Source organism: Nicotiana sylvestris, chromosome 12, assembly GCF_000393655.2.
Source record: "Nicotiana sylvestris chromosome 12, ASM39365v2, whole genome shotgun sequence".
Classification (NCBI taxonomy): domain Eukaryota; kingdom Viridiplantae; phylum Streptophyta; class Magnoliopsida; order Solanales; family Solanaceae; genus Nicotiana; species Nicotiana sylvestris.
In genome coordinates, this window is record NC_091068.1 from 142426975 (window position 1) to 142499063 (window position 72089).

The 72089-nt window shown below is 39.7% G+C and overlaps 2 protein-coding genes and 1 long non-coding RNA gene across 3 annotated transcripts; all 3 read left to right on the top strand.

Moving 5' to 3' along the window:
• Positions 1-26007: 26007 nt before the first annotated feature.
• Positions 26008-29960, top strand: LOC138883861 (uncharacterized). Its single transcript, XM_070164579.1, has 7 exons — positions 26008-26153; positions 27982-28058; positions 28191-28295; positions 28382-28476; positions 28959-29036; positions 29110-29211; positions 29370-29960. Exons 1-7 carry the CDS (start codon positions 26008-26010, stop codon positions 29958-29960), a joined length of 1194 nt encoding a protein of 397 aa, XP_070020680.1.
• A 9802-nt stretch (positions 29961-39762) lies between these two features.
• LOC138884314 (uncharacterized) lies at positions 39763-41423 on the top strand. Its single transcript, XR_011404484.1, has 2 exons — positions 39763-40202; positions 41179-41423. It is a non-coding gene; the product is annotated as an uncharacterized lncRNA (long non-coding RNA).
• Positions 41424-47751: 6328 nt separating this feature from the next.
• LOC138883862 (uncharacterized) lies at positions 47752-49640 on the top strand. Its single transcript, XM_070164580.1, has 3 exons — positions 47752-48061; positions 48500-48824; positions 49016-49640. Exons 1-3 carry the CDS (start codon positions 47752-47754, stop codon positions 49638-49640), a joined length of 1260 nt encoding a protein of 419 aa, XP_070020681.1.
• Positions 49641-72089: the final 22449 nt, after the last annotated feature.

Here is a 72089-nt window from a genome sequence, read left to right on the forward strand (position 1 = left end):
GAAAGCTTTTGACAAGATCAAAGAGTACCTGTCCACACCACCAGTTCTGGTCCCGCCAGAACTAGGACGACCTTTGCTACTCTATCTATTTGTACTGGATGGAGCCTTCAAATGTGTTCTGGGACAACATGTCGAGACATGGAGGAAAGAGCAAGCCATATATTACTTGAGCAAGAAGTTCACACCTTATGAAGCGCGGTACACTCTGCTGGAATGCACTTGTTGTGCTTTGACATGGACGGCCCATAAATTGAGGCATTACTTCTGCGCCTACACTACATACCTCATATCCAAGATGGACCCTCTGAAGTACATATTTCAGAAACCCATGTCGACTGGGAAGTTAGTCAAGTGGTAGATACTATTGAATGAGTTCGACATCATCTATATAACTCAAAAGGCGGTCAAAGGACAAGCGTTGGCAGATCATCTCACTGAAAATCCAGTGGGAGGAGAATACTAACCCTTGAAAACGTATTTTCTTGATAAAGAAGTATCATTCGTAGGAGAAGACATTACCGGAGCATACAACGGTTGGAGGATTTTCTTTGACGGAGCTGCAAATTTCAAAGGAGTGGGTGTTGGAGTAGTTTTGGTATAAGAAACGGGTCAACATTATCTAGTATCCACTAAACTTAGATTTTCCTGCACCAATAACATGGCGGAGTATGAAGTCTGCATACTAGGGCTCAACATGGCAATCGACATGAACATTCAGGAGCTGCTAGTAATCGGTGATTCAGCTTTGCTTGTGCACCAAGTACAAGGAGAGTGGGCCACCAAGAATTCCAAGATATTGCCATATCTGCACCATGTGCAGGAATTGAGAAAGAGGTTCACAAAGATAGAATTCCAACATGTGCCTAGAATTCAGAATGAGTTTGCCGATGCATTGGCCACCTTGTCATCTATGATACAACATCCAGATACGAATTATATTGATCCCATTCCAGTGAAAATCCATAATCAATCGGCGTATTGTGCTCATGTTGAAGAAGAAACAAATGGAAAACCTTGGTTCTATGACATCACGGAGTATTTATCAAAGAGAGAATATCTGGAGCATGCAAATCACACTCAGAAACGCACACTCCAGAGATTGTCCAATCACTTCTTCCACAGTGGAGGAAACTTGTATAGGAGAACTCTCGATTTGGGTTTACTAAGATGTGTCTACGCAAAGGAAACTTCTAAGCTACTTGAGGATGTACATGCCGGGATCTGTAGCCCTCATATGAATGGTTTTGTCTTGGCTAAGAAGATACTTAGGGCCGGTTACTTTTGGATGACCATGGAGACAGATTACATTCAATATGTCTGCAAATGCTTTCAATGCCAGGTACATGCCGATATGATAAAAGTACCGCCAAACGAGCTTAATGCAACAATCTCACCTTGGCCATTTGCCGCCTGGGGAATGGATGTTATTGGTCTGATTGAGCCCACTACTTCAAACGGACATAGGTTTATTCTGGTAGCCATTTATTAAAATGGGTAGAGGCTGCATCCTACAAAGCTGTAACCAAGAAAGTCGTCGCAGATTTTGTCAAAGGTCATATTGTTTGCCGATTCGGAGTTCCCGAGTCCATTATTACTGATAATTCCACCAATCTCAATAGTGATTTGATGAAAGCCATATGTGAAACTTTCAAAATCAAGCACAAGAATTCCACGGCCTACAGACCTCAAATGAATGGAGCCGTAGAAGCCGCCAACAAAAACATCAAGAAGATACTAAGGAAGATGGTAGAGAACCACAAACTATGGCACGAGAAGCTACCTTTCGCGTTATTAGGATACCGCACTGCAATTTGCACATCAACCGGGGCAACTCCCTACATGCTAGTTTATGGTATCGAGGCTGTCATCATAGCCGAGGTTGAGATTCCTTCTTTAAGAATCATACAAGAAGCTGAACTCAGCGATGCCGAGTGGATAAGGAGTCACTATGAACAATTGGCCCTTATTGATGGAAAGAGGATGAACACAGTGTGTCACGGTCAACTTTATTAGAACAGAATGACCAGAGCTTTCAACAAAAGGGTCAAACCAAGGCAATTCACACCAGGTTAGTTGGTGCTGAAGAAGATCTTCCCACATCAAGATGAAGCCAAAGGGAAATTCTCTCCCCACATCAAGATGAAGCAAGGTTCATACAAGGTTCACAGGGTGCTGACAGGAGGAGCGCTCATACTTGAAGAAATGGATGGAGAAATCTGGCCAAAACCAATCATTCAGACGCAGTCAAGAGATACTATACTTAGATTATTTACATTTCCTCATCTGATGTAATTGAGCTACGCTTGACCCGATTCACATTTAAGAGGGGATACGTAAGCAACCCTGTGGGTTCGGTCATATCATAATAAAATTTCCATTTCCTCAAGATCAGAAACTAGGGAAGAATTTTGAGGAGTACCCTCAAAATTCTGGAGCAAGTCCAGCCAACGCCATCGCATGCCAGAAAGTCGGAAGTTGGTTAAGAATTTTGAGAAGGATTCTTAAAATTCCGAAGAAGGTTCAACAAGGTCTATTATCCGTGAACGGTCAAAAGATCATCTACCCAACCGAGGCAGAATTTTGAGGAGGACCCTCAAAATTCCAATATATAAGAGCTGCAGTGCCTTTGAAATGTGTTATAGTCACTAGTTCATCTAAAGATACTTAATATATCGATGTGTCTCTAAATGACTCTATTTTTATTAGTAATTCCATATTTTCGAAAACTGTATTTTCGTAATAGTTTGGTGTTACCCAGGAAAACTCAAAAAAGCCTCCAAAACAGAGCAAAGCAAGGCCAGTGGACAGAAGCACGAACCAACCTCCCCCCACAAAACTTTCAATTTTTCTTTGAACGCAGACACATTTGATGTAGCAATAGCATTCGCAAAAGCAAATCCACTATCGACCCGACCATCCAACAACGAATATATCTCCAGCTAAGAAATATACTACTTTTTGCTACTCTCTCTATGCATGGGACCAATCCTTGCCTACATACCTGCATGAGGCTAATCCTTGCCTACATACCTACATGAGGCTAATCCTTGCCTCCATACTTGCATGAGGCTAATTCTTGCCTCCATATTTGCATGAGGCTAATCCTTGCCTCCATACCTGCATGAGGCTAATCCTTGCCTCCATATTAGCATGAGGCTAATCCTTGCCTCCATATTTGCATGAAGCTAATCCCTGCCTCCATATCTGCATGAGGCTAATCCTTGCCTCCATACTTGCATGAGGCTAATCCTTGCCTCCATATCTGCATGAGGCTAATCCTTGCCTCCATATCTGCATGAGGCTAATCCTTGCCTCCATATCTGTATGAGGCTAATCCTCGCCTCCCTATTTGCATGAGGCTAATCCTTGCCTCCCTATTTGCATGAGGCTAATCCCTGCCTCCCTATTTATACGAGGCTAATCCCTACCTCCCTATTTTGCATGAGGCTAATCCTTGCCTCCACATCTACATAGGACTAAGCACTGTCCCTCTTTGCACAAATATTCCTCTATTTCTAGTACTAGCTACTTGCTTTTTAATCGGGCTAAGCTCTGCCCTTCGTTTCACAAGACTAAGCCTTGTCTTGTTAACATCATATTACTGCATATCATGGGCTGAAATATCGCCAATCTATCCAAAGGTATCATAGTCTAAAAGACATCATCCTCATAGCCGGAAGACACCATGCTATGGCCTGAGGATCCCTCAAATTTGCATATCATTATTCAAAGGCGTCATGGTTCGGAGACACCATTTTCATGGCCCGAGAACATCATTCATGGCCTACGAATACCTCACTAAACAATTCATGGCCCAGGACGTCATAGTCCAAGGATTTCATCTCTAACCGTCTAAAGACAACCTTCATGGTCCAAAAGCAAATCTACATCATGTTTAAATTTTCATACAAATATATGTTCCTAGCATCTTTTATCTGCAGGTGACCAGTAAGAAACTGCTATCCTAGCAGGAGCGACCTCACTCCACTTCCTTCAACTGTCTCAAACCTAACCATTCACCATACCTGCTTTTGCATCCCGTATCCATTCTTGCAATGACTTCATCGGTATATTTCGCCGATGAATCCAGAACTACACATGGCCTGATTCCTGTAAGACCAGGGATATGTAGGAAACACGAAGACCAAAGTTCGGCCTCTATCTTTCAAAACATCCCATCCGGTTAAAATTGACCATCACATCTTTACCCGAAAACTCTTTCATCCTTCTCGGGTAAAGAGGGGCAGCTGTTGATACCCAATTTTTCCTTATATTTTTTAATATATATATATATATATATATATATATATATATACTTTCAAAATAGCATACATGCATATATAAGCATGCATGAGCATTTTTTAGAATTTTTCTATAATTTTAATGGCTTCAAATTGATTTATTTTTTCCCTTTTTACTTATTAATTTTTTAATAATTATCCTTCAAATTATTTTTGTGGTGATTTAGTCATCTAAATTTTATATTTATGCCAAAACATTATTTAAATATTTTAGGGCATTTTTTACAATTGCATTTACATTTTTAAGTTAATTTGCATATATTTGCAATACTAGCCCTATTAATACATAATTACATTCTTAATACATAAAATGGTCTTTTATATTTTTAAAATATTAAACAACTATTTTTAATCATTTTAGTACACGAAATATTTTTTGGGAAATCATTTATTAGTTTTATAAATTATATAGTACTGAAAATGGCTATTTAAAATCTAGCCTAATTTCATTTCAATTTCAGCCCCAATACCCAACACAATTTTTGATTAAATTACCCAAGCCCAATACCCGTCTAACCCTAATAAACCTACCCGATCCGGCTCTTGTTGAATCCTGGCCGTTGATCAAAATGATCAACGGTCTAGATCTCCCATTACCTAAAATAAACTAACCTATACCCCCCTAAACCCTAACCATTTTCCACCTTACACCGCTGCCCTAAAATCCTCTCTGCTCTCAAACGCTCTCACCCTAACCCTAATCTCCAATCTCACTGACCCCCATCTATGGCTATCTCCGGTAACCTCTCACCACCTCTCAAGCCTCCAATGACCTCTCTCCTGTCATGATTGCCATCTCTAAGGCCCTCAAGGGACCAGGGCTATGTCGACTTATATTTAGGGTTCATTTCTCACCTGTTCCAGGCCATCCCGGTGTGATTTTAAGTGAGATCGTCCTATATTAGCTACGATCTATGGTTTTCTAAACAGGTTTCTTCATCTCTGTATGGTTCTCTTCGAAACCCTAATTTATTTTCTAAAAACCTCCGAGATCTGTACAAATCTAAGGTGATTTCAGTTTGTTTCCTATGAGTTTTACAACAGCCTTGGGATTCTTTACATGAATCGAGTAATTTTCAAGCGATTTTCATCTTTTCCTAAAACTAGGCTTTCCAGAATTTCTTTAAAATTTGTTTGATGATGTTTTGTGTTTAAACTTCTACTTCTCATATATTTTGACTAATTAGACCGTTTGTACGGAAGCCCTAATTTTCTAGGGTTTTTCGTTTGGTTTCTGAGTACTGGTGCATCTGATTGTGTTCTTGTCTTGGGTTCTTGTGATTTTCGGTGTTTTTCTTGCCCTAATATGCTTTTACTGAATTTCTTAGTTCAACACTTTCACTGATTCTATATGCTTGATCTTTCTCAGTGAATCAGTGTCATTTAACTATATGTTTTGTTAAAATTATGTATCGATTCCTGACTACTCATGCTTTACCTCATTTTATATGCTAAGCATGCTAATTTTTCCATGACTTTCTCTTTGACTGAACCCTTGATTATTTTGAATCCCTTAATCCCTGGTTTAATTTGAATACTTTCCTTTAAACATTTGATTCTTACCTCTTCACTCAATTTGATTGAATTTTCCTGCCTTAATTGTTTTTCCCTGCCATGCTTATATTCCACTGATTATTTATTGATTTGTTTCCTTAATTAAACTGCTGTGCATTTATCCCTAATTACCTATTCTATACCTAAACTTTACTTGATTCTTTTACTTAAATACCGAGCATATTTTACCGTTGGTTTAATTGTCCTTTGATTAAGGAAAGATCTTGCTGATTTACATATGACTTTCTTGATTTTGCTACTTAATTGATCTCTTACCTTATGTGTCAAGATTCCGATTACTATATAAACCCCCCCTTTATTCTGAGTTCACAACAACAACCATAACAAGAAGACTAGTTCAAAACTCTCTCTTATACTTAAAGCGTTCTGCTCTTTTTTGTTACTTGCTACTTCTATTGAACTAGCCGGCTGTAAGCCAAGGCTAGTTATTGTACTACATTACTCTATACTTTTTGTCTGCTCTCCTTAACTGGTATGTTCTGATTTAATTACAAGTCCAAAGATCTATGTGTCCTCTTACTGCATTAGTTTACTAATTCCTGTCTATCAATTGGCTTTTTAATATGTAACTAGCATGCTTAATCTTGGTTTCACTTAGCATATATGAGTGTTACCTATTCAACTTATGACTAACATGTCTCATGACTTGTCTATTGCTTTCTCTACCATGTCTCAATTTGACTCTACTCCATGTATGATTGTCTGTTTGTTTACCCAATTCGTGATAGTAATCTACTTTGCTAGGTTACTTACTCCTCCCTAAGTACTTCTGACCCTATGTTCAATTCTACCTAGAATAACTATGTTCTCACTGTTTCTTCTAGCTGTGTAGTTGACTCCTAAATCCCACAAAGAACTTTGAAAAGAAAACATCTGTGCTCTTGCTGTTACATTAATATGTTCTATATGTCCCCAATTCCCATACTCCTTGAGTGAAATCTGTGTCTGAATGGTGCTGTTTAACCTGTTTGCTGATTTCTCACAAGTTCACTATTTCTTTCAAAACTGTTTTATTACTAATCAATTCCTATTTTTATAAAACTTCTTTACTTAATTTAGCCCTTCCAACACTATTTTTTTCATATCAAATCATTTCAAAACTAGGTCAAGCACTCTCACATTACTCCTAGAGTATTAGGTTCTACCCCTTTGGTATGTGTACTGCCTTGAGATCCTTGAGATCTTTGGCATGTCAGAGCTGGCCCTTCCACACTGCACTTAAATCAGTTATTATTGAGAAAAAGTCTAGGTGTGAGCACTGCCTGGGATCCTTGAGGTCCTTAGGGAACTTTGACACACCTAGACATGATACTGTCTATGGAACTTTGGCATTTGAGGCTATTGGAGGCTTGGGAAGTCATTTGGGCCTGCTTCAGGCTCCCTATAGTTAACTCCTTCTTTGTCTTTACTTGTTTATGTAATTTAGTCAGTTGGTCTGTAATAATTATTTGTAAACAACATTGGGGTGATTAGTGAAACGGGGTGGGTAGTTATATCTGTTGGGTAATTCGGGTAGATACCATGCCTATAGGATTGTGTTCACTTGCTATGTTTTCACAATATTAGCAATCATGCATATAGGATTGTGTTAATGCACTTGCTATATTTTCACAGTATTAAAAATCATGTCTATAGGATTTAAATGGCTTCAATAATAGAAATCATGCCTATAGGATCTAAATGACTTTATAATTAGATATCATGCCTATGGGGTGTAAAGTGATTAAGTTCAGCTTATGTTGCAACATGTATTTACATTCGTTTCACTAGAAATCATGCCTATAAGTTCCAACATCAGCTCTTAACAATTAGATACCATGCCTATAGGGATTAAAATCAGAAATTCTGCCTATAGAACTTAAAATCAAATTAATTAAACAAATCAGTTTAATCCATGTTTGTTCCTTTTGAACTAATTTAATCAACTGTCCGCTTCTTTAATGAGTTTTCAAACACTGCCTTAATTTACTACCGCTAGAAAAACATATCTATAGGACCTCATGTATCTGTTTAAAACTGTTCGATGTTTTATTGCATCAATGTAGATATCATGCTCTTAGGACATCACTGTTATGTATTTAGGCAAGCCTATAGGGCGATTTAAATTCTGCAACTCTGAAACTGTGCTTTGGTTATTTAAAACTGTCCAAATTCAATAGGTTTAAATCAGTAGGCAAGCTAAATAGGATTTTTTTACACTTTTTCCTAAGTCAATATTGCATAATCCCTGCTCACCTAGATATCATGTTCTAGGATTTTTCTCTTAAATACCTGACTGTTGTTTGAAGACGTGCATTTACTTGTTCTATTTGTAGAGGTGACTCTGAGCCTATAATCTTTTCTCTTTAAATGCAGTCCTACTTATTCTTGATTGACGCCTAGACTTTTATCCTTTAAAACCTTAGGAAGGTCTAGAACTGTCCAAAAGTAGAGGTCCTAAAATACCTCCAAGGCCACAAGGAAGGGACGGGTAGTGCACGCATAGAACATTTTTAAGGTTGCTAGAAGGCTTTAGGCTGTGACCAAGGGGAGGGAATTGGGTAGAAAGAGATATGATGACTACGCGCTAATGTCATGTGTTGTCCCTCATTGAGGAGTGTTTACCGGGTATTGTATGGGGTGATCCTATAGGCTAACAAACCTAGGACCCCTCTTCCCTATGTTTAAACCTTGCTCTTTATATGCAACTTGTTCAAATTCTTTGAGCCATATAATGTCCAACATGCTTTTATTTGCAATTAATTATTTCAGCTACTTATCTGTTAAAGGACTAATTCATAAATATAAATTCGGTCGGGACCCACCGTTGTGGACCGAGAGGGGTGCCTAACACCTTCCCCTCAAGGTTATTTCGAGCCCTTACCCTAAATCTCTGGTAATGCAAACTAGTCTAAGAGTTAATCGCTCTAGGTGCCCTAACGCACCGTAATCCTTTAGGTGGCGACTCTTCAAATACCCAAATCTCAAAAGAAAATGAGTTATTACCCCCATGAACGTTGGAACCCAGACTTTCTCCGCGGAGGAAAAAAAGGGGGCACGACAGGTATGACATGGTTCCGTCCCGTCTTTGTACAGTTATATTTCTATTAGAGGTCTGTAGATAGTATGTCTAGTTGGAAAGCATGTGGCCTTGGCGGTTTCCAGTTTTGAGGTATACAGTTGTCTATAGCAGCCTTGTCGGCTTGCGCTACATATGTTGCACGTATATGTATATATGCCTTTTTGGGCAGGTTTCCTTCATATATATTATTCTCGTAATTCAGCAGGTGTTATTCAGGTTTATATCTTAGACGCTTGCTTAGAGATATTTGACAAGTAGGACTCGGGCACCCATCGCGGCCCATCGGTTTGGGTCGTGACAAAAGTGGTATTAGAGCCGTTTTGTTCTAGGGTTGTCTACAGACCGTGTCTAGTAGAGTCTTGTTTATGGGTGTGTTGTGCACCACACTTATAGACATGAGGCTACCGAATATTTAGGATGGTTACTTTTCTTTCTACTCCAGATTGTGCGATAGAACTGGGTCATAAGTATCCACTTCTAATCTTTACCTTATTTATGTTTTTAGCGATGCCAGTTACTACTAGACGATAGACGCAAGCCGCTAGCACGGTCAGAAGGCTACGAAAGTGTTAGAAAGAGATATAAGTTACAATATGGAGTTAGACCCATCAGAGATCATGGTTTCTATTGAGGAGGATCCATATGAGTCATCCGGTCAAGCTACTTCGACCACTCCGGCAACAGAAGGGGTGAGAGGAGTTCTAACCTCACCGAGACCCTTAGTTTTATTATCATAGTCTGTTGATCAGGGTATGAGGGGATTAGAGCATGGATTGTCACAACTGGGTTTCCCTCAGGCTCAAAACTATGTCAAGGTATTTGCGGACGCCAGCTCTTTTAAGGTTCCAGATAGTCCACAGTCTTGGGAGTCCGTCAATCAAGGTTCATCAGTATATGTTATGGGATATTCATAGGAAGTGGATAGTATTTGGGCCAAGATGAGGAAGGTAACTAATAAGGATATGAAGGTTCCACTTCGAAGTGTGTCTGATCGAGGTTCTTATATAGGACGAGTCAAGGACCTTCTATTGTAGATCAAGTGTCAGTTTTTGGTTGGTGAGTTCCACGTCTTCTTGGAGTATTAACAAGTCAGGGTTCTAAATGTTTTAGGTTGTTATGAGGATGTAGGGAGCCCCGTCCCGACTTGTGTATATTATAGTTATGCCTACTTAGAGGTTTTACAGAAAATATCCTGTATATAAATTTGGGTATGAAATGTCTACGACCTTACTGACCCCTATGTATATAAACCTTTTTCTAAATTAGTTATGCGAGTTAAGTCTTAATATTGTTACTTATATATATGGATGTCGCCTGTAATGGCCCGTGATAGATTTGATAATAAATAAGGATAAGGTACGTGGTGTTCGGTTGGGTAGAACTTAATATTATAATAGGTACAGATTGGTTAGCTTTTTGTTATGCTAATATCAAGTGTAGGTCAAAGATGATTTGATTTCAGTTCCTAGGAGAGCCTGTTTTAGAATGGGTAGGTAATACGGCATCACCAAGAGGTAAATTTATCTCCTATCTCAAGGCAAGGAAGATGATCATAAAGGACTATACTTATCACTTAGTTCGGGTTTGGGATGTGGAAGTAGAGTTGCCAACCATTCAGTCCATCCCAGTGGTTAATGAGTTTCTAGATATTTTTCCCAATGAGCTTCCCGGTCTTCATCCAGAGCGAGACATTGAGTTTTCCATTAACCTACTACCAGATACTCATCCAATATCTATTCCTCCCTATATAATGGCCCCCACAGAGCTGAAGGAGTTAAAGGAACAACTAAGGGACTTGCTTGAAAAAAAAAGCTTTATCCGACCTAGTACATCACCATGGGGAGCACCTGTATTAATTGCGATGAAGAAGAATGGTTCCTTACAGATATGTATTGATTATAGACAGTTGAATAGGGTGACAATCAAGAATAAATACCCGCTATCGAGGATTGATGATTTATTTGATCAGTTGTAAGGTGCCAAGTGTTTTTTAAAGATAGACTTGAGGTCCGGGTTCCATTAGTTAAAGGTTAAGGATGAAGATATTCCGAAGACAGCATTCAGGACCAGATACAGGCACTTTGAGTTTCGTGTTATGTCATTCGATTTGACCAATGCCCCAGCAGTATTCAAGGATTTGATGAACCGTATGTTCAAGCCCTTTTTAGATCTATTCGTAATCATATTTAGCGATAATATATATTGGTATATTCTCGTTTAGAGGCTGAGCATGAAGATCACTTGCATACTGTGCTCAGAGTTCTACAAAAAGGGAAGTTGTATGCAAAATTCTCTAAATGTGAATTCTGGTTGTACTCTGTAGCTTTCCTTGGGCATATCATTTTGGGTGAAGGCATCCGGGTGGATATAAAAAAAACTAAGGCAGTGAAAACTTGTCCTAGACCCACAACACCGACGAAGGTTTGTAGCTTCTCCGTTTGGCAGGTTATTACGGAAACTTGTAACGGAATTTTCTTCTCTTCTAAGCACATTTAACCAAAGTGGTATGTGGTATCTTGCTTGATGTTCCGGAATAACATAAGAAAATCTATGGCGCAAGCAAGTTGAAGAAATGTTGTGAATAAATATAAATAGATAGGTGTAGGTCACAAGCTAAAGTATGGTAGAGAGACAAGGTTTTAGGAAGGCAGGAGGAAGGATAAGAAAAGATTAGTGAAAAGGTAACTGGAATGGATAAGTCCTTAGGGTTAAGCTCATAAGAGAGCTGATGATTTCTCTAAGTTACAGAAGGCTCAGTATAGCCTGAATGAACTCAAAGGAGTCTAAGACTAGTATCGTTTAGAATAGATGAAATGCTGCCCTGATAGTGGAATACGGGCGAAATTATGATGGATAAAGGATGAAGTTTGGGCCTCCGAAGAGGGGAATTTCATGAATTGTAAAAGATTAGGATACCCACGTAATTTAACTCAGAAGGGAACTAAGTTTTAATGGACCGATGCTTGCGAACAGAGTTTCCAGGCATTGAAGGACAGATGAACTTTAGTACTAGTTCTACCGCTCCCAGAAGGGACCGATGGTTATGTTATCCATTGTGATGCTTCAGGCGTTGGATTGGGTTGTGTGCTAATGCAGCATGGTAAGATTGTAGCTTATGCTTCTAGACAGCTAAGAAAGCACGAGAAGAACTACCCGACCCATAATTTAGAGTTAGCCGCGGTGATTCATGCACTAAAGATGTGGAGGCACTACTTGTATGACATTCATGTTGATATCTATACGGATCATAGAGCCTCCAGTATATCCTCAAGCAAAAAAAGGAATTAAATTTATGTCAAAGGAGATGGTTGGAGCTACTTAAAGACTATGACGTTGATATTTTATACCATCCGGGGAAGGCAAACGTAGTAGCCGATGCCCTCAGCCGTAGATCTATTTGTAGCATGTCATATTTACAGCCGAAAAAGAGGGGAACAGCCCATGAGATTCATTAGCTAGCTAGTCTTGGAGTTCGGTTACTGGACTTAGGTGATATTGGGATTACTATTCAGGATACGACAACATCCTCTTTAGTAACTGAAGTAAAAGGACACCAATATGAGAATCCTGTGTTAGTTCATTATAGGGATACCACCCCTCAGAAGGAGAAAATACCATTTGAAATTGCAGAAGATGGGGTCCTCAGATACCGAGGACGATTATATGTCCCTAATGTTGCAGGACTGCATCGGTAGGTTATGGGAGAAACTCACTATTCTTGTTATTCTGTCCATCCGGGAGCAACAAAGATGTATCATAATATTAGGGGAGTATATTGGTGGGACATAATGAAAAAGGATATAGAGGAATTTGTTGATCAGTGTCCTAACTGTCAGCAGGTTAGGATTGAGCATCAGAAACCCGGTGGGTTATTGCAGGCTATGGAGATTACAACTTGGAAATGGGAAGTAATCAATATGGATTTCATCGTAGGCTTACCTCGTACCCAGTGTAAGTTCGACTCAATATGGGTGATTGTTGATAGGCTAACAAAGTCATCCCATTTTCTGCCCGTTAGAACTACATATTCCTCAGAGGACTATGCAAGGCTTTATATTAAGGAGATAACATGACTATATAGTGTCCCTGTATCTATTATCTCGGATAGAGGAGCTCAATTTACAACTAACTTCTGGAGGTCCTTTAGAAAAGGATTGGGGACTCAAGTTAGTCGTAGTACAACATTTCATCCCCAGACAGATGGACAAGCTGAATGTACTATTCAGACACTGGAGGATATGTTACGAGCTTGTGTGATAGACTTCAAAGGTAGCTGGGATGATCATCTGCCACTTATTGAATTCATATAAATAATAGCTACCATTCCAGTGTTCAGATGGCTCCACACGAAGATCTTTATGGACAAAAGTGTAGATCACCTGTAGGGTGGTTCGACGTTGGAAAAGCTATGTTAGTAGGGCTAGACCTAGTTCAGAAAGCCATAGAAAAAGTAAAGCTTATTCGAGCTCGACTGTTGATAGCTCAAAGTCGTCAGAAATCATATTCTGACGTGCGGCGATGAGATTTAGAGTTCGGGAGTTAATGACTGGGTATTCTTAAAATTATCACCTATGAAGGGTATGATGAGGTTTGGCAAGAAAGGAAAACTTAGCCCATGGTATATTGGGCCTCATAGGATCATTCGGAGAGTGGACCATTTTATGAGTTAGAATTGCCCTAGTAATTGGAGTCTGTCCATCTGGTTTTCCATGTATCCATGTTGTGGAAGTGCATTGGTGATCCTACCTGAGTGGTGCCCATGAGTGATGAATAGATTACAGAGGACTTATCATACGAGGAAACTTTGGTTGCCATTCTAGACTGACAAATCCGCAAGCTACGGAATAAGGAGGTAGCCTCCGTAAAAATGGCTTGAGAGGCCGAAGAAGACATGAAGTCTAGATACCCTTACTTGTTTCCCCCTCCATAGAAAGGTCCGACTGAGACGTCATAACCTCAAGGTGCATGTACAGATTCTTGTGTTAGCTATTGTCATTGGTCGTGTGAACTCATCGTTGTTATTGATGATTGTGGTCTGATTGTGGTCCTATGTGGCGTTACATTATTGAGTTTCTACAAGAAGAGTGTGTAGTAGTGTTGTTACAAAGGAGACACTGTCAAGGTTATATAGATCCCGGAGAGTTAAACATTCGAGGACGAATATTTCTCAGGAGGGAATGATGTTACATCTCGCATTTTCGTAGGTTAAAAGTTTTGTCTTCAGTTAATCGACGTAGACTCGGGGATGAAATTATCTTGAGGTTAACATAGTTATGCTAATTATAACAAGCGACAAGTAAGTGTCATGAAATATAAAGGATACATGAATTAAAGAAAACGAGTTTCGTTGAAGGTGGCCGGTTTAGGAAAAATAATAATAATAAATATGGGTCGAGCTATAATACCCGATAATTATGGACTAGTACCATGCAAGGAATCATATGACCACGGTAGTATGATGTATAAATTATATTAAAAATAAATCGAATTTTAAGTAATTTAAGAATATTTTTCATTATGCGGGTAATTGGTTAATTACAGGGTAACGGGACATTACCTAATTAACTAATAAGTGGATAAAAATTAATAATTATCCCCCAAAAGAAATGTGGCAGCTAGCCACATTGTAAGTAAATGACTAAGGGTCATATGTCTCTAGGTGTCAAACTAAGACTTAGCCACTTTTATAAAAACTTTTTACAAGGCTTCCTTTCCATGTCTTGAATATAAAAGACAAAAATGAAAACATTAGTCATTCCTACAATTAGCACTTAGGATTGAGTAAGTGGTTAAGAGATTCTCCAAAAGCAGAACATACAATTCATGCAAAAATCTTCACTTCCAAACTAGATAGGTAGATGTCTATAGGTACAAAGGCTTGTAAATATTGCCTGAAGCCACCTATTCTTTCAGAAAATTTCGTGGCAATTGTTATGTATTATTCATAAGAGTATAACAATCTATGAACATCAAAAAGGTTATACACCAGTAGGATCTTTAGTATGCATTGTATTTTGGAATTTTGGATGAAAGTTTTGCAATTAAATTCTCCTACAAGGTTCCAACAAGAATTTTAAGAATCATAGCAACGTACAATTTTGCGGATTTAAAGGAGTACGGTGCAACCTTTTCTAAGAACATTATACGGATTTTTCGCTACTACAGGTATGTTAAGACCATCTCTTCTTTCTTTTTGGCATGATCCAAATTATACAGAAGATAAGAGTAAACGCACAGTTTTCATAAATTATTCTATTCATAGAAATACTTGGGGTGTCTATATTCTTGATTCCTCATGTGAATTATTATTAACTTCTGTTCATGGGTCTCAGAATAATACGCAGTTGAAAAAAAAATTATCCGGAAGGAATATTGAGGTTATTACATATTTCTCATGCATTTCACTCATTTATACATGTGCATTGACCCATGACCAGATGGCGTTATATACGCGTATATATGTAAATATATGTATATGGGATATGGGAAAATGTTACGGCGTTATATACGCACCACCACCTGATCAGTTGGTATATGTTGATGATGTTGCCTACAATGGCCGAGATGATATGATGGGATGCCCTCAGTAGCTTGATGATGTTATGTACACCTATACTCATGCATGACATGATTTTATATACACATGCATAACATCATAAATGTTTCAGAGTTTACAAAGTTATTTAGATTTACAGATGGATTTCTTTATTCCATGTTTCATCTATGCCTTTTTTGTACAGATTTTTATGCCTTACATACTCAGTACATTTTTCGTACTAACGCCCTATTTCACAGGGCCTGCATTTCATGCCTGCAGGTGCAGGTAAGCAAACTGACGGTCCCCCTTCTAAGGATCCTTGATCAGCGAGAGTTGGCTTGCTCCACTTGATTCGGAGCTGCTTTTTATTTTGGCATGACATGTTTCTATATATATGGGTATGACGTGGCTCTGTCCCGTCTTTGTACAATTATATTTCTATTAAGGGTCTATAGATAGTATGTCTAGTTGGATAGTATGTGGCCTTGCCGACTTCCAGTTTTGAGGTATATAGTTGTCTATAGCAGTCTTGTCGGCTCGCCCTACATATGTTGCACGTATATGTATATATGCCTTTTTGGGAAGCTTTCCTTCATGTATATTATTCTCGTAATTCAGCATATGTTATTCAGGTTTATATCTCAGATGTATGCTCAGGGCTATTTGACAGGTAGGACTTGGGCACCCATTGCAACCCATCGGTTTGGGTCGTGACAATAACCGCTACCAATCGAAGATCAAGGTCGAGGACAACCAGTTGGGAGCCCCATCGGGGTCAGTTCATCCTAACAGGTTGGTAGTTAAGCCCCCGAGGGATACGGACAGGGAATCAAGATCCAACAAAAAACGGTATCAGCCATATATCGATCGAGAAACAACGGCTCGAGTTGTAATGCTCCTCGGAATGATCGGAGAAATGATTGAGGTCAAAGCTCTCGGGGACTCATGAGTAAGAATGGGTTCGATAAACATACCGACCCCCCGGAGGCACCTCGATTGTTAGAGTGTAATTTCAGCATAGATGCATCAGGGATCGTGTCAGCTATTGGAAGGATCAAAGATACGTAGTGGCCCAGGCCCATACAAACCGATCCCTCTCAAAGGAATCCGAACTTGATGTGTAAGTATCACGACACACATGGCCACAAAATCGAAGACTGCAGGCAGCTAAGGGAGGAGGTAGCTCGGTTGTTCAACAAGGGTTACCTTCGAGAGTTTCTCAGTAATCGAGTTAAGAACCACTTTAGGGAGAGAGATGCAAGAAAAAATGAGCAGGAAGAACCACAACATGTAATCTACATGATCTTAGGCAGTGTTGATGTCCCACAAAGACCTGTATTCAAACGCACCAAGGTGTCAATGAAGAGAAAAACGGACTCGAAGCTATGTGCCTGAGGACGCCCTATCATTCTATGTTGAGGAAGCAGAAGGAATATCTTAGCCGCACAATGACGCCCTGGTAATCTCTATTCTTTTAAATAAAATTCAAGTTAAACATGTTCTAGTGGATCTAGGTAGCTTAGCAAACATAATCAGATCGAGGGTCGTAGAGCAGCTCCGCCTCCAAGATCAAATCGTACTAGCATCCCGAGTCCTGAATGGTTTCAATATGGCAAGTGAAACAACGAAGGGGGAGATTATCCTACCAGTAAATGTTGCCGGAATCGTTCAAGATATGAAATTCCATGTCATCGAAGGCGACATGAGGTATAATGCACTTCTTGGGAGGCCATGGATCCACAACATGAGGGCAGTACCTTTGACCCTTCACCAGATGATGAAATTCCCAATAGAGGATGGTGTGAAAACAGTCTAGGGAGAACAACATGCTACAAAAGAAATGTTTGCAGTCGATGAAGTGACACCGATACCAGAGTCTTAGACCTCGGAAAAGTTGAACATCAAAGTTAAGTAGGCGGCCAAATAGCAATCACCAATACCTGTCCTGATCGAGCCAGATGAACAGGTAATCGAGGAAGAAGAAGAGGATGTCCTTACTCCTCGAACCTTCGTTGTTACCGAAGAGTCAGATGCAACCAAATCAACGGTCGAGGAACTGGAACAAGCCATACTAATCGAGCACATGCCCGAGAAAAAGGTATATCTGGGAACGGGGTTAACCCCCGAACTTAGGAAAAACCTCATTCAATTTCTTATCGATAATATGGATTGTTTTGCTTGGTCCCATTTAGATATGACAGTAATTCCACCAGAAATAACAACACACCTGCTAAGCCTCGACCCAAGGTTCAAACCGGTCAAGCAAAAAAGGAGGCCCCAGTCCGAGGTGAAGCACATGTTCATAAAGGGCTAGGTAATCAAACTTCTTAAAATAGCGTCTATTCGGGAGGTAAAATACTCCGAATGGTTAGCCAATGTAGTTGTAGTTCCTAAAAAAGGAAACAAGCTTAGAATGTGTGTAGATTACAAGGATTTAAACAAAGTGTGCCCTAAAGACTGTTTTCCACTGCCTAACATCGATCATATGATCGATGCCACGGCTGGCCACGAGATTCTAAATTTTCTCGATGCCTACTCCGGGTACAATCAAATTCAGATAAACCCAAAAGATTAGGAAAATACCTCGTTTATCACTAAGTTTGGAACTTACCGTTACAATATAATGCCCTTTGGGCTAAAAAATGTTGGAGCCACATATCAACGCATAGTTAACAAGATGTTCGAAGAGTAGATAGGTAAACCAATGGAAGTTTACATTGACGATATGTTAGTTAAGTCCCCGTGCGTAGAGGACCATTTAACTCATTTGCAGGAAACATTCAAAATCTTGAGGAAGTACAACATGAAGCTTAACCCGGAAAAATGTGCCTTCGGAGTTGGCTCGGGCAAGTTTCTCGGCTTCATGGTATCTAATTGAGGAATCGAGATCAACCCTGATAAGATCAAGGCCATCAAAGATATCACCATCGTGGATAGTGTGAAAGCCATGCAAAGGCTAACAGGACGAATAGCCGCATTGGGTCGATTTATTTCGAGATCATCGGATCGAAGTCATAGGTACTTTTCCTTGCTCAAAAAGAAAAAGGACTTCAATGGACCCCGGAATGCCCACAAGCCTTGGAAGAACTGAAGTGATACATATTGAGCCCACCCTTGCTTCACACCCCGAAGTTAGATGAAAAGCTTTACCTATATTTGGCAGTGTCCGAGATAGCGGTAAGTGGAGTACTAGTTCGGCAAGAGCAAGGTACACAATTTCCTATTTATTATGTAAGTCGAATTCTGGGAGCTGCTGAAACTAGATTCCCTCTCTTAGATATATTATCACTTGCATTAATCAGCACATCTAGAAATTTAAAGCCATATTTTCAATGTCATCCCATATGTGTATTAACCACTTATCCTCTATGAAATATCTTTCATAAGCCCTAATTGTCGGGTTGACTGGCCAAGTGACAGTCAAACTTTGTGGGTACGATATTGAATATCAACCCCAAACAACTATCAAGTCCCAAATCTGGCTGACTTCGTGGCTGATTTTACGCTAACCCTCGTATCCGAAGTAGAAAAAGAATTTCTATTGAGATCGGGTACATCATCGGGGGTATGGACCCTTTTCACGGATGGTGCCTCGAATGTGAAAAGGTCCGAGCTCGACATTATTTTGAAGCCACCGACAGGTAGTACTATTAGACAATCTATTAAAACTTCTAGATTAACTAATACTGATGCCGAGTATGAGGCCATGATTGCAGGTCTCGAGCTAGCTAAGAGCTTAGGGGCAGAAGTCATTAAAGCCAAATGCGATTCCCTATTGGTGGTGAACCAAGTAAACAAAAGCTTCGAGGTTCGAGAGGATAGAATACAGAGATACTTAGACAAACTACAGGTGACATTGCACCACTTCAAGGAATGTACCCTGGAGCACATGCCTCGAGAGCAAAATAGCGAGGTTGATGCTCTCGCAAATCTAGGATCCCCGGTTGAAGAGGATGATATCCTCCCAGGGACTGTCATCTAGTTATCAAGGTCTGTGGTTGAAGAGGGTCATGCCGAGATAAATTCAACAAGTTTGACTTGGGACTAGAGGATTAAGTATATCGACTATTTGAAAAATGGAAAACTCCTATCAGACCACAAAGAATCGAGGGCCATACGAACCAAGGCTGCTAGGTTTGCATTAGATGAAAATGGAACATTGTACAGTAGAATGTTCGATGGGCCATTGGCGGTATGTCTAGGGTCGGGAGACACCGATTATGTTCTTCGAGAAGTCCACGAAGGTACTTGTGGAAATCACTCCGGCGCCGGGTCTTTGATTCGCAAAATTATTAGAGCAGGGTATTACTGGGATAACATGGAAAAATCCACGAAGGAGTTTGTCAAAAAATGTGATAAATGTCAAAGGTTTGCACTAATGATTCATCAGCCCGGAGAACAACTCCACTCGGTCTTATCCTCGTGGCTTTTTATGAAATGGGGAATGGACATAGTCGGCCCCCTACCAACGTCCCCAGGTAAAGCTAAATTTATTTTGTTTATGACTGATTATTTCTCCAAGTGGGTGGAAGCACATGCCTTCGAGAAGGTCAGAGAAAAAGAAGTTATTGACTTCATCTGGGACCACATCATATGCCAGTTTGGGATACCCGCTGATATTGTATGTGATAATGGAAAGCAATTCATCGGTAGCAAAGTAATAGAGTTCCTCGAAGCACATAAAATAAAGAGGATTCTATCAATGCCATATCATCCGACCGGGAACAGGCACACCGAGTCAACAAACAAAACCATCATTCAAAACTTAAAGAAAATGTTGGACGATGCAAAGGGAAACTGGAGAGAAGTTCTACCCTAGGTCCTTTGGGCATATCGAACAACATCGAAGTCTAGCACGGGGGCTACTCCGTTCTCTTTAGTATATGGCTCCGAGACCCTTATCCTTATCGAGGTCAGAGAACCCAGCACCAGGTTTCAACATGCATTGGAGGAGTCAAACCATGAGACTATGAATACTAGCCTCGAGCTGTTTGATGACAAATGAGAGTCAACACTTATTCGAATGGCCGCGTAGAAGTAAAGAATCGAGAGATACTGCAATAGAAGGACCAACCTTCGATACTTCGGAATTAGGGACATAGTTCTACGGAAAATCACCCTCAACACTCGATACCCGAATGAAGGGAAACTGGGCCCGAATTGGAAAGGACCGTACCGAGTCCTCGGAGTTGTCAAAAAAGGATCTTACAAACTTAGCACAATGGAAGGTGAACAACTGCCAAACAATTGGAATGTATCACTACTCAAACGATATTATTGCTAAGGTATGTCTTTCTCTTTTGTCCATTTGAATTTGAAACTAATCCATTGTAGATGTTCAATCGAAGCTATCGAAGACACCCCTTTTACACGAAGGCCTTAGATTTTAAAGTATGTGTTGCCCTCTTTTTCCCTTAGATCGGATTTTGTCCCAAATGGGTTTTACCGGCAAGGTTTTTAACGAGGTAACAACTATGTGCTACCTAAGGAGAACTCAACAGTATCCAAGGCTTCTTTTCAATCAAACTCAAATACTAGGGGGCATCACCCTCGGAGGTTATATTTTCGAGGAAAATACTTCACGTCAAAGAGGGCCTCGATAGGAGAACTTTGTAATGGGCCAAATGGTCAGATGAACTGTGTCCATATAGAAAAATCGAGCCCCGACGGCAAAACATGTACGCATATACCAAATATTGAAAGAAGCATTCTTTCTATATCAAAACACTTTGTATCTCGAAGTCTATTACCATACGAGCTCTACACTTATAATCCTACGAGAAACGGCCTAAGGGCTAGAATGCAAATACACCCCAAATACTCGGGGATTGTCATCGATAGTTAGCACGTTCGAATCATCAAAAACTTGCACTCATAAGACCTCAAAGAGGCATCCCCTCGACATAAAGACCAAGGCCATCATACTCGGGGACTAACCTTTCGAACAAGCTCAAAAGGTTATCGGGAAACAAGTCCAAGAGACATACCCGAAGGCTGCTATGACCATATTAAAGACTAAGGTCATATAAAAAGGCTACAGCCGAAATAATGCGGCTCAGAGAGGTCCGACTTCCGCCATAAATTAAAGGACTTTGAACACTCTGAAAAAACCGGTTAAATCAGGCTACCCTCGGCAAAAGCAAATGATAAAGGGTTTCGATAAAATCAACCCTCGAACAATTTAAAGGCTTCAATAATGTCAGCCTTCAAAAAAACCTCAAGAGGTATTCGATTATATTTACGCAAATAAATTACAAATAAGGTTCCGATCCGCCGAACCTTCAAAAAACCCAACGGGTACAAAAACACATGCTAAGGCATAGATAAACTTTTACTAAGTCTTTTAGCCAAAAGAGGGAAATATTATAGCTGTCTTAGAGGACGAATTGACCCAATTTAAAGAGACTAAGGGCCGACCTAAAAAAGCCTATGGGCCGATATAAAAAAGCCTAGGGGCTAAAATATATGGGGTTTGAGACCTTGCTCTCACTCAACTTGGACTCAAGAGTCCCGACATCTCGGGTTCGCATCAAATAAATTTAAGTTTAGCTCAAGGATTAACAAAAACCTTAAGAGGTATAATATTGATCAATAAAAAACCTAAGGGCTTATTATGTTCTAAGTCCAAACCAATATTTGGACTGACCATTAGAGTTATACCATCAAGAAGAAATGTAATTCAACACAAATCGAAGATGAAGCAAAAAGATTCTTTATATTTATAAGAGATGTTTACAAAATATATTTACAACGCCAACAGGGTGGCCCTTGCACAAAAACACAAAAAAATAAAGGAACCTAAATCTACTTCGAGACCACATCCTCGGGAGCTACATCTTTGGGAGCCACGTCTTTGGGAATATCCCCCTCGGGGACTCCATCTTCATCTCCCCCGCTCCCAGAACCACTAGCTGAATCCTCGTAATCAGAGAACAAAGCGGCAAACTCTTCCTCCAAAGTGTTTGCTTTTTCAATATCGTTTGAGAGATCGAAGCCACGAGTGTGCACCTCCTCGAGGGTTTCTCTCCGGGACTGCCACCTAGAGTGGTCAAGAGCACATGATAACTTAACTTCGGCCGCAACAGAGATCTCTTTTGCCTGAGTGTTAGCAGATTTAGCATCAACTCGGTATGAAGACACAAATGCCTCTGCATCAGACTTGGCCTTCGCAAGCTCACCGACTGATTTAACTTCAAGCTCCTCGATTTTGTGGCTCCGGGCCAAGATTTCCTTCTTTGCATTTTGGAGTTGGTGTTCGATTGGAGTCAACTGTTCCTGAAGTGCATCTTTCTCGGAGGCGAGGCAATCCATGTGTTGCTTCCACCCTAGGGTCTCGGTCTCTTTTGTCTTGAACTCCTCCCGAAGCTGCTCCACCAGCTCGCCCTTCTACTGGAACTATGGAATTGAAAGTATTAGTTGCCAAAACAAGCAAAAGCATAATAGACCCCCAAAGGATATTTTACCTTTTCAATGAGCTTGGCTTGTTCTTAACGAGCGTTCACCAATTCAACTCGGAGATCGCTGATCTCCCCCTCTTTTTTGACATAGAGGATCTTAAGGCTGTCCCTCTCCTACAGAAGCTTCTTAAGTTTGGCTTCACATCGGGCAAGCTCAGCCCGAGATTTGGTGAACACTTGTCGATGAAGCGACAAGGCCTTCCCAGAAGGAAAAAAAGTTAGACTTACAAAAATAAAGATTGGACTCGAAGTAATGGAAGACAAAACTTACTTGCTTTAGAAGTCTCTCGACCTCCTAAAAAATGAACGAGGCATCAAGATCGGAACCTTCTTTGATCCTCGCAAGGCACTCCCGAAAAATATCATTCCCTTCATGAGTCATTCCCACATTAGGAGTCCTCATGGCCTAGGCATCTCAGAATTGCCCTTTGGAGAACACCAGGCCCTGCGGCGAGTCGTCTATGTTGATTAACCCAAGTGGTTCACTTGGGGTATTATCCTATCTTTGAAGAACCTCGGAGTTAGGCTTTTCGAGCTCATCCACCAAGCGCCCCCCCGAGATAGGACGTGCTTTTTCCACTTGATGGATCGGGGACTTTGCTCGAGCTCCCCTTAGAAATTTCTTCGGTTCGAGATCAAACTGCCTCTACCGCCATCGATTCAGCGGCCTCTAGAGCATCAGAGCCTCTTCTTTCCCAAACTACCAACAAGCAGTCGTCATCTTCTCCCTCTTATTCCTGATCCTGAAGACATTGTGCCGTTTCTGGAGATAGGGCCACGGTGTCGGCCTTGGGCTTTCGAGCTTTGCTTTTCTTTGGCTTTGGGGAATTTGCAGGTGACCTACTCTTTCTTTTCCTTTCCTTGGAAGTCTTTGGTGTCTCTTCTTCACCAGATAGGGGCATTTGCATGTCAATGGCATCTCCAAGGCCTGCATAAAGATAAAGTAAGTATTTTGCTAAGAGACGTAAGTATGCAAACAAGAAGACTCACCATGGTTTTTAGCCTCCCATCGACCTTTGGCCAGGTCATGCCAATTTCACTCTGTATATGAAGAAATAGAGGCTAGTTTTCAGACCCAACCCTCGAGATCCGGGACCGCACCGGGAAACCATGCAATAGCTACACAATCAGAAAAGGATTAGGTCGGGAAAGAGTAAGAAAAGTGGAATATGAGGTCATTATCAATAAACCTCTACTTAAGTTTCATGTTCCATTCCTTGGGGAACAACATCCTCTCAGCAGGAATCAGGTCAGAAGTCCTTACTCGGACAAACTGGCTCATCCATCATCGATCCTTGTCCTCATTGATGCTGGAGAAGAGAGATTTTGAGGATCGGTGTTGCATATTTATCAGGCCACATCAATAAAGGCGAGGGCTGTATAGCCTGATCAGATGGTCGAGGGTAAAAATCATCCCCTCGACCTGGCTCGAGAAGTATCTGATCAGATTGACGATTCTCCAGAATGAAGGGTAGATCTGGCCCAATGTCACTTGGTATTATTGGCAAAAATCAATAATAACTGGATCTATGGGACCCAAAGCTAGATCTGCAGGGCCCAACGTGAATGGGTAGGTATACACACTTAAATACCCCGCTTTGTGAGTAGTGATGTCCTCTTCCGGGGAAGGGATCACTAGGTCTTTTTTCTCCTAGTTGCAGTCCTTTTTCACCTGCTCGAGCTCATTTTTGGTTATCAAACAGATGTATCGGGACATAGGCTCGCATCGGCCTGGTTTCGATGTAGGTTTATCAATCTTGAAATCGGATGCTATTTCACACGGCGGGGGAATACACTCTTCGATACGAGGTGGCACCACCGGTTTACTTCTGGATGGCCATGATGACGAAGAGGCTTTTTCTTTTTTGGGGAACAGTTTTAGATGTTTTAGCCATTATTGTTTAGATATTCAAGCAAAGAGGAAAGGTTGATGATGGAGTAAGAACAAATTAAGAGAAGGGTGATCTCAGGAAAGTTGAAGGAGCTAATGAGATTTTGAAAACGAATTGAGAAGTAAAGTTTGCAAAATTGTGAAGTTGACCTATTTATAGAGGTCACTTAAGGATATTGGGGAAGCTAAATATCCGATCGTCAGTCGCTTCTAATTAATGACCTTGGAAACTGTACAGGCGCGACCTCTCAATCGTTTCAGACGTTGACGTCACGAGATTGGCATCATGATCGAGATATCAAAGGGTTGAGAATCAAATTGTTTCTTATCATTTTATTCTAAGAAATGTGGGACTATCTGTATATGGTCGAAATCAAGTATGCCCAATTTCCCAGGCTCGAGGTGTCGCTTTAAGAACGAGTTCGGGTAAGGTCGAGTTCGAGCTCGATGGGCCAGACTCAAGCTCGAAGACAGAATGCAGTGCCCGAAATACATGAGGAACATCGGAGCAAGCATGACCAGCTCTGAAATAGTGTCGTTACAAGTTTGTTACGAAAGGACAAGTTTCTCGCCATGTCCCTAAAAATCATGGCATAAATTTCAGAATAGATTTGTACGAATTAGTACAAATCCGTACCAGGCGGTTATACAACTGTCCAAATAAGATTCCTTACTGTAAATGGAAATGTACCTTATTTAGGGCTTTCCTCCTATATAAAGGGGACCCCAATCATTTGTAAAGATCATCTAATCATTGGCAAAGAATATACTATCTTATTTTTTCGTTCATTTTTCATCAGAATTGTCCTTTAGCTCTACTTCTCTTACTTTGCTATTCTTGCCTTATTTTCCTTAACCCATCTCGAGGCCACTATGCTCGAGGTCGATATTATCTTTAAAATCATAAATCAAATATAATTGTTACTCGTATTTTTGAGGTAAACAAAATGCATACTAAACAAGCTTGAAATCAGTAAAGCCCCTATTTGCTTTAACTAAGATTGATATGTTTAAATCTGAATATATATTTAATTATTATATTATCAACCTTAAATTTGAGTATCAAACAAGTAAGATATTTTACAACATAGTCCTAATACTTTAACGATCGAATAGATATCTCAATATTAATTAAGATATTAAAAGAGCAGCCCAGAACCTTGCCACAAAAGCAATTAGTATTTATGGCGACCACAGTTGCCACTAAATCTCAACCTATTATAGCAGCAAGAGTTTCCACTGAAACTATAAAGGTTTTAGTTGCAATTATAGTCGCTACTAATTGTAGTCATCCAGTGGCGACTTTCCTAAAACTTTGTTTTGTGAGAAGGCATATTTATTAACTATTTGTATCGACTATAGTCGCCCCAAATGTTTTTTTGGATACCCCAAGGATTCGTCACAAAAAAACGTTGTACTTGCAGCAACCCTAATAACGTCACTACTATATGTCTTTAGCAACGACTTTGTGACATTTTGTAGCGACTTTTATCGCAGGGCTTTATTGTACGCAGCCTTACCTTGTATTTCTGCAAGAGATTCTTTCCACGGCTTGAACCCGTGACCTCCTAGTCACATGGCAACAACTTTACCAGTTGTTTACCTCGAAAATACAAGTAACAATTAAATTTGATTTGGTGTTTTAAAAAAATGTGATTTAGTTCAATACCAATTAATAATCAAGAAATATGAAGTATAGATGAAGGAAAATAGGCAGACCAAACCAGCAGATAAGTTAGTAGGCAGTAGCGACCTCGAGCTCAGTGACCCCGAGATGAACCAAGAACAGTAAAGTAAGAGCAATAAAGATAAAAAGACAATTCTGATGAACCGTGAGCAAAAAAAATAGTATATTCTTTGCCAATAATTAGATGATCCTTACAAATGATTACGGTCCCCTTTATATAGTAGGAGAATCCTAAATAAGGTATATTTCTATTTACAGTAAGGAATATTCTTTATACAACTATCTAACCGCCTAGTACGAAATAATACAATCCTATTTTGGGATTTGTGCCATGATTTTGGGGACGTGGTAGGAATCTAGCTCATTCTGTTACAAATCCATAACGGTACTATTTCGGGGTTGAGCATACTCGACTTCGGTATTTCTCGTACTACTTTCTCCGGGCATTGCATTCTATCTCCGAGCTTGAGTCTGGTCCATCAGGTTCGAACTCTACCTCGCCCTCGAGCCTATAAATTGGAGGCATATGATTTTGACCGTATACAGATAATCCCCGCGTTTTTAGAATAAAATGATAAGAAATGGTTTGATTCTCGATCCTTCAATGCCTCGATCATGATGCCAATCTCGTGACATCAGTGACTGAAGTGACTAAAGGGTCATGTCTGCCCAGTTTTCCATGGCCATTAATTGGAGGAGGCTGCCGGTCGGCTATTTGGCTTCCCTAACATGCTTAAGTGGCCCTTATAAATAGACCAGCTTCGCCATTTTACAAGCTTTTACTTCTTTCAAAATCTTATTAGCTCCTTCAACCTCCCTGAGTTCATCCTTCTCTTTAATTTGCCTCTACTTCATCATCAACCCTTTCTCTTTGGATTTTCTACACCACAATGGCTAAAACAACTAAAACCGTTTCCCCCCAAAAAAAGCCTCTGCGTCATCACGACTGTCCAAAAGTAGACCGGTGGTTCCTCCTCGCGTCGAGGAGTGAATTCCCCCACCGTGCGAAATAACATCCGATTTCAAGATTTATAAACCTGTGTCGACACCAGGCCGATGCGAGCCCATGTCTCGATACATCTATTTGATAACCAAAGATAAGCTCGAGCAAGTGAAAAGGACTTCAACTAGGAGAACAAAGACGTAGTGATCCCTACCCCTGAAGAGGATTTCACTACTCACAAAGCGGGGTACTTAAGCGTGTACACCTACCCATTCACGCTAGGTCCTGCCAAATCGACTTTGGGTCCCATAGATCCAGTTATCCTTGATTTTTGCCAACAATACCAAGTGATGCTAAGCCAGATCTACCCTTACTTCGGCAAATCATTAATCTGATCCGATACTTCTCGAGCCGGGTCAAGGGGATGCCTTTTACCCTCGACCATCTGATCAGGCTGTATAGCCCTCACCTTTATCGAGGTGGCCTCATAAAGCTGTAACGCTAATCCTTGAAATCTCTGTTCTCCAGCATCGATAAGGACAAAGACCGAGGGTGTATGAGCCTGTTTGTCCGAATCAGGACCAATGACTTGATTCCTACTGAGAGTATGCCATTCCTTGAGTAATGGAACATGAAACTTAAGTACATGCTTATTGATAGTGACTCTTATGACCAGTTTTCCCTTATCTTCCTCAACCTTATCTTTTTCTCGGTATGACTCCTTTCCGATGGTGTAGCTGTTGCTTGGTTTCCTGGTGCAGTCCCAGACCTTGAAGGTTGGGTCCAGAAATTGGCCTCTACTTCTCCGTACGCGGAGCACAACTGGCGTGGCCTAGACAAAGGTTGATGGGAGGCAAAAAACCATGGTGAGTCTTCTTGTTTGCATACTTGCGTTTCTCAGCGAAATACTTACTTCATCTTTATGCAGGCCTCAGAGTCTCTATTGACATGCGGTCGCCCCCAACTGGTGAAGAAGAGACGCCAAAGCCTTCAAAGGAAAAGAGAAGAAAGAGGAGGTCGCTTGCAAATTCTACGAAGCCAAAGAAAAGCAAAGCTTGAAAGCCCAAAGCTGACACAGTGGCCCTATCTTCAGAAACGACCCAATGTCTTTGGGATCAGGAAGGAGAGAAAGAAGATGAGATTGTTCGCTGGTAGCTCGGGAAAGAAGAGGCTTTGGCGCTTCGAAGGCCGATGAACCCATAGTGGAAGAGGCGGTTCGATATCGAAGCGAAGAAATTTTAGAGGGGAGCTCAAGCAAAGTCCCCGAGTCATCAGATGGAAAAGGCGCGCTTTGTTTCGGGGGCCACTTGGTGGATGAGCTCAGAGAGCCTAACCCCGAGGTCCTTCAAAGACAAGATAATATCCCAAGTGATCCTCTTAGGGTAATCAACATAGATGACTCGCCGTGGGGCCCGGTCTTCTCCGAGGGGCAATTCCGAGATACCCAGGCCGTGGGGACTCCCGATATAGGAATGACTCATGAAGGAAATGATATTTTTTGGTAGTGTATTGCGAGGATTGAAGAAGGTCCCGATCATGATGCCTCGTTTATTCTTGAGGAGGCCGAAAAGCTTCTCAAACAGGTAAGTTTTGTCTTTCATTACCTCAAGTTTAATCTTCATCTTTCTAAGTCTGACCTTCTTTCCTTGTGAGAAGGCCGTGTTGCTTCACCGACAAGCATTCGCGAAATCTTGGACTGAGCTTGCCCGATGCGAAGCCAAACTTAAGAGGCTTGTGGAGGAGAGGGACAACCTTAAGGTCTTCTATGTCAAAAAAAGATGAGGAGATCATCGATCTATGAGTTGAATTGATAAAGGCTCGTCAAGAACAGACCGAGCTTATTAAAAAGGTAATATAGCCTTCGAAGATCTGTTATGCACTTGCTTGTTTTGATGACTAATACTTCAATTTCGCAGTTTCAGCAGAAAGGCGAGTTGGTGGAGAAGCTTCGGGAGGAGCTCAAGATGAAGAAGGCCGAGACCCTAAGGTGGAGGCAAGGCATAGACAGTCTTGCCTCAGAGAAAGATACCCTTCGGGAGCAGCTGGCTTCAATCGAATGCCAGCTTCAAAGTGTGAAGGAGGTGAGCCTAGCTCGAGGCCGCCAAATTGAAGATCTTAAAGCCAAATCAGTTGCTGAGCTCCCTAAGGCCAAATCTGACGCTGCAACATTTATATCTTCGTACCGAGTTGATGTAGAAGCTGCTAACACTCGGGAAAAGGAGATATCTGATGTGGCTAAAGTCAAGTTATCATGTGCACTTGACCATGCCAGGCGACTGTCCCGGAGAGAGACCCTCGAGGAGGTGCATGCTCGCGGCTTCGATCTCTCGGCCGATATTGAAAAGGAAAAGACTTTGGAAGAAGAGGCCGCCACTTTGCTTTCTAATGACAAGGATTTAGCTAGTGGCTCTGATAGTGGGGGAGACGAAGATGAAGACCCCGAGGATAAGGCTCTCGAAGACGCGGCTCCCAAAGATGCAACTGCCGGAGATGTGGCCCCGGAGTAGTTTTAGGTTTCTTTATTTTGTTTTTGTGTAATGACCCCTCTGGGTATTGTAAATAGTTTTTGCTAATGTCTCTTTAGGAATACAAAAAGACTTCTTTGTTTCAGCTTTGGCTTTATGTTGAATCTCATTTTGTCCTTGTTTGTGGAAAATTCAATTGTACACCTTAAATGTTCAGTCCGAGTATCGGTTTGGACTCAGAACATAATAAACCCTTAGGTTTTTATTGATCAATATAATACCCCTTAAGGTTTTAAATAATCCTTGATCTAAGCTTAAATCAATTTGATGCGAGCTTGCAACAATGGGTTCTTGGGTCCAAGTTAAGTGAGAGCGAGGTCTCGAACTCTATGTGTTTTTGGCCCTTAAGCTCTTTTAAGTTGGCCCTTAGGCTTTGATATATCAGCCCTTAGGATCTTTAAGTCGGGCCGATTTGGTCTCTAAAGTGGCTATAATTTTTCCCTCTTTTTGGCTAAAAGACTTAGTGAAAATTTTTGTATGCCTTAGCATGCGTTTTTCATACCCGTTGGGTTTTTTGAAGGTTCGATCGATCAGAACCTTATTAGTAATTTTTTTGTGTAAACATAATCAAATACCTCTTGAGGATTTTTTGAAGGCTGATATTATCGAAGCCTCTAAATTATTCGAGGGCTGATTTTATCGAAGCCCTTTATTTTTGCTTTTGCCAAGGGTAGCCTGGTTTAACCGATTTTTTCAAAGTATTTGAAGGCATTTAATTTTATAGCAGAAGTCGGACGTCTCCGAGCCGCATTATTTCGGCCGTAGCCTTTTTATATGACCGTAGTCTTTAATATGGACGTAGCCTTCGGGTATGTCTATTGGTCTTGTTTTCCGATAACCTTTCGAACTTGTTCAGAAAGTTAGTCCCCGAGTATGTTGGCCTTGACCTTTATATCGCGGGATGCCTCTTTTAGGTCTTAAGAGTCCGAGTTTTCGATGACTCGGATGTGCTAACTGTCAATGACAGTCCCCAAGTATTTCGGGGTGTATTTGTATTTTGGCTCTTGAGTCGTTTCCTGTAGGATTGTAAGTGTAGCGCTCGTATAATAGTAAGCTTCTTTGAGACAAAAAGTATTTTTGATATAAACAGAATGATTCTTCAAATAATGCGTACATGTTTTGCCATCGGGGCTCGACTATTCTATATGGACATGGTTCATCTGACCGTTTGACCCATTACAAAGTTCTCCTATCGAGGCCCTCTTAGGCGTGAAGTATTTTCCTTGAAAATATAACCTCCGAGGGTGATGCCCCCAGTATTCAAGGTTGATTGAAAAGAAGCCTTGGATACTGTTGAGTTTTCCTTAGGTAGCACATAGTTGTTGCCTCGTTAAAAACCTTTCTGGTAAAACCCATTTGTGACAAAATCCAATCTAAGGGAAAAAAGTACAACACATGCTTTAAAACCTAAGGCCTTTGTGTAAAAAGGGTGCCGTCGAGATTGTATGCTTTCGATAGCCTCGATCGAAAATCTACAGTTTTAAACTCAAATGGACAAAAGGATAAAGTAATACCTTAGCAGTAGTATCATTTTAGTAATGATATGTTTCAATTGTTTGGCAGTTAATCACCTTCCATTGTGCTAGTTTGTACGATCCTTTGCCGACAACTCCGAGAACTCGGTGCGGTCCTTCCCAATTCAGGCCTAGTTTCCCTTCATTTGGGTCTCGAGTATTGAGGGTGACCTTTCGTAGAACTAAGTCCCCGATTCCAAAGTGTCGAAGGTTGGTCCTTCTATTGTAGTATCTCTCGATTCCTTGCTTTTGCGCGGTCATCCGAACAAGTGCTGCCTCTCATTTTTCATTTAATAGCTTGAGGCTAGTGTTCATAACCTCATGATTTGATTCCTCCGATGCATGTCGAAGCCTGGAGCCGGGTTCTCCGACCTCGAGAGGGATTAGGGCTTTGGAGCCATATACTAAAGAGAACAGAGTAGCCCCCGTGCTAGACTTCGACATTGTTCGATATGCCCAAAGTACCTCGCGTAGAACTTCTCTCCAATTTCCCCTTTGCATCGTCCAACCTTTTCTTCAGGTTTTGAATGATAGTTTTGTATGTTGACTCGGCCTGTCCATTTCCAGTTGGGTGGTATGGTGTCGATAAAACCCTCTTTATTTTATGTGCCTCGAGAAACTCCGTCACCTTGCTGCCGATGAATTGTTTTCCATTGCCACATACAATCTCGGCAGGTATCCCGAACCGACATATGATGTGGTCCCAGATGAAGTCAATAACTTCTTTTTCTCTGACCTTCTCTAAGGCTTGTGCTTCCACCCACTTAGAAAAATAATCAGTCATAAACAAAATAAATTTAGCTTTACCTGGGGCCGTTGGTAGAGGGCCGACTATATCCATTCCCCATTTCATGAAAGGTCACGGGAATAGGACTGAATAGAGTTGTTCTCCGGGCTGATGAATCATTGGTGAGAATCGTTGACACCTATCACATTTTTTTGACAAATTCCTTAGTATCATTTTCCATGCTATCCCAGTAATACCCTGCTATGATAATTTTGCGAACCAAAAATTTGGCGCCGGAATGATTTCCATAAGTACCTTCGTGGATCTCTCATAACACATAATTGGTGTCCCCCAACCCTAAACATACTGCCAATGGCCCATCGAACGTTCTCCTGTATAGTGTTTCACCCTCGTCTAATGCAAACCTGGCAGCCTTGGTTCGTAAGGTCATCGATTCATTATGGTCCGATGGGAGTTTGCCGTCTTTCAAATAATTAAAGTACTTATTCCTCCAATCCCAATTCAAACTTGTTGAATTTATCTCAGCATGACCCTCTTGAACTACAGACCTCGATAGCTGGACGATAGTCCCCGGGATGATGTCATTTTCATTGACCGAGGATCCTCGATTAGCAAGTGCATCAGCCTCACTATTTTATTCTCGAGGCACATGATCCAGAGTCCACTCCTTGAAGCGGTGCAAAGTTACCTGTAGCTTATCCAAGTACCATTGTATTCTATCCTCTCGAACTTCGAAACTTTTGTTTACTTGGTTTACCACCAACAGTGAATCGTACTTGGCTTCAATGACCTCTGCCCCCAAGCTCTTGTCTAGCCCGAGACCTACAATCATGGCCTTATACTCATCCTCATTATTGGTTAACATAGAAATTTTGATAGATCGTCTAATGGTACTGCCCGTAGGTGGTTTTAAGACAATGCTGAGTCCGAACCCTTTCACATTCAAGGCACCATCCGTAAAAAGGGTCCATACCCCTGATGATGTACCCAATCCTAGCAGAAGTTCTTTTTCTACTTCGGGTACAAGGGTCGGCGTAAAATCGGCCACGAAGTTAGCTAGGATTTGAGACTTTATGGCCGTACGTGATTGATATTCAATATCGTACCTGCTAAGCTCGACGGCCTATTTGGCCAATCGGCCCGATAATTCGGGCTTATGCAAAACATTTCGAAAGGGGTAAGTGGTTAACATACATATGGGATGACATTGAACATAGGGCTTTAGCTTCCTATATGCTCTTATCAATACAAGTGCTAATTTTATTAGGTGAAGGTATCTGGTTTCAGCATCCCTAGAGTTCGGCTTACATAATAAATAGGGAATTGCATACCTTGCTCTTCTCGAACTAGTACCCCGCTTACCGCTATCTCGGACACTACCAAATATAGGTAAAGCTTTTCATCTACCTTCATGGTATAAAGCAGAGGTAGGCTTGATAGGTATCACTTTTATTCTTCTAAGGCTTGCTGGTATTCCGAGGTCCGTACAAAGTCCTTTTTCTTTTTGAGCAGGGAAATGAACCTATGACTTCGATCCGATGACCTCGAAATAAATTGACCCAAAGCAGCTATTCGACCTGTCAGTCTTTGCACGACCTTCACACTATCCACGATCGTGATATCCTCGATGGCCTTGATTTTAGCGGGTTAATTTTGATGCCCCGATTCGATACTATGAAGCTGAGAAACTTACCCGAGTCGACTCCGAAGGCACATTTCTCCGAGTTATGCTTCATGTTGTATTTCCTCAAGATCTTGAATGTTTCCTGCAAATGAGCTAAATGGTCCTCTATGCGCAGGGACTTAACCAACGTATCATCAATGTAAACTTCCATTGTTTTACCTATTTGTTCTTCGAACATTTTGTGAACTAGGCGTTGGTATGTAGCTCCTGCATTTTTTTAGCCTGAAGGGCATTACATTGTAATAATAAATTCCAAATTTAGTAATAAACGAAGTCTTTTCCTGGTCCTCCGGGTTCATCTAAATTTGGAATAGGCATCGAGAAAAGTTATGATCTCATGGCCGGCCATAGCATCGATCATACGATCGATGTTGGGAAGTGGGAAAGAATCTTTCGGACATGCTTTGTTCAAGTCCTTATAGTCTACGCACATTCTAAGTTTATTTCCTTTTTTAGGAACTACAACTACATTGGCTAACCATTAGAGGTACTTCACCTCCCGAATAGACCCTATTTTAAAAAGTTTGGTTACCTCGTCCTTTATGAACACATATTTCACCTCAAACTAGGGCCTCTTTTTTTGCTTCACTAGTTTGAATCTGGGGTTTATGCTTAACCGATATGTGGTGATTTCCTGTGGAATCCCTATCATATCTAAATGGGACCAAGCGAAGCAATCCATATTATCAATAAGAAATTGAATGAGTTTTTTCCTGAGTTCGGGGGTTAATCCCGTTCCCAGGTATACCTTTCTCTCGGGCATATATTCGATCAGTATGACCTGCTCCAATTCCTAGATCATTGACTTAGTTGCATCAGACTCTTCGGGAACGATGAAGGTTCGAGGTGTAAGGAAATCCTCATCTTCATCTTCGATTACCTGTTGCTCCAATTTCGTCGAGGCTGAAGGCGATGATTGCTATTTGGCCGCCTGTTTACCTTCGATGCTTGATTTCTCTGAGGTCGAAGGCTTTGGTATCGGTACAACTTCCTCAATCACAGACATCTCTTTTGCAGCATGTTGCTCTCCATAGACTGTTTTCACTCTTTCCTCTATTTGGAACCTCATCATTTAGTGAAGAGTTGAAGGCACTGCCCTCATGTTGTGTATCCATGGTCTCCCGAGGAGTGCGTTATACCTCATGTCACCTTCGATGAAATGGAACTTCATATCTTGTATGGTCCTGACTACATTTACTGGCAGGATAATCTCTCCCTTTGTTGTTTCGGTTGCCATGTTGAAGCCATTTAGGACCCGAGATGTAGATACTCTACTCTTAGAAGCTAGCAATACTTACATTGTTTTCCTTCTTATGGAGCGATTGATGTTGATGTTGCTTCTCTTATTCTTATGTTATCAATGTTGTTGGTACTTACTTATTCTTATAAGATTCATGATGAAGAGTTAGTCCTGATAACGTGCACAGAGGATACCGACCTTATATCATTCTGAAAAGTTCAGAATATTATTCTAATGAGTCCAGCATGTATTATATATATGTATCTATTTTAGTCTAGCGAGCTGCGCTATAGACAGGCGGGTATGGCACCTATTGTGCAACCACTGATCAGTTGGGTTTTACCGAGCTCCACGTGACCTGGTACGATTCTATTGAGCCTTATGATGGCTGGGTATGTTTTTACTGAGCCTATTACGGCCGGGTACGACATGATGATGATGATGCCCATAGAGGCGTATGTTTTAAAAGTTTATGTGTATATATATATATATATATGTATGTATATATCATGCATTTCATGTCAGTAGCCCTTAGAGGTACCCAGATGTTACAGGTTGTATATTCTCTATCCCTGTTTATATTACTGCTCGTACTTATACTTTCCTGCCTTACATACTCAGTACTTTATTCATACTGACGTCCTTTTATTTGTGGACGCTTCATGTCGTGCTGCAGGTCTTGATAGACAGATAGACACAACCCCTCCCACCATAGTAGGCTGCCTAATTCAGTGGTTATTGGCGAGATTCCTTCTCCGGACTTGCCGTGGTCTTGGTATGCATTTTTGTTATAGATATTATGGGTATGTCGGGGCCTATTCCGGCAATGTTGCAGTACGTATGTTCCTTTAGAGGCTCATAGACAGTTGTCGACTCATGTATAGTTTGGTATGCCTTGTCGGCTGATTTTTATCGCATAGTCTTTCATGGTAACGTGGTAGCTCGTACCTTATTTATAGTTTCTTGGCTGTCTGGTTATCCCATGTTATGTATGTTCATGCCATTATCTTTCGTTGTAGTTTTTCATGATCCATGTCTACTATTTATATTAATCTCGTCGGCCCTTAAAGATAATAAGGACGGTTAGATAAAATGTACGTTGGTGCTTGGCAAATATGACCCGGGTGCTAGTCATGATCCTCCAGTTTGGGTCGTGACACGATCGATTCACCTCTCTGATACTATATCAAGTTTCTCCCTGTATGAAGCTCTATCTCTCAGCTCATCCATGGAGTACAGAGAGGATATTTGAGAAGGAAGCTTACTGTTGTATTGAATGTGTCTAAATATACTATACAATGCTATTTATAATTAAACTCCTAACTTCCTAATAACCTACTAATGGATAGCTCACATCCGGTTGTCAACTGACCACTAACAACTTAACTAACTACTAACAACTTAATTGCTCAATTAGCTACTCAGCTGTATTAGACTAACTACTTATTCTCAATAAATGGGGAAGAAAGAAAAGGGGGGGGGGTGAAAAAGTAGATGTAATGGAAGATAGCGGCTGAAAATTAAGGAGAGAAATGGGACCCATCTTTTTTATTTTCTTTTTATTAATGAGCTTCTCATTTTCAGTCATAAGGGTGATATTAGTTTTACTCTAAACTAGAATAAGAAGGTACTTGAACACCCATATAGTTTTAGTGTGCAATCGAGCTTTTCGGATAAGTTTAGGATGCAACTTATGTATTTTTCCTTCTAATTACTCCAAGAATCCAGCTAGCTAAGGACCAACACATAAAATTCTACTAGGAAAAACCATAACTGATTCAACTTCCGCTTTAGGAAGATCAAACAAAACTCATTTAATTTCTGCTAGACGATAACACGAAATGCACTCGTAGTGGACACTACCCAATGACATTCCTCCCATCCCCCTCTACTATAACACATGTATTCTTTCTATATAAATGTTTAACAGAAACATTTAATTTAATTTAGTAACTTTCTGCTCGATGGCTTGTTTCTCTCTGGATGCATGTTAGTAAACATGTACCGTCCATGGGAAAGAGAGCACGCATACCATCTCAGAGAGAACTAATGGCTCAAGCAAATTTGCCATCACAAATCAATGCTCAGCGGGGGAAAAGAGGTAGTGAGGTTAATGCGAAAGAGGCTAATCCTCCTCAAATTAGGCAAAAACCAATGAAACAATGGTGCAACCCAATGAAAATGCTAAGCAGAAATAGAAGGAAGCTCAACAGATCTGGAATGAAGTCACTCAATCACCACAAAGGAGCAATCATGTGGAATCAACTAGTAAAGGAAGGAAAACACATGCGGATGAAGTTGAGGAAGAATTAGAAATGCAAAAACAGAAGAAATCTGTGTGGGAAGACTTCGATTTGCCAAAAATTTCTAATCCCGGATTCAAATTAGAATATGTTGCTCCCAAAACTCATTGTGAGTCTCCAATTATTGAAATTGAGCTAGATAACATAAGCTCTAAAGTCGAATTTTGGAAAAATGTTAGTAGTATGATATGTGTTAGGGGCACATCCTTTATTCACAGTAATACAAGGCAATATCCAGAGACTTTGGACTAAACATGATATTAATAAAATATTAATGTTGAAAAATGGAGTCAAACTTGTGCGATATGATTCTGAAATTTGTAAGAATGAGGCTATACAAGGAGGGATCTATCATTTTGATAATAAACCTTTCATAGTGAAGGCATAGAGTCCTGATCTAGAGTTCACTAGGGAAGAGTTGCTTACGGTTCCGATTTGGATAAAATTTCCAGGGTTCGATTTTAAATACTGGAGCCCTAAAGGTTTGAGCAAGATTGGTAGTCTAGTTGGGAAACCATTAATGGTGGACCAAAATATCGAAAGGAAGAATGACTTGAATTTTCCAAGGCTGCTAGTTGAGGTGGAAATGGACTCAAAACTACCTGAAATGGTGTTGTTTCGGAATGAAAAGGGACAATTGGTAGAACAGAGAATTTGCTATGATTGGAAACCAACATTGTGTATACATTGCTCAAAGTATGGTCATTCAGAAAGAATTTATAGGAAGAAACATCCAACAAAGCTAGCAACACAACAAGAACAGAAAGGGCGACAAACAAACAAAGATGATAAGGTTGATAATAACTTTGCAGAGGCAAGGTCAGATAAAAGGATGGGAAAGGGTAAAACATATAGTGCCCAAGGTTAGGGAAGGCACACAGGAACTACTAGTAATTCCAGTTGGGTGACTCCTATGAAAACTGGTAGGGCTAATCCACTACAGGGCAGTACATGAGTTGAGAGGTCGAATGCTTACGAGGTTTTGCAAATAGGAGATACAGAGAACTTAGAAGGTATTGAGAAGGAGAAGAACGTGGGAGGACAACCATTGCCCTATTTAGGGGATGGTTAATCTACTTTGTTGGAATGTAAGGGGCTTAAATGCCCCTAATAAGCAAAAGGAGATTAAACTCCTTTGCAATAAAGAAAGAGTAGGACTAATAGGCCTACTAGAAATAAAAATAAAGAGGGATATAATAGATCAAGTAATGGGGAAACTATTTGGAGGATGGCAGTTCATCTCAAATCTGGACTATCATTACAATGAAAGAATAGTGGTTCTATGGAGATCTGATTAGTACAAGATCAAACTTATTGCTATGATTGATCAAATAGTTACTTGTGAGGGTTTCTATATACCTCACTAGTTGACTTTTGATGTTTAATTTGTGTATGCCCATAACATAAGAGAAGAAAGAAGAGGTATATGGGATAATATGGTGAATCAGAGTAGAAGAAGTATGCAACCTTGGATGATACTGGGAGATTTTAATGCTGTGCTCCACGATGATGATATAATTGGAGGGTGTCAAGTTTCCTGGATTGGGGTGGTAGATTTCAATAACTGTGTGTTTGATACTGGCTTGATTGAATTGCCTACGCAAAGCAATAGGCATTCCTGGAATGATAAAAATGTTGATCAGAGAATCTTCTCCAAAATAAATTGGGTATTTATAAATAGTGTGTGGCTGGATAATACGCATACATATAGAGCTATTCTTCTGTCGGAAGGCATAAGTGACCATTTTCCTACAAAAGTATCACTAGCAGAGGAGAATACTAGAAGAAAAAGATCCTTCCAATACTGTAACACATGGTCACACCACCCTTAGTTTGTGGAGCTAGTCAGAGAGGGGTGGAATACCTCATTTGAAGGGTGTAAAATGTTCAAAGTGGCGAAGAAATTTAAATCCTTAAAGAAGAAACTTGTAAATGCCTAATTTTCGCCATATATATATATATATGTATGTGTGTGTGTGTGTTTGTTCTTATTTGTATATGTATAGGTTTTAAGAGTTGAGTAATGGTTTGATAAATGGGGTAGGGTTTGGGCTAGTGTAATTTAATTAAAATTGTGCCAAAATTGGCCCAAAATTTGAGCCCAAAGAGCCCAAATCCGGTCCAAAAGGGGGCTGCCAAAAAGAGCTTAAAACGACGTAGTTTTGTCTTGAAACTACGTCGTTTTGGTTAAGTGACAAGATTCAATCTCATCCACCAATCTTGATTTAATCCAACGGTCCTAGTTTGATCTTCATCCTAGGTATTTAAAGCCTAAAATCCCCAAAAATTTGCCCCATTTCCCCATTATTTCCTCTCTCTTCTTTCCCTCTCATCACTCTCTCTTCTCTCTCCCCCCAAGCCGCTGCCCCACCGCCGCCGGCCGGAAATCGCCGCCGCCTGCGGACCATCTCCAAACACCTCCAAATTCACACCATGTAATCTCCACAACTTCCTCTTTCCATATTTCCAAACCAAATCCTTCAAAAATCCCTCAAACTCCTTGAATCTTAGATCTAGGAAACTTTTCCGTCACTTTTTTGCCCAAATTATTGAAGTTCCATCCACTACCACCCCACAATACCTATATCAATGGATAGAGCTCCTCAAGACTTAGCTATTGATGCCAATTTCAACCTGAAAATCCGACGATCAAAATCCGGCCAAATTCCGGCGACCTCCCCGAATACTCTCTTTTGGTATACCACCATTTTTTCGGCCACTTGAATTGTAAAATGGTAAAATCCTATTCTTTTTCATGGCTGATTTTTTATTTTTATTTTTATTTTTCAGATTTTATTTTTTATTATTAATTATTTTAGCATTAGTTTTTGAAGTTTTGGAATGTTAAATTTTCTGTTTTTGCACTAGTTGAAGTAGTAAAATAGTTTTGTGTTGATTAAAGTAAGGTAGTGAGGAAATACTTGAGAGTATATGGTAAAATCGTAATCCTTCTCCGTAATTAATTTTTAATTTTTTTTAGTTAAAGTTAGTTTCTATCTTGTTTCTTCATTTAATCCATTTTTGATTATGTTTGTCTAGTTGGTTTTATTAAATCGCTCCAGCGATAGCGTGCGTTTTGTTTGGCTTTAATATTTAATTTTTGTTTGCTTACGATTGGTTCATAACACATGTGTGAAGTTTAATTACATGTTTTAATACTTGGTTTAGTTTGAATCAACATGGTGATATTGATGTTGTTAAAATCTGAAGTTTATGTTATTTTATCACAAAATAGGGTGCTAGTAGCCTACTTTTACTAGTTAGGGTGGCTGAAATGATATTTTTTTCTCTCTTTATTTCTGACATAGTAGATTTTCTTTGACCTTTGGACAGATTTTGAACAGTGTTTAGCACACAATGTCAGTTTTTGTCGGACAGACATTTGGTGAACCAAAATCTGTCCAAATTTGCCTATTTAAGGGCTGCCCTTTCCTCACTTTGGGGGGACTCCATCACACTTCTAGGGGGCATTTTTTATAATTGCTTTGTCACAAAAACAAAAAAATTCAGCAGTTGAACACATGAAAAGTAAGCTGAAATAGTGAGCTTTGGGAGTGAATCTTAAAGTGCAAACTTTTAAAAAAAGTATAAGTCCTCTTTAGAGTTCATTTGTGGGTTCCCTCTCTAAGTTTTCGGGTTGTTTAACACGGATTTGCTGCTGTTTTTATGCTGCTTTAGTTGCTGAACTACTGTTTATTCTTTTGCTACCAGGTAATCCTTTAAGACTCTTAATGTACGTATTTTCAGCAATGGGAACAACTTGAACATGCTGCACCATTTAAATGTGTTTGATGTGATGAATAGTTTGATAACAAAAGAGCTTGTATGTTATTGTTATGTATCAAGCATGTGATAATGTGATATAGTCCTTCATAATAATTGAATATTGAGTTGTAAGTTTTTGAATGTGATATGTAAGTCATTTATGGATTTTTAAGCATGTTTTCAAGCTATTATATCTGAGTAACAATGCTAAGTATGTCATGAATGACTTTAGGTGTATAACACATAGCATGAGTTCGTTTTAGTTGCTGAAATTTCACTGCTAACATATGCTTCTAGGAATGCTGTGATAATATCTTTGTGAATCTGGCCATTTTGCCGGATTTGCAAAAATGGCTATTTTTGTAAAGTGGGCGTTTATACAATTGTGACTATGTAGTTAATGGTCATGAACTCAAACTAAGTAAAGAGCTAATATTGTATCTACTTTGGGCCTTATTGAATCAAAGATAAAAGTTGGCTCATTTATCTTTAAACAACAAAATTACCCCTTTTCTTCTAGATAGCATTGGGCCAATTGAAATTCATTTCTTGGCCCATTTTAATAATAATTCCAGCAGCCCAAAAGCTCCATACAAGCTGGCCCATTTTTTTTAACAAGAAGTAGGCTCATTTCTTTTAAAATAGATAAAGTTGGTCCAACATTTATTTGCATAATTTTTCCCAACTATAAAGCTCGAAAAAATAATAATAATATCAGATTTTTCTGCTATTTTAATTAACTAGTTTCCTTTTAATTAATTTAAACGTTAGGCAAATAGTAGGTGCGCTTTAACTTCACGGACTCACTTGTGTAGCGTGACGCTTAACTTTTAATAAGTTAATTCATCAATTTCATGTCATATTCAATAGTTTTAATTAATTTATAAATCTTTTGTCATAATCACGGATTCTCTTGCGTAGCGTGGTAGTGACATTTAATAAATTTTCTGAAAAAAAGAGGGCTAATGTTTCCTCCAACACAATTGCAGCAATTTTTCAAAAGTAAATAACATGCTAACAATCGTCTGTCATGACTGCGGATTCGCTTGCGTAGCGCCGTTATGACTAAATAATAAATTTCGTTGATCACGCATTCGCTTGCGTAGTGTAGTTATGACATCTTATTATTCAAAAATATTCTTTAATTTTTTCTAATAATCAAGAGATAAAAAAGGATAGGTAAAACATGAAAATAATATAAATCACAGTTTGTCCAAAATTAATTCAAGCCCATTTTAAGTCAATAAAGCGACCGTGCTAGAACCATGGGACTCGGGGAATGCCTTATACCTTCTCCCTGGTCAACGAAATTCCTTACCCGAACTTTATTTTCGCGGACCGATTAAAATAGAGTCAAACCTTCCTTTGACTAGGGATCCAAATAAATGGTGACTTGGAACACCGAAAAAATCAATTCTAAGTGGCCACTCTGAACAATAAGATAATTTCTATTCAAATTTTGTCACTTTAATTGGAAAAACTCTTTGGCCCATACAAATATTATTTTGAACAGTTTATAACCCACTTCCATTACATTTTGTACATATCTTTTGGAGGGGTTAAAAAGGAGTGTCATAGCTCTGGTGACTTTGCTGGGGAATTACATAAGAATTCAAGCTTGTACATGTTGACTTTTTATTTGGCTTTATTAATTTTGTAAATATTGTGATTTATTTGTGCCTAATGTGCTACCTGTTCGCTTTTTATCATTTTGATATTATTGAACTGTACATATAAACTGTTTTCTCACACACCCCCTCTGAGTCTTTTTGAAATTAAAAATTGGGCATTTGCTTGACATAGCCCGATTTTTTTGAGATAGCCGATGTGTTCGTCACCCGGTGAAGGATTTTAGTCACACCTGTTTTAGGCGTGGAACACCACCAGTTAAGCTGGAAAGCAATGCTACCAGTACACTGACCCTCCTCGGCTCGAGTTGTCCGCTCGAGTAAGCCAGTCTAGATACCTTCTCCAATAGGATCTAAGCCTAGAAGAACAAGCCTCATGCCGGACATCCCTAGTAGGTTCGCTTTATTTGCATCACATGCATTTGACTTAGTGAAACTCGGCACAGGGGTCGGGTCCGTATAAGACAAGTATCCTCTTTGAGACCATCATATTCACGTATGTGCTACTTGATACATCATTTGGAAGGCTTACTTGCATTGTCGACTGATTTTAAAAAGAATTAGTGTAATTATTAAAAATGAAAAAAAAGAGAATAATTCTCCTAGTTTAGTGCAAATAAACCTTTTTTTTTAAAAAAATATATATATTTTGTAGTAGTCTGGTGTGAGTTGTAAAGATTAATTTTCATTAAAAAAAATAAAAGGGGAGAGTACCCTGTTTTACTGAACTACGCGGGTTTGATTCTCACCGGATGTGAGATACGTAGACAACTTCCATCGGGTTCAGCCCACATGTTTCAAAAAAAAAAAGGAGCATAAAATTTTCAAAAAAAAAAGGTCTATGTTGGTCACCTTTTACTGTCTGGCCCTCATGTTCCAGCTGTTTTGCCAAGACAACCTTAAAATCTTCCTGGGAAGTGTTGAAGGGCCATTTTTGTAAAAATAGATACTTTATCCATATTTATTTACCTTTTACCATTTTGCCCTTATGTCTGGCCATTTTTGTCAAAACAACTTTAAACCTTTCCGGAAAGATTGTTTTTGCGAAAAGTAGCTATTTTTATCTGGTTATACTCATATTGCAAAGGCTCATTTTCGTAAAAATAGTTTTTTTTATTTATTATTTTGTCTATTTTTATTGTTTTGTTCCTGTGTTTGGCTGTTTTTGCCGAGACATCCTTTATGCCTTCTATGAAAGTATTAAAGGATCGTTTTTGTAATAATAGTCATTTTCTTTCGCTTTTATCATCTCAACTTTTGTGTCCGGTAATTTCAAAATATATATTGTAATTAAAAAAAATTAAAATAAAATAGATCGAGTCCTAAATTGACCAAAAAATAAAATAAAATAATAAATGATCATAATTTGCATATAGTTTAGGTAAGTCCTAACTCTTTTTTTATCTTATTCTTAGGATCACCATGAGTTCTCCACAAAGAAGAAGTTAGAAAAGGGTAAGGGACGAGACACCTCCTATGTTCTTGATCAGAGATAAGACCCCGAGTAGTCTCAGTAATTGGTGGGATAGTTTTGCTATATGGGAACAGAATCGAGTATTTAAGCACCTCAAGTTCCTCACCAACCTCATGGGAATTAAGCCTAACAGAGATTTAATCGAGGCTCTAGTAGGTTTTTGGGACCCCGCGAACAATGTCTTCAGGTTCAAAGATTGTGAAATGACACCCACATTGGAAGAATTAGGTGGGTTCACCGGATTGGGGAGAGACCTTCGTGGGAAAAGACCTGCTGCTCCGAGAAAAGTTGGTGTGAACAACTTTTTAAAGAAGTTATGCCTTCGTCGAATTCAAATGGTTTGCTTAAACGAAGGTTGGGTTCCGTCGGAATATTTTTATGACAGATTTGGGGACGAGAAAGGGTTTGAGAACTTCTCGGGCACAGAATTCGTCAACCAGTTGAGTTACGATGCTTGGAGGGAGTTGAGAATCTTCGCGTTCATGATATCATTTCTAGGGATCATGGTCTTTCCGGAGCGTGGTGGGCACATCAGAATTCGATTGGTTGCGGTAGTCTCATATTTGCAAAGTAGCGAGGATCATACCATTCTTCCCATGATTTTGGGAGATATTTTTCGGGATTTGACCCGTTGTCAAGAAAGTGAAGATTACTTTGAGGGATGCAACATTCTGCTGTAGATGTAGTTCATAGAGCACCTTTATCATCATCCAATAGTAGTAAATTTCAATGATGATTGGCTGAATTACATTGGATATCACCCAGGCAGAGCTGCGAGTTGTAATCTTCCAGAGGGGGTGAGGGCTTGGCGGATATTACTTGGTTCATTGAGTGTTGATAGAATCACTTGGAACTATTACTGGTTCCCTTTTTCATACTCATGGGTTTTAGGGGTTTTCAACCCTACGCGCCTTTACGCGTCATGCGCCAGTTAGGGAGAGAGCAAAAGAGGCCCCCAATTGAGGATATGTGCCCGTTCATGTGGGAATTCAAGGGAGAGGAACCTCCAAGGGAGTCATATGCCAGAAGATTTGGTTTGGTAGTCGATTTTTTGATTTAGACGAGATGGTAGATGATCGTGAACGTGGGGAGGTAAGCCTCGCATACCTTGAGTGGTTTCACAACCAAGCTATCCCCGAGCAAAGGACAGAGAGATCCATACGGCACGCAGTTGATTGGGAGAGAGAGATCGAGGTCAGAGTTAGAGAAACCAGAAGGGAAGTGGCGCAAGAGTTCCAATCTCATATTGACACTTTACAAGAAGATAAGGGCATTCTGGAGACAGCCATTGACGTACAACAAGCTGATTTTGAGCAGGAAAAGGCTCAGTGGGCACGAGAGAAGCAAACACTCAAAGCCCAAATTCGAAAGAAGAACATAGTCACAATCGCTCAGCAGCAAGAAGAGAAAGAAACCCAGTTCAGGGTAGTCTGTGATCATGAACGTAGAGGTTTCGCTCCATTAATCCAAGGTCTGAGGGATCAGATAGGGGGAGTTGAGTCAAGCAAAGAGAGCCAGATCGCGGAGTTTGAAATAGAAAGACACCACTACCAAAAGGTGATCAATCAATTAGAAGCGGAGTCGCTAGAAGTTCGGCGCCAGAAAGATATGGCCTTGGACCGCGAGCGTGATGCGCTGGATCTAGCTGAGACCTGTGGCTCAGGAATACATTAAGGGAAAGATCCTCGAGGTAGCCACATATACCTCAAGAGCATGCAGGAGTTGCTAGGGCATGACGCCCGAGCAGTTTGCAGAAGTATCATTGAACGTTGCTCGTCATATATCTGCAGACTTGGAGAGGATATACCGCAATATTGGGGGTCAGCTGCAGGAACAAGAGCCTTGATTACAGTAATGCTGGTGGATTCTACTGCAGAGATCAAAGTCTTCTTTTAGTTATCAGTCCTTTTCATTATGCTTTTGTTGTTTCTAAGTCTATAAGAGTCTTTTGGTATTGTTTTGACTTTTATTCTAAAATGACTATTTGAGTCAGGTTTGGTCTCGTTTATCTTTATGTAACTCTTGATTTTTGAGTCTTGTATCAAAATATTATATAGAAAATCAATGAAAAAGTTTTTGATGTTTGTTTTGTAAAAAAAAATCAAGTGTCTTGCATAACTGAACTACGTAATGATCTGATTCATGCGGCGACATGATACGTAGGCAACCCACAAAAGGCTCGATCAAGTATTCATTTTAAAATGGCTCTAAAGTAAGGGATCAAATAAGGCGAGTGAAAAAAAATAATAAAAAAAAGAAAAAAAAAGAAGAAGGAAATAACAGTGTCAATAAGCAACAAGCTGATAGGCCAGAATGAAACATTGAAGCCTTCCAAAAGCATTTTAGAAATGGTGGCGATGTTAGGAGCATGACATATTACGTGTAATTCATATCTATAAAATGCTTAACCCTAACACGTTTGTTTTCTCTTAAACCAGTAAGTTTAAGGTGGTTGGTTTGTGGTAAATTTGGCAGCACATCATTACTTTACAAGATCTAAGGGACCAGTAGTAATGGATAACAGTGATGAAATCGAGTTGGTCAGTGACAATCCGCAAGGTCAGTCAGTTGAGCAAGAGTCTGAGGAGATAAGAAAATTGAGACAAAAACTGTCAGATGTATATCAAGCTTGGGTTTCCGGTCGACCTCCACCCCAGGGTCCCTCAGAGGGAACTTATACCATACCCCAGGCTACTCAACCACCGCTCCATGCAATGAGAGACCCCATTCTACCACCAAGGTATGTGCCGAACTATAGCCTCAATGCTGCCCCTAGTACCTCTAATATGCGACTTCCAGTCGCACCGGTCAGGAACACCCCTCTCGTCGTGTCTGGTGCACCGGTATATACAATCCCTCCACCACCTCCTGTGATGAGGCCAAATAATGAGCCATCATCTCATGCTTATGATGGAATATACTATTCTCCGAATATGGCTTTTGGGGGTCTCGGCTCCATACAATAAGACTCCTGGATACGAATCACCAGTGGAAAATGAAATGCCTGCCACGACGATTGAGCCAGATGAGATGGGCAGGAAAATGAAAAGTCTTGAACAGAATATAAAGAACATATAGGGATTAGGTGGTTACAAAAGTGTTTCATTCAGTGATCTATGCATGTTCCCTCATATCCATTTGCCACGAGGGTTCAAAACCCCAAAATTTGAGAAATATGATGGACACGGCGACCCTATCGCCCACTTGAAAAGGTACTGCAACCAGCTGAGTGGTGCAGGAGGAAAGGAAGAGCTGCTGATGGCTTACTTTAGGAAAAGCCTTGTGGGGGTAGCTTCTGAATGGTTCATTGACCAAGACATCTCTCACTAGCATGTTTGGGATGACATGGCCCAAGCCTTCATCAAGCAATTCCAATACAACATTGATATTGCACCAGACCGCAATTCCCTATCCAATATGAAGAAAAAGCCGATGGAAAACTTTAGGGAGTACGCCATCAAGTGGAGGGAGCAAGCGGCCAGAGTTAAGCCGCCCATGGATAATCATGAATTGATCACTGTCTTTTTGGAGGCTCAAGAGCCTGATTATTTCCAAAACATGTTGTCTGCAATGGGTAGGCCTTTTGCTGAAGCAATCAAGATAGGGGAAATGGTCGAAAATGGCCTAAAGACTGGCAGAATTGTAAGTCAGGTTGCTCTCAAAGCCACCACCCAAGCGATCCAAAATGGGTCGGGAAGTTTTGCAAATAGGAAAAAGAGAGATGAAGGTTCTATGATGACCTCGGGATCCAGGGAAGTTCAAAGAGGGGCATCGCACACTTATGTGCAAGTTCAGCAGGGGCGATCCAGCTACCCTCAACATTACTATCCCCCGCCAATTCCTCAATACTCTGTGGGCCCACCACAATATACAGTGTTCAATGCTCAATCATATGCTCGGCCTCCCAATCAGTAGGTACGGGCACCAGCTCTAAGGGGCCCCCGACCTCAGCAACAAAATTTTCGGGCACCCTACAATGCTCGCCCCAGGCAGGATTATGGTCTAGAGTAGAGGCCGTCAGAAAAATTCACTCCATTGGCTGAATCATACTCTAGTCTATTCCAGAAGTTGAAGCAAATGGGCGTGATTGGACCCATCGCTCCCCACCACATGCATCCGAATTCACATGGATTTCAAGCAAATACTAGATGTGAATATCATTCAGGTGCCCCGGGGCATAGCACCGATGACTATTGGACTCTGAAAGAAGCCATAGAAAGACTCATTTCTGAAAAATTAATTGTAGTAACGAATGGAGAGGACCCTCCTAATGTGACAAATAACCCGTTTCCGGAACACAACGATGTTCATTTCGTGGGAATGATTGGCCGAGATCAGGAATACAAGCCGGTCGACCAAACAGAAATGACAGTGGGAGCAATTCAAGAAGGAACAAGTCTGGAAGTAAGACCAAGCCGAGATGTGCCGGTGATTGTGAAAGGCACCCCGAACTCAAAAAAGGTAACTTTATTTGTGCCCAAGGTCTCGAGGTTAGAGGTTCGCTCCAATGTTCCAAGCCCAAGGTTATATGTCCTTGGAGGCCATCCCGTCATAAGGCAGAATCGGGGCGGAACGAATGGCATAACAAAGCCGATCATAATCAAACCTGCCGTGCAACCCCATGTGATAAACACAAAAACTGTTCCTTGGAACTACAACAAAATTGTGATGACCTACAAAGCTACAAAGGCAAGGAAATCATAGAGGAAGTGGGGGAAACTGGAGGTTTGACTCGATCAGGGAGGTGTTATTCTCCAGAAGAGTTGATGAAGGCCAAGCAAATCAGAGGAGGCCAATTGCCAATAAAGAAGCCAGTCACTGAAGCAAAGGCAGAAGAGTTTTTGAAGAAAATGAAAGCTCAGGATTACTCAATCATTGACCAGCTAAGAAAGACTCCTGCCCAAATCTCTCTACTATCTCTGCTCATACATTCCAAAGAGCATGCCCATGTACTAATCAAGGTCCTGAACGAGGCACATATCTCAGAGGAGACCACAGTGGATCAGTTAGAGAAGATGGCCAATAGATTTTTTGAGGTAAACAGAATCTCATTTACCGATGATGAACTTCCCGAGGAAGGAGCCGGGCACAATAGGGCTTTGAACTTGATGGTCAAATGTGAGGGGCATTATGTAAAGAGAGTCATGGTTGATGGAGGCTCAAGTGTAGATGTATGCCCTCTCTCTACTTTGCAAAGCATGAAGATCAATACGGATAGAATCCGACCTAGCAATGTTCGCATCCGGGCTTTCGATTGCTCAGCGAGCAAAACTATGGGTGGAAATCAACCTCACCATGATGATTAGGCCGGTGGACTTTGAGATTGTTTTCCAAGTAGCGGACATGGTCACTTCTTATAACTTTCTTCTTGGAAGGCCATGGATCCATACAGCCCGAGCTGTGCCATCCACCTTGCACCAGATGCTCAAATTCGAACATGACGGGCAAGAAATTATTGTTCACGGAGAAGATGAGTCTTCCATTTATAAAGACCCATTAATCCCCTATATTGAGGCCAAGGAAGGGTCAGAGTCCATTGTCTATCAGGCCTTTGAAGTGGTTGTTGTGGACCATGTCGAGGAAGGAAATCCCATTCTGCATCCTCGTCTTTCTGCCACATCTGTAATGGTGGATACAGTTATGATGAGACAAGGTCATGAGCCAGGATATGCAACTAATTGACCCAGACACCATGCTCACCAACTGGGAAGCAACTCCTCTCCCCACAAGGAAGGAGTTATGGTAGTCTGCTTTTGCAGCTTCTTTTTGTATTTTGGGTTACTTTCAGGGTTGTAATCCAAATATCTCAGGATGATTGTTTTGTTTTGATGTTAACCCTTCTATCCTTTTAATTCAATAAAATGCAGTTCAGTTTCCTATTAAGTTTCCTATCTTTTCCTTTTCCTAATTCCTGTCATTTTATTTTCATTTCAATTTTGTTAATGTCGGCTTTAATAACATGACATGCATGCGGAATTCATGCCCAGATCTTGAAAAACTGTCTAATATCGAAATAACGCATCAAGAGGTTGAATATGAGGAAGATGAGATTGTTGAGGAAATAAAAAGAGAGTTGGAGCAATTTGAAAACAAGCCTAAGCCAATAGCATTTCAAATAGCATGTCCATACTACAAGGGATGGATGAAGAGGAAGAACTTGTTAATCAATTGGCAATGGTGGCAGCTAATGCAGCAACAAATAGTCCAGCAGTTCATAAACAAGCATCTACAAAGCAAAAACCAAAACATATGGTCAATAATGAGCGAAAGCTAAATCCAGCAGCACAAGCTTTTCATCTTAACTCATCAGGGATTGGTTCGACTAATGGCCTAGTCAATGGAAAGGAGCCATCAAAAGCAAAAAACGACACTGCACAATGGGTAGAAAGAAGTTTCAAGGATAAAACGGGAGATGGAATAGTGAAGATCAATACATCATGCCAAGAAATCCCATCACAAGATACATTAGTGAACAAGGAACTTAATAAAACTCCAAATTCTCAAGCAGAAGGGTCAAAATCATCTAAATTTAAAGAAAGAGTGTAAGTCTATGGAGGCAGGCTATGGGATGCACAGAGGGAATATGATTCAGATGAGAACGAAGTACCACTAGGAGCACAAGCTGATGAGGAACCAAATGAGAAGGATAAGAAGAAGATGAGCAAAGTGTAAATGAGCAAAGTGTAAATGGAGAGCTCCATGCCAATGACAACAATACAACTGGTAATTTTTTAATAATGGGAGGATCAGAAATTGCTGAGCACAACAATAATTATCAGATAGCAAAAGTCACAGAAATTAGAAACTATGAAGGAAGAGGCTCAGAGGTAAGTGATCCTGGAGGAACAGAAGACGATAAACTTCAGAAATCAAAAGAAGACCCACAAGGACACAACACAACAGAGAAGGAGAAACAACCAAAACAAAAAACAGAAATAATAAATGTTACTGTTACATTGGAGAACAAGCAGTTGCAGCTGTTAAAACGAAGAGAAGAGAAGGCATTGGTCCCTAAAAAGAATGCATTTGGAGCTACATCAGGAGGGAATGAAGACAATGAAGAAGGAGAAGAACCTGGTAGATCAGGATACGACATGGATCACAAATCAACTACCCAACACCTTATGAATGCTGCAAGGTAAGGTGACTTATCACCTACGCAAGTGGAAAAGGCAAAATCAGCAGCAAAAGGTAAGAAGAAGCAACAAAAAGATAATTTTGCAGCCCCAAAACATGGGGTGCACACAAGGAGAACACTAACTAAATCAAACAATCAGTGATGAATGCTCTCATTTGGAATATAAGGTCAGTTAACACACAGCAGGCCTTTGAAAGGTTGACAAAAATGCACAGGAAAAATCACTATGATTTTATAGGATTAATGGAGCCAAAGCAACAAGCAAAAAAACTGGAAAGGTACAAAAACAAGTTAGGACTTACACAAGCAATTTCAAATGTTTCCAACAATATCTGGGATTTCATAGATGAGGTATTTGAGGTAACTGTTATGTACAATATGGTGCAACAATTAACACTACGATCGTTACATACTGAATCGCATGTGGAATTTGTCCTAACAGTGATATATGCTAAATGTGATGCAACTGAGAGGATAGAATTATGGGATTCATTATATGCAATGGCAAGGGATATGGATGCACCATGACTTTTAGAAGGAGATTTCAATGTAATATGGGACGAAGATGAAAAGTTTGGTGGGTTACCTGTCTCTTTGAATGAAATTGATGATTTTCGACACTACGTCAACACTTGCAATCTATTCGACCTTGGATTTAAAGGTAGCATATTTACATGGTGGAATGGGAGAGCAGAGGAAGACTTTATATTCAAAAGGCTAGACAGATGCTTGGCCAATCTTCAGTTCCAACTAACATTTCCAGGAATAGAGGTGCAACATTTGTCAAAGACTGGTTCCGATCATAGTCCAATATATCTGAAGTGTGATATTGAGACTCCACCAATAAAAAAGCCTTTTAAGTTCTTGAATTTTTGGGTGGAACATGCAACTTTTAAAGATGTGGTGAGAGAGCAAGCATGGAGGAGGTATGTAATCCTTATATTATTTTTAATCACAAGTTAAAAAAATTAAAGAAGGCCCTTTCATTGTGGAGTAAGGATACATTTGGAGATATTTTCCAAAAGATAGCAAGCATGGAGGAGGTAGTGATGATTCATGAAGCATAATTTGAAGCAAATCCTACAGGGATGAACATGGAAAGGCTACAAAAGGTTCAGGCAGAATTGATCAAATGTCTTGCACTAGAGGAGAAATACTGGCAACAAAAGGCAGGAATGACTTGGTTCAAGGAAAGGGATAGGAACACTAAGTTCTTTCACGCACAAGTGAGAGGTAGGAGGAAAAGACTTTAGTTTAACAGAATTCAAAATAGTGGAGGAACCTGGATTGAAGAAGAACAAGAAATTGCAGAAGAGGCTATCAAATTCTACGAGGAATAGTTCACAGAAGCAGCTACTCCTTCATAATTTGATATCGTAGAGCATGTTCCTAAGCTGATTAACACTGAGCAGAATGCAGAATTGATTAAGCAGCCAACAAAAGAGGAGGTTAAAGTGGCAGTACTCGAACTTAATGGTGATAGTGCTGGGGGGGGGCAGATGGTATGATAGGCAAATTCTATCATTCTTGTTGGGACATAATAGGGGATGACATGTACGACATGGTGAGGGCTTTTTTCAATGGTCATAAGCTACCCAAGTGTATAACACACACCAACCTAATTCTGCTACCAAAGAAAAAAGAAGTTACCACTTTTTCTGATTTAAGACCAATAAGCCTCAGTAACTTTTCAAATAAGGTTATATCGAGGATGGTACATGAAAGGCTAGTGAAATTTCTCCCAAGTCTGATATCGGAGGAACAGTCAGGTTTTTTTAAGGGCAGGAATATTGTAGAAAACATCCTTCTAACTCAGGAGATAGTGACTGACATTAGGCTTAGGACTAAGGCTGGACCTAATGTCATCCTGAAGCTAGATATGACCAAAGCTTATGATAGATTATCTTGGCTATTCCTAACCAAGGTACTGAGAAAGATGGGATTCACATAAAGGTTGATAGGGATTGTCTTTGGATTAGTTTCAAACAATTGGTATTCTATTCTAATCAATGGTCAAGCTCATGGGTTCTTTAAGTCCTCAAGGGGAGTAAAACAAGGTGATCCTGTATCTCCAACCTTGTTTATCTTGGCAGCAGAAACATTATCTAGGGGTCTCAATGCACTACATACTAACTTGTATTTTTGTGGATTTGGGATGCCAAAGTGGAGTCCAAAGATCAATCATTTGGCGTATGTAGATGACATGCTTATTTTCTCATCCTCAGATGAAACATCTCTGATGCTGATTATGCAAGTGTTGAATACATATGAAGCTGCATCTGGGCAGCTTGTTAACAAGACCAAATCAGATGTGTACCTGCATCATTTAACAGACATGAAAGTGGTCAACAAGGTGGAAAGGATCACAGGCATTCATAGGAGTGAGTTTCCTATCATATATCTAGGTTGTCCTATATTTTATGCAAGGAGAAAGCTGGAATACTATCAGCCCCTAATTACTAAGGTAATGGATAAACTGCAATCATGGAAGGGTAAGTTATTATCAGTAGGGGGCAGGGCAGTTGTCATATCCCATGTACTGCAAAGCATGCCTATGCATCTATTATCAGCTGTAAACCCTCCAAACTATGTGATAAATAGGTTGCACAAATTGTTTGCTCAGTTTTTCTGGAGCAGCTCTATAGGAGGAACTAGTAGGCATTGGGCTTCATGGAATACCGTATGCATGCCAATTGAGGAAGGAGGAATAGGTTTCAGGTCACTGCATGATGTAGCAAAGGCATTATTCAGCAAGTTGTGGTGGAATTTCAGAACAAAACCAAGCCTGTAGAGCTCTTTCGTATGTCAGAAATACTGTAAAAAATTGAATTCTATAATTGTTCCATGGAAAAGGGGGTTTCACATTTGGAGAAAAATGTTGGAATGCAGAGATCTGATTGAACATCAAATCTTTTGGCAAACAAAAAGGGGATCCTCACTTTTTTGGTTTGAAAACTGGACAGGCCTTGGGGCACTATATTTTTTAGTTCCTCAGGACTTTGGCATTGATGAAACGGTACATAATGTACATGATGTTACCTTAGATGGTGAGTGGATGAAGAGGAAGACTTAGGAGTACACATTCTAGAGAAAATCAAACCACCTTCACCTTAGCAGGTTCTTGACATGCCTTGTTGGATGCTGGAAACAAGAGGATATTTCAGTGTAAAGTCAGCATGGGATTATACGAGAAAAAGAGACGAACCAAGAACAACTTATAGGATGATTTGGGTAAAGGGACTGCCTTTTAAAATAGCATTTTTCATATGGAAAGTGTGGAAAGCAAAGCTACCTTTAGATGATTTCTTGAAAAGGGTAGGCTACTGCATGCCATCAAAATGTTGGTGTTGTGTACAGCCTGACGAGGAATCTCTTCAACACTTGTTTTTTAGATCAGAAACTACAAGGAAAACTTGGAAGTATTTTCTATCGAGGGAAGGAATAGCTGTGGAGGGATTAACAATGCACCAAGCAATCACAAAATGTTGGACTGCAAACGTGTGCTTAAGGCTCAAACCAATAATGCAAGCACTCCCCTCATGTGTAGTTTGGGAACTCTGGAAAAGAAGAAATAGTATGAAGTATGTTGATACTGTGACAACTAGCAAGGTGATTTATCAAGTTTCATCAAATCTCCAGGCATTGGTGAAAGTGAGAAAGCCTGGGATGGACATGGTACCTCACAAATGGCAAGATATATTATCTATGATGGAAAATTTCACTCCTAAACTTAAGGTTACCAAAGTCATGTGGGAATTTCCAAGTGCAGGATGGCTAAAAGTTAATACGGATGGTGCATCGAGGGGAAATCCAGGCAGGATCTCAATAGGTTTTTGTATAAGAAATGAAAATGGTGACATAGTCAAGTCAGTAGGGAAGGAGATTGAGGAGACAACAAACATAGTAGCTGAAGCGAAGGCCATGGTAGAAGCACTAAGGTTCTGCAGATTTCAACAATACTCTCATGTATGGCTTCAAACTGACTCATTGTTATTAAAAAAGATAATGGATGGGATCTGGAAACCACCATGGATCATATATGAGCAGTTAGAGGAAATGATGCAACTAATGAATGGGGGCAATTACACAGTTACTCATATTCATAGGGAGGGCAACAAGCTGGCAGATCACTTGGCTAATTATGCTTTAGATCATGGAGAAATAGAATGCCAACAATTCTGGCATCTGGATGCACATGGAAGGAGGTTAGTTAATGAAGATAAGATGCAATGTCCAAGTCTAAGGGTGAAGGTGGACAGGAGATAAGAAGAAAAAAGAAAATGAAAAGATTTCAATCCACTACGAGGACATTAAAGTAGGTGAAAAGGGGTTTAAAGAAAAATGGGATGGATCGAGACCTTCTCAAAATGGGAGCATGGAAAACATGATGGGCATGTCAAGTTCTGCACACAAGATGCCATTTCGATTGGAGGTTGCACCAGCATGCTAGGGAATTTAGAGGATTTGCAGGTTTATAATTGTTTAATGCTGGAAGATGAAGGCACTCGAGAACTGGTCATACGAGTGGAACAAACATCAAAATGCGTGTTGGAAACATAAGACAAACCAAATGCTCGACATAAGCTGGAAGCTCACGTTCTGAAGAATTACACACACATGGGCTCATCAACCAGCGTGGTGGAAAACTCGTTTTCGAGGAAACCTGACCATACATTCGCAACTTGTTATTTTGTTAATTGCACGCTTGTTAAATTGGAGCATATGCACGCCTTCATACTTGGGAAGCTACAGATTAAATACTAAAAGGAGGTCTTGAGGCTATCAAAAGCCATAGAAGCATGCATAAATTTCCAAAAAGAAGAGGCTTTTCAAGCATGCCTCACAACCTTTTATTATAATTTTAAAGCATTCTCTTTGGGACCACATGCTAAGCCTGTTGCTTGTTAAAGCTTATGCTGGACCGATTTTCAAGCAAAGCATTGAAGCCAACGAGGAGCAGCATTTGCATTGGGTTTCCACACTCAAAAACACGGTTTATTTAAGTTTATTTTAAAGCTTTTGATCATTGGGACATAAAGCAATGCATGAAGCTTGGTACAGCTTCAGATGGAGCACCTTAAATGCATGCATTATTCCTTTAAATGCACGCAGACAACAAGGAGTAGCTCCTTTAATGCACGCATGCTAGGGTGAAAGTAACGTTTTTGAAGGAAACAAGAAGGCATGAGTATGGGGATTACAACACACGTTTTTAAAGAGAGATCTGGAGCAAAACAATGGGTAACACCACTTTATCTTGGGACTTTGAATCAAGGAACTAAGTCATGCAAGCATAGAGGAAATGGACAATATTGGAAATGCCAAGGCAGGCGTGGATGCAAATGGTGGAGATTGATGGCCAAAATGCATACATGAATGGGGGACATAATCCATCAACTAAACAGACTTTGTAATGGCTATCGTCCGAGAAGTTTAACACTTTGAGGGCTGTGATTTTGAGCTACGAAGCAGATGCTTCGAGCAGTCATGCACAATTGAGAGGCTTATGGTGACATTGGAATGCATACACGTAGGCACAACATGTTGCGGCATGTGATTCGCTGACGTTTGCTTCTGTTTTACAGTAAAAGAGGACAAATATGAACTAGGCAATGGTCATTTTGGATAAAAGCACTAGCACATGATCAAGATGCAGCAAATGGCTTCGAATTGTTTCATTTTAGATCAAATGTGATATCAAGGTTGGGTTTAATGCTCAACATTGATACTAGGCGTCATGTAAAATTAAAATTTTATCACTTTCGTTATGTTAGAACACCTGACAATGTATTTTTTTATTTTAATTTATATATATATAAAAACTAGCCCTAGGCGCTTGCCTAGCGGATTGCCAAAAAAAAATAAAACTGAGACGATTAATATCGGAAGTCCTGAAGAAGTTAGAGAAACGAAGATAAGCATTCACACTGAACAAAAAACCAGAGATATCTTGATTCAACTTTTATTTGAATATAGAGATGTGTTTGCTTGGTCTTACGATGATATGCCGGGTTTAAGTGCTGATCTGGTGGTTCATAAGCTTCCTACATATCCTGGTTTTCCACCAGTCCAACAAAAGCAACGAAAATTTAAAATAGACATGAGCGACAAAATCAAAGAAGAAATAATGAAGCAACTAAGCGCCAATGTGGTCAGAGCTGTCCGATACACCATCTGGGTGGCAAATGTTGTGCCTATGCTAAAGAAGGATGGAAAAACCAGAGTTTGTGTCGACTATAGGGACCTGAACAAAGCAAGTCCAAAGGATAATTTTCCTTTACCAAACATCCACATTCTTGTAGATAATTGCGCAAAGCATGAGATCCAATCATTTGTGGATTGCTATGCTGGGTACCACCAAATTCTAATGGATGAGAATGATGCAGAAAAGACCGATTTCACCACGCCATGGGGTACTTATTGTTACAGGGTCATGACATTCGGTTTAAAGAATGCAGGGGCAACTTACATGAGGGCCATGACCACCATTTTTCATGACATGATGCACAAAGAGATTGAAGTATATGTCGATGATGTCATCATAAAATCAAATACACAAGCCGATCACGTGTGTGATTTGAAAAAGTTCTTCGAACGGCTTCGTATGTATGACCTTAAGCTTAATCCAGCCAAATGTGCATTTGGGGTCCCATCTGGGAAACTCCTCGGTTTTATAGTCAGCCGGAGAGGCATCGAATTGGATCCATCTAAGATAAAGTCCATTCGAGATCTGCCACCCCTAAAGAACAAAAAAGAGGTCATAAGTTTGCTCGGGAGGTTGAACTACATCAGTAGGTTCATTTCTCAGCTCACAACCACGTGCGAGCCCATCTTTAAGTTGCTGAAAAAGGATGCCGCTGTCAGATGGACTGACGATTGCCAAAAGAATTTTTTACAGGATCAAAGATTATCTGTCAAAACCCCCTGTACTGGTCCCACCTAAACTTGGTAGGCCTTTGTTTTTATATCTATCAGTGATGGATAATTCCTTTGGATGTGTTCTGGGGCAACACGATGCAACAGGCAGAAAGGAACATGCAATATATTATTTGAGCAAGAAGTTCACCGATTATGAGGTTAAGTACACCCTTTTAGAAAGGACATGTTGTGCCTTGACTTGGGTCGCTCAAAAGTTGAGACATTATCTTTTGGCCTACACTACTTACCTCATATCTAGAATGGATCCCTTGAAGTACATCTTCCAAAAGCCAATGCCCACTGGCAGGCTCGCAAATTGGCAAATCCTGCTCACAGAGTTTGATATCGTCTATGTGACTCGCACCGCGATGAAAGCACTGACTTTGGCAGATTATTTGGCAGAGAATCTAGTTGATAATGAGTACATGCCACTTAGCACATACTTCCCGGACGAAGAGGTCAACTCGATAGAGGAAGTGGTTCCAGACGATCACCCTGTATGGAAAATGTATTTGATGGGGCTGTCAATATCAAAGGAGTTGGGATTGGGGCAATCCTCATCTCACCTATTGGACACCATTACCCTGCGACGGCCCGACTTCGGTTCTTCTGTACTAATAATATGGTAGAATATGAAGCTTGTATCATGGGTTTGAAAATGGCCATCGATTTGGATGTGCGTGAACTATTAGTTATGGGAGCTTTTGACTTGCTTATCAGGCAAGCCCAAGGCGAGTGGGAGACTCGAGAAATCAAACTTATTCCGTACAGACAATGTGTGCGAGACTTGAGCAAAAGATTAAAATCTATCGAGTTCAGGTACATTCCCCGGTTTCACAATGACCTAGCCGATGCATTGGCTACTCTAGCCTCGATGCTCCCTTATCCAGGCAACACTCATATTGATCCACTAGAAATCCAAGTTCGGAATCAACACGGTTACTGTAATACAATTGAGACAAAACCAGATGGTGAACCATGGTATCATGACATAAAATGATTCCTGAAAATAAGAGAATATCCAGAGCATGCCAAAGAAGATCAAAAAAGAACTATAAGGCGACTCGCCAGTGGTTTGTTCCTGAATGGGGAAATTCTGTACAAGAGGACCCCAGATTTAAACTTGTTAAGATGCATAGATGCTATAAAAGCAGAGCGGATCATGAGTGAAGTGCATTTAGGGGTATGCGGACCTCACATGAATGGATATGTTTTGGCGAAGAAGATTCTACGGGCAGGGTATTACTGGCTTACCATGGAGAGAGATTGCTTCAGATTTGTTCGCAAATGTCACCAGTGCCAGATTCACGGTGACCTGATTCACTCGCCTCCTTCAGAGTTGCATCCCATGTCCTCTCCTTGGCCTTTTGTTGCTTGGGGAATGGATGTTATTGGGCCGATCGAGCCAAAGGCTTCAAATGGGCATAGATTCATTTTGGTTGCAATTGATTACTTCACCAAGTGGGTGGAAGCCGTCACTTTCAAAGCAGTCACCAAGAAAGCAGTGGTAGACTTTGTTCACTCCAACATCATTTATCGCTTTGGTATCCCAAAGACCATTATAACTAACAATGCAACCAATCTAAATAGTCATTTGATGAAGGAGGTATGCGAACAATTTAAAATCATAGATCGCCATTCTACCCCTTACCGGCCAAAAGCCAATGGAGCAATTGAAGCGGCAAACAAGAACATCAAGAAGATTCTTAGGAAGATGATCCAAGGTTCCAGGCAATGGCATGAAAAGTTGCCTTTTGCTCTTTTGGGATACCGTACGACTGTTCACACATCTGTTAGCGCAACTGCGTATCTGCTTGTATATGGAACTGAAGCTGTAATACCCGCTGAAGTCGAAATTCCCTCTCTCCGAATTATGGTGGAATCAGAGATTGAAGACACTGCGTGGGTCAAGACCCGATTAGAACAACTAATGTTGATCGATGAAAAACGGCTAGCGGCAGTGTGTTTCGGCCAGTTATACCAACAAAGAATGGCACGCGCTTACAATAAGAAAGTGCGCCCAAGGTAGTTTGAGGTAGGCCAGCTGATTTTGAAACGCATCCTTCCGCACCAGGTAGAAGCTAAAGGAAAGTTCGCCCCGAACTGGCAAGGACCCTACATCATCAAGAAAGTGTTACCAAAAGGGGCCTTGCACTTGGTAGATGAAGAAGGACGAGTACCAAACATGACTATTAACGCAGATGCAATCAAAATATATTATGTCTGATATATACCCAATGTAGAATTTTCACGCATTGATTTTCTCAAATTGAAGTGGCGAAGGCTATCATTTGCTCGCTATTCCAAATAGGTGTCACCCTTTTTGTTAATCCTTTTGAGCCGTATTTGTCTTCCTTGTTTCTCACTTCTTGGAACTTGCGTACTTGTAAAAAAAACAATAACAAATCTCTGAGTCATTGAACTACGTCCGACCTGATTCCGAAAGGATACGTAGGCAGCCTTACCCTGGGTTCGATCCCATCAGAACAAAAAATCCATATTCCCAATACTCCAAAACTGGGGCAGAAGTTTGTTTTATTTCACAGTTTTTTCTGTAAAAATGATTCCAAAAGTTGTAATTCAGTTCAAGGTTCATTTCGCCTTTTTATCTTTCAAGAACTTCTGATCGATGTTTTTTAAGAATGATTGAAGTCCTCATTCCAAAGGCATTGGATAACCTCCCTCATACAGTATCTTAGTCAAAAAAAAAAGAAATGAGAGAGTCTTATCAGTGAAAACCCGTACGGGTACTATAAGACGATAGTGAGCAGAGAAATGAGAGAGTCTTATTGGTCAAAACCCAGATGATCACCATAAGGTGACAGTTAGTAGAGAAATGAGAGAGGTTAGTTAGCGAAAACCTGCAATGAGAGCTACTAGCCGAATAAGGGTCTTTGATTCTCCGGCATGAGCACAACCAAGACAAATTCAAGATGAACATTTGCGGCGGATTTTGAGAATTAGACAGCTCAGACAGATCAGGCATCCAGTCTAAAATGCATGTCATGATTCATTAAAGTCGACACATACCGCCAGATAAGTCTCCCTATTCCTTTTCCCGAAAGGGACACCTTTTGTTTAAGCACAGTTCTTTTTCGCTTCCAATTATTATTCTGTTTTTACCCATAATTTTTCTTTGAGTCCCCTTCGGTCTAATCCTGCATCAAAATCGAAGCAAAGAAAGGGCTGCAAAACTGGCTACAGCTTCCCCGTAATGTCGAGCACAATTTGGGGCATATATGGCATTGACAAAGGCACGAATCCATCTCTGATATCATTCGATAAGACAAACAAAGTGTCTAAAAAAAGAGTTGAAAAGGTCGCCTAAGCAAGACCTACTTTATGAGAAAAGTTGATGAGCACTACAGACACAAACTGATACTGGGGTAAGACAACTGAGTTTGATTTTAGAGAAACATGCATTGCCTTAGAGACAAGGGTAGTGGTACCATGGGCATCTGGGTATGAAACAGTTGGGGGCAATATTGTGAAGCCAAGGTCTCTATAAAATGATACAGAGTGGCATAATATCTCGGTACCACTCTGACAGAATCGGTTCTTCGACAGCAGTGGTCGTGAATCAATCTACTTAGGGCATCAAGGCCACAAACCAACCACCACTTAAAAAACTCAAAAGTTTTTCTTTGTTTAAAGCAGGAACAAAGTAGTGCAGAATGTCGATCCTAAGTGAACGAATGTCACCAAACGTAAGATCCTTAAAATCTCCATTTTTCTTTTATTTTCAGCATGCATCACTATTGTTCACATCTCGTATTTCTGAAGCTTAACTCAGGTAGAACTGTTTCGCCTAGGGGGATCCAGCTCATAGTTTCTGGATAGAAGTACTCTTCACTCAGGGTGTTTTCTGAAGCTTAACTCAGGTAGAACCGTTTCACCTAGCGGGATCCAGCTCATAGTTTCCGAGTAGAAGTACTCTTCACTCAGGGTGTTTTACGTAGCTTAACCCAGGTAGAACTATTTCTCCTATGGGGATTCAGCTCATAGTTTCCGGGTAGAAGTACTCTTCGCTCAGGGTGTTTTACGTAGCTTAACCCAGGTAGAACCGTTTCGCCTAGGGGGATCTAGCTCATAGTTTTCGGGTAGAAGTACTCTTCGCTTAGGGTGTTTTACGTAGCTTAACCCAGGTAGAACCGTTTCGCCTAGGGGGATTCAGCTCATAGTTTCTGGGTAGAAGTACTCTTCGCTTAGGATGTTTTACGTAGCTTAACCCAGGTAGAACCGTTTCACCTAGGGGGATCTAGCTCATAGTTTCCGAGTAGAAGTACTCTTCGCTCAGGGTGTTTTACGTAGCTTAACCTAGGTAGAACTGTTTCGCCTAGGGGGATCTAGCTCATAGTTTTCGGGTAGAAGTACTCTTCGCTCAGGGTGTTTTACGTAGCTTAACCCAGGTAGAACCGTTTCGCCTAGGGGGATCTAGCTCATAGTTTCCGGGTAGAAGTACTCTTCGCTCAGGGTGTTTTACGTAGCTTAACCCAGGTAGAACCATTTCGCCTAGGGGGATCTAGTTCGTAGTTCCAGGTAGAAGTAATCTTCGCTCAGGTTGTTTAAATACAGTTTAACTCAGATCGAACCGTTTCGCCTAGAGGGATTCAACACTTTATCGATAATACATGGTGCTAACACCCGATTCTATTTCCTTCCAGTAAGTGAGGGTACCAACCTATGATTACATTTCCTTTCAGTTGCACAAGGTACCGATCCCTGATTAAACTATCCTTCGTTACCAAATTTTATCTCTTTCAGCTAGTTTATACTACTGTTTCTATCTGCCTTTTCAATAAATTAGATAATTTACAGATTTCTCTAATAACTCAAAGAATTTTCCTAGTGTCAGACTGGGGCAGAAAAATTTTGTTCGTTTTTGTTTGTCTTTGATGGCTTTGCAGGCTCTGGCGTATAGCACAAGTGACGATTAAAGCTTGCAGTTTCAGTTTCTCATCAGAAGAAAGAAATCCTTCGATCACAAGATAGTCGGAGTTTAGCTTTGATAATGTGTCAGCAGCCCAGCTTCTCAAGATTCATCTTCTCAAATTCTGATCCAGAAAGCAAGCCATTGAGATTGAGTCATAATCTTTTCTTCAAAAGAATTAAGATCCAATCTAAGGTCAACACAAGCGAGCAGGTCAAGAATCAAGATTTGACTCTAGAAGACATGTGGATAGGAATTTTTGTACTCTTAGTTTGCAGACAAATGTAGTGCTCTTCTCTTTTTCTTTTAATGTAAGAAGTAGTAACGGTAAGAGTAACAGCAACAGTAGCAGCAACAACAGTCTTAAGTGTCTGGTAGTCCCACCTACCAAATTTTCCTAGAACTACACTGACCTGATTCCTTTATAGCCAAAGATATGTAGGCAACCTCAGAAGCAAGGTTCGGTCACCACCTTTTCAAAATGCTTCCACTAGAGTGAATGTGAGCAAAAAATTATCCATGACATTTATTTGTCTTTGCACGAAAACTCTTCATGTTCTCGAGCAAAGAGGGGCAGCTGTAAATGCCTAATTTTCGCCTTATATATATATATGTATGTGTGTGTGTGTGTGTTTGTTCTTATTTGTGTATGTATACGTTTTAAGAGTTGAGTAATGGTTTGATAAATGGGGTAGGGTTTGGGCTAGTGTAATTTAATTAAAATTGTGCCAAAATTGGCCCAAAATTTGAGCCCAAAGAGCCCAAATCCGATCCAAAAGGGGGCTGCCAAGAAGAGCTTAAAACTACGTAGTTTCAAGACACCCATCTTGATTTAATCCAACGGTCCTAGTTTGATCTTCATCCTAGGCATTTATAGCCTAAAATCCCCAAAAAATTGCCCCATTTCCCCATTATTTCCTCTCTCTTCTTTCCCTCTCATCACTCTCTCTTCTCTCTCCCCACAAGCCGTTGCCGCCGCCCCACCGCCACCAGCGGACCATCTCCAAACACCTCCAAATTCACACCATGTAATCTCCACAACTTCCTCTTTCCATATTTCCAAACCAAATCCTTCAAAAATCCCTCAAACTCCTTGAATCTTAGATCTAGGAAACTTTCCCGTCACTTTTTTGCCCAAATTATTGAAGCTCCAACCACTACCACCCCGCAATGCCTACATCAATGGATAGAGCTCCTCAAGACCTAGTTATTGATGCCAATTTCACTCTGAAAATCCGGCGAACAAAATCCGGCCAAATTCCGGCGACCTCCCCGAACACCCTCTTTTGGCATACCACCATTTTTTCGGCCACTTGAATTGTAAAATGGTAAAATCCTATTCATTTTCATGGATGATTTTTATTTTTCAGATTTTATTTTTTATTATTAATTATTTTAGCATTAGTTTTTGAAGTTTTGGAATGTTAAATTTTCTGTTTTTGCACTTGTTGAAGTAGTAAAATAGCTTTGTGTTGATTAAAGTGAAGTAGTGAGGAAATGCTTGAGAGTATATGGTAAAATCGTAATCCTGCCCCATTATTAATTTTTAGATTTTTTTTATTTAAAGTTAGTTTCTATCTTGTTTCTTCATTTATCCCATTTTTGATTATGTTTGTCTAGTTGGTTTTATTAAATCGCTCCAGCGATAGCGTGCGTTTCGTTTGGCTTTAATAGTTAATTTTTGTTTGCTTACGATTGGTTCATAACACATGTGTGAAGTTTAATTACATGTTTTAATACTTGGTTTAGTTTGAATCAACAGGGTGATATTAATGTTGTTAAAATCTGAAGTTTATATTATTTTATCACAAAATAGGGTGCTAGTACCCTACTTTTACTAGTTAGGGTGACTGAAATGATATTTTTTTTCTCTTTATTTCTGACATAGTAGAATTCCTTTGACCTTTGGACAGATTTTGAACAGTGTTTAACACACAATGTCAGTTTTTGTCGGACAGACATTTGGTGAACCAAAATCTGTCCAAATTTGCCTATTTAAGGGTTGCCCTTTCCTCACTTTGGGGGGACTCCATCACACTTCCAGGGGGCATTTTTTATAATTGCTTTGTCACAAAAATAAAAACAAAAATCAACAGTTGAACACATGAAAAGTAAGCTGAAATGGTGAGCTTTGGGAGTGAATCTTAGAGTGCAAACTTTTAAAAAAGTATAAGTCCTCTTTAGAGTTCATTTCTGGGTTCCCTCTCTAAGTTTTCGGGTTGTTTTAACACGGATTTGTTGCTGTTTTGCTGCTGTTTTTATGCTGCTTTAGTTGCTAACTACTGTTTATTCTTTTGCTACCAGGTAATCCTTTAAGACTCGTAATGTAAGTATTTTCAGCAATGGGAACAACTTGAACATGCTGCACCATTTAAATGTGTTTGATGTGATGAATAGTTTGACAACAAAAGAGCTTGTATGTTATTGTTATGTATCAAGCATGTGATAATGTGAATATAGTCCTTCATAATACTTGAATATTGAGTTGTAAGTTTTTGAATGTGATATGTAAGTCGTTTATGGATTTTTTAAGCATGTTTTCAAGCTATTATATCCGAGTAACAATGCTAAGTATGTCATGAATGACTTTAGGTGTATAACACATAGCATGAGTTCGTTTTAGTTGCTGAAATTTCACTGCCAACATATGCTTCTAGGAATGCTGTGATAATATCTTTGTGAATCTGGCCATTTTGTCGGATTTGCAAAAATGGCTATTTTTGTAAAGTGGGCGTTTATACAATTGTGACTATGTAGTTAATGGTCATGAACTCAAACTAAGTAAAGAGCTAAGATTCTATCAACTTTGGGCCTTATTGAATCAAAGATAAAAGTTGGCCCATTTACCTTTAAACAACAAAATTACCCCTTTTCTTCTATATAGCATTGAGCCAATTGAAATTCATTTCTTGGCCCATTTTAATAATAAATTCCAGCAGCCCAAAAGCTCCATACAAGCTGACCCATTTTTTTTAACAAGGAGTTGGCTCATTTCTTTTAAAATAGATAAAGTTGGTCCAACATTTATTTGCATAGTTTTTCCCAACTATAAAGCTCGAAAAATAATAATAATATCAAATTTTTCTACTATTTTAATTAACTAGTTTCCCTTTAATTAATTTAAACGTTAGGCAAATAGTAGGTGTGCTTTAACTTCACGGACTCACTTGTGTAGCGTGACGCTTAACTTTTAATAAGTTAATTCATCAATTTCATGTCATATTCAATAGTTTTAATTAATTTATAATTTTTTTGTCATAATCACGGATTCGCTTGCGTAGCGTGGTAGTGACATTTAATAAATTTTCTGAAAAAAGAGGGTTAATGTTTCCTCCAACACAATTGCAACAATTTTTCAAAAGTAAATAATGTGCTAACAATCGTCTGTCATGACTGCGGATTCGCTTGCGTAGCGCCGTTATGACTAAATAATAAATTTCGTCGATCACGCATTCGCTTGCGTAGTGTGGTTATGACATCTTATTATTCAAAAATATTTTTTAATTTTTTCTAATAATCAAGAGATAAAAGAGGATAGGTAAAACATGAAAATAATATAAATCACAGTTTGTCCAAAATTAATTCAAGCCAAGTTTAAGTCAATAAAGCGACCGTGCTTGAACCACGAGACTCGGGGAATACGTTATACCTTCTCTCCGGTCAGCAGAATTCCTTACCCGAACTTTATTTTCGCGGACCAATTAAAATAGAGTCAAACCTTCCTTTGATTAGGGATCCAAATAAATGGTGACTTGGAACACCAAAAAAATCAATTCTAATTGGCGACTCTGAACAATAAAATAATCCCTATTCAAATTTTGTCACTTTAATTGAAAAAACTCTTTGGCCCATACACATATTATTATTATTTTGAGGGGTAGAAAAGGGGTGTGACAAAACTCAGGTTGCTTAAATCAGACTTCTTGAAATATTGTAAATACAGATAATGAGGATAGGAAGCTACTGAAGGAGTCTTAGCAACAACTGCAGAGAAACCCTACAAATATTGTCTCTACAACAATATGAATTGGGTATCTATCACAGGTTTAGGAAATCCTCATACTTAGCAGAAATGTATCTACAATAGAGAAGAAAAGCCTCATGGATAAAGTTGGGATATGACAATACAAAGTACTTCTACTCTGTGATCAAACATAGGAAATTGAAGCACTTCATTACTCATTTAAAGGATAACTCAAGAGTATGGTAGAATAAACCTGAAGATATTGCTAGAATATTTGTCGAGTATTATGAAGATTTGTTGGGGAAGAGAGCTGATTCAAGAACACGAGTAAACAACAGAGTACTACAGGAAGGAACAATACTTACTATTGATCAACAGATGGAGTTGGTACAACATTATACTAATAAGGATGTGAAAAAGGTTATATTTAGCATTGATAGAAATAAAAGTCCCAGTCCAGATAGGTATGGTAGTGGATTCTTTAGAGATGCATGAGATATTATAGGAATAGAAGTCACAGAAGCACTACTTGAATTTTTTTAGAATGGCCAATTGTTGAAGCAGATTAACACTACAAATATATCCCTTATTCCCAAGATAGGGATTCTTGCATTTGCAATCCACTTTCGACCAATTTCTTGTTGCAATGTTATCTATAAGTGTATTTCTAAAATGATCTGCAACAGACTAAAGAAGGCAATTAATTACTTGGTAGCAGAGAGTCAGTCAGCTTTTGTTGAAGGCATATCAATGATGCACAATATCTTGATATGTCATGATTTATTAAGACATTACAATAGGAAAAATTTACCAAGGTTCTTATTGAAGATTGATCTACGAAAGGCATATGATATGGTTAGTTGGGAATTTCTTGATGAAGCTTTAGAGAGATTTGGATTTCTAAGAAAGTTCAGACACTTAATCATGGCATGTGTCTCATCTACAAAGTTTTTGGTTAAAATAAATGGTGAAAGCCATAGCTTTTTTGAAGGAAGGAGAGGTCTACGGCAAGGAGATCCTATGTCTCCTCTTTTGTTTGTTCTTGTGATAGAATATCTCTCAAGGATATTGAAGATAGCAAGTAGATTACCTAACTTAGGATATTATCCTATGTGCAAGCCGATCAAACTCACACATATTATCTTTGCAAATGATTTGATGCTTTTTTGCAAAGGTAATGTGAGTTCAGTGAATCGCCTCATGGAGGTACTAAATCATTTTAGTGCCATTGCAAATATGGATAAATCCAGCATCTACTTGGCTGGAATAGATGACAATACTAAGGAGTAGCTACTTCGAAGAACATGATTTGCATTAGATGCTTTGCCTATGAAATACTTGAGGTTTTTATTTTCATCCAGGAAATAAAACAAAATGGATTGTCATTAATTGGTTGAGAAGATCACACACAGAGTTAAAGTCACATATTCCAGACAACTATCCTATGCTGGGAGGCTTCAGGTGATAGAAGCAGTGCTATTTTCCATCCATAGCTTTTGGAGTTCAGTGTTCATTCTACCTCAAAGTGTACTGAAAGAGGTGGATAAGATTTGTAGGGAATACTTATGGGGAGGATCAGTTGACAAGAAAAGGATGGCTTCGTTATCGTGGAAAAAGGTCTGTCACCCAAAGAAAATGGGAGGTTTAAATATCAAGTGGTGTGAAAGCATCAATGGCAGCTCAACGTCATAAAAGGAGAAGGATGAAGCTATGGAAGCTCCAAGAAGGCCCATGACAAGGTCTCAAATAAAGAAATTTCAAGACAAGCTTAATGGGCTTCAATTGACAATTAAAAAGTGTCTTATAATAGAAGAAGAGCTCCAACACAAGGAGGATCTTTGGGCCAAGTCTTACAACTATTTGGAGGCCCAAATAAAAGTCCAAAAGGAGATAGAATGAGGCCAAAATATGCCCCAAAAAGAGGAATTTTCAGTAGCCTAAATAAGCCCAAAAATAGTTTCTAGAATATATATTTAATAGTTATTTTAATCTATGTTGACATGCATAGGTCTATATGCATGTTGAATACATTGGTCTTAGTGTGGGTAGTCTTCTATGCTTCTAGGGAATATAATTATCATTTATTGAAGTCTTGACTAGCTCCTTCTTTACTACTATATAAAGGAGTGCTTGTCTTTCATTGTAAAGAGAACATAGAAGATTAATATTATTATTGTGAGTTCTTTTGAACCTTTCTAAACTTTACTTTGAGATTTATCTTGCAGCCCTAACTAGTTCATCTCTTAAGGTAGTAAGATAATTTTCTTTCTTGTGATATCTTTGGTTTCTTTTGATATTCTTCGAAGGCGACTAGTTTCTTTTACTAGTTGTTGTCGTAAGTTATTCAAACTAGAAGTCAAAATCCCAATCTGGTTCTTGATTAGCTTATCTCTAGTGAAGGCAATTGATTTCATAACCAACTTGTTGTCATTAGGATCTTGTCAAAATCTAGATAAATATAATCTCAGGGGTTCTTGGATCTTTCCTTGAATTTTCACATATCTAGTTTATTTTTCTTGCTTTTCTACATTCAATTGTATTTCTTTACTGCTTCCGCATTACTTCAACTTATTTTCTTTAAGTTCTTGGATCTCCCAACCTTTGTGTTATCAAATGGTATCGGAACGGTAGCAGTGAATAGTACACTATACAAAAAAAGTAAAAAACAAAAAACAAAAAATTCTTTCAAAAAAAAGGGAGAATTATATTGCTCTTCAAGAAATTAGATTTTATTTTTGTTTGTTTCCAAAGTCAAGAAAGGAAACAAGAAGATGGATCCTAGATCTTTAAGGATACGGAAAAAAATCAATTTTTCTTACTCTTTTGATCTTGTTCTAAAAATCTTTTTCTTTATTCGAGTTTTGTTACAACTAAATCCTACTCTTTCTACGATTGGATCTTCACTTTTTTTAGTGCCCTGAAATTTCTTATTTTACTACTAAGGGCTTTAATACGAGTTGGGTTTAATTATAAGTCTGCAAGGTATTTTTCAAAGGTTAATTGAGGGGGAAAAGGCAAGTGTGGGTGAGAACAATTGAGGGAAAGAGTCAAAGTTTGAGTGATAACTATTGTTTTAATGATGTCTCATACAAGTGCTAGTGATGATGAACAGAGTGCTCTTCAGGAAGCTGAAATCCGAGCAAGAAATGATTTCACTCTACAAGCTATGCATCAACAATTCGAGAGATGGAACTTGCAATTCCAAGAGATAAGGAATACTATTGCTGAACAAAATGAGACAATAGCTACATTTAGGAGGGAAAATCAACCTGATGTACAACCTCGAAATAATCCTAGGCCTCATAATAGAAGAAATGTACCCCATGCCTCTATTGTAAATCAAGAAAACCCTATAGATGATTTTGTTGATGACCTTGATGTAAATCTAGATAGGGTGGGAAGAGATAGGAGGGGACAACGAGGTAGAGTAGAAGATGATAATATTAGTAGCATAAAAATAAAGATGCTATCTTTCAAGGGTACAAGAGACCCAGACATGTATCTTGATTGGGAGCGGAAAGTTGAGACCATCTTTGACTGTCACAACTACTCTGAAGGTAAGAAGGTTAAGCTTGATGTTGTTGAATTTTCTGATTATGCTTTTATTTGGTGGAAAAAGCTTACAAGGGACAGACAACAATATGGAGAACCACCCATTCCTACTTGAACCCAGATGAAGAGAGTCATGAGGAAGAGGTTTGTTCCTTCCCACTTTTAAAGAGACCTACAACTGCTTCTTCAGACCTTGAATCAAGAAACCATGACCGTTGATGAATACTTTAAAGTTATGGATATGGCTATTGTCCAAGCTAATTATATGGAAGAAGAAGAGGCCACTATGGCTAGATTTCTGAATGGTTTAAATAGAGAAAAAACTGATGTAGTAGAGATACAACAATATGTAACTATAGATGACTTAGTAGATTTGCTGTAAAAATAGAAAAACAAAATAAAAAAAGGCAGCAAGCTAGATCATGGAGAAGTCGGCCAAACACCAATTCCAAGAAGCCATGGCCAAAACAAGAAGTGATTTCTAGACCTCAAGAAAACAAGGGGAAAGGTAAAGTTGATGAGAAAGAGGGAGGTAAAGCTTTCAATTCTAGATTCTCTAAATCTTCTAGTTCTATTCAATGTCACAAATGTCATGGAAGAGGCCATATGATGTATGAATTTCCAAATAGAAGAAATATTCTTATGAGAGAAGACGGAGGATATAAGAGTGAAAATAGTAAGGAAGAAGAGGGAGGAGTAAGTGAAGATGATGTAGAACTTCCTAATGATGGTTTGGTTGGGGTAGTTAGGAGGATTATAGATGGAGAATATGAGGGGAAAAAAGTGAGGAAGAGGAAGAAGAGGAAGATGTGAGTGAAGATGATGTAGAGTTGCCTTTAAATGATGGTTTGGTTAGGGTAGTTAGGAGGATATGACTATTAATTTAGGAATCAATAGTGAAGAACAAAGGGAGAATATATTTCATACTAGGCGTGGAATAAAAAAAAAACTTATTCTATGATAATTGATAGTGGTAGTTGTGCTAATATAGTGAGTTCATACTTGGTGAACATGTTAAAGCTTACATGCATGAAATACTCTAAGCCCTATAGACTCCAATGGTTGAATGATAGTGGTGAACTGAAAGTAAACAAACAATGCGTGATTTTCTTCAATGTTGGTAGGTATGTGGATGATGTTCTTTTTGATGTGGTTCCTATGCAAGCTTGTCACATCTTGGTTGGTCGTCCGTGGCAATATGATCGGAATATTTTTCATGGTGGAAGAAAGAATAGATATTCTCTTGAGCTTAA

What these genes read in the sequence shown, in the direction of transcription:
- LOC138883862 (XM_070164580.1), top strand. Translation starts at nt 47,752, where the DNA reads ATGAAGAAAAAGCCGATGGAAAACTTTAGGGAGTACGCCATCAAGTGG. An exon ending in TAGGAAAAAGAGAGATGAAG is followed by an intron (nt 48,062 to 48,499) that starts GTTCTATGATGA and finishes AATATCATTCAG; the next exon opens with GTGCCCCGGGGCATAGCACC. An exon ending in TTTGTGCCCAAGGTCTCGAG is followed by an intron (nt 48,825 to 49,015) that starts GTTAGAGGTTCG and finishes TGACCTACAAAG; the next exon opens with CTACAAAGGCAAGGAAATCA.
- LOC138883861 (XM_070164579.1), top strand. Translation starts at nt 26,008, where the DNA reads ATGGCGACCACAGTTGCCACTAAATCTCAACCTATTATAGCAGCAAGA. An exon ending in AAACTTTGTTTTGTGAGAAG is followed by an intron (nt 26,154 to 27,981) that starts GCATATTTATTA and finishes TCTGTTCTCCAG; the next exon opens with CATCGATAAGGACAAAGACC. An exon ending in TGACTTGATTCCTACTGAGA is followed by an intron (nt 28,059 to 28,190) that starts GTATGCCATTCC and finishes CCGATGGTGTAG; the next exon opens with CTGTTGCTTGGTTTCCTGGT.